Source organism: Oreochromis niloticus, linkage group LG6 (genome assembly GCF_001858045.2).
Source record: "Oreochromis niloticus isolate F11D_XX linkage group LG6, O_niloticus_UMD_NMBU, whole genome shotgun sequence".
Taxonomy (NCBI): Eukaryota; Metazoa; Chordata; class Actinopteri; order Cichliformes; family Cichlidae; genus Oreochromis; species Oreochromis niloticus.
Genome location: NC_031971.2, coordinates 27681943 through 27752687, shown reverse-complemented (window position 1 = coordinate 27752687; position 70745 = coordinate 27681943). Strand labels below are relative to the sequence as shown.

Below are 70745 nucleotides of genomic sequence, written 5' to 3'. Positions count from 1 at the left end.
GTCTTCTGAAGTTTCTACCAGCCTTCTCAACTTTATGTTGCTACCTGATACGTCCTCCATGCCCATATAGGCTTGACCCATGATTTTATTGGTATTGCTGGTTCAGTTGGGTCCTTATATATCTGAGGCGATCAGCATTTTGTGAGCGTGTGAACTGTGTAAAAATCCACTGGCACAAGCAATTCTTTATTTAACAGGAAACTGAGAGCTAGAGGAATGAAATTGTCATGCTGCTTTCATTTCCCTGAATCCTGACACACCTCAGGACTGTTGTTGGGTTATGACTGCATTTGTCTTTGCTTTTGAATACACAGACAACAGTCACTACAGCCCTAATCCAACTGAAACCAATTACTGTATGTCATACTAGGAGTACAAGTAGAACAGTAGAAATGACCAATGCATGGTAGTTCATTTGCACACATGCTGGCATGGTAAGAACACTTTTCGTCTATATATACACTTCCTCTCCCGCTCGCCCCTGCTGACGGTCTATCCTTCAAGCTCGGGTCCTCGGCCTGGGAGCTAGATAGAGATACATATACATATATATAAAATTAAATCTATATATATATATATATATGCACACAATTAAATAATTTAATTTACTAACTTCTTCTCACAGCACAGACCACTTTTGATGCAAAATTTATATTTTACATTACAGACAGGTCAGAGAGATGGACATATATATTTCATTCTTTAGGTGAACCCACCACCAGTAAGCAGCCATTGTCATTTTTGCAATTGATTCAGTGAACTAAGTTGGATGTATCGCTCTCATTTTTTTAGTTTATTTAACAGAAAAATGAAACTGATGCACTCTCATAAACTTAGAATTAACCCTTTAAAACTACATATGGCTACCAGTGGAAACCACCATGTTTCCCCACCATCTTGAATACACTAGCTGAAGTGTGCACCACCTTTCTATTTAATTGCACTTTTGGCTAGAGACCAGCCACATAAATTGTATTCCATTTGTTTACTGTCTGGGCAAATTTTAATTTGTGTCTGCACCTTCAGACTCCAGATGTGAAGGATCATTTCTGTCTCTTACCATCTGAGAACACCTCCCCTTCAAAAAAAACATGGCAAAAACATGGACGAGACAACCTAACTGGCATCTAGATAAAATATTAACCTTGTCACCTTAACCGAAGTCAGGGAACTAACATACAAATAACTGTGTATGCATGCTTATTTACTCCCGATATTGTGACAATGACTTATTATCAGAAGATTAGACACCTTTTCGCCTCAAGACAGCTGAAAACAAGCCTGCTAAATAAGAACAACCTCTGCCGGTGATAAGCTAACATTATAGCAGAAAATTTTTGGGTGGAAAAAAATCATGCTTTCCTTCTGATAAATAATTTGATTATATTCTCACATTGTATGAAAGTCACTAAGTGACCAAGTACAACATGGCTTGATCCACTTAAAAGAAAGTTTCAGTAATGCCGGCTAATTCTAAATTACAGCAGCTAACAGCAGCTGTGAAGGCTGCAATTACAGCCAGATACAGTGGTAATATCAACTAAACATCAGTGTTACATTAAAGACGTACAATAACACTACACTTACATATTTTTCTTTCTTTAAATGTGTAAATTAATTTATTGGGTAATAAAGAATTGGTTTTGGTTTAGAACTAATTTACTTATAAAATCACATAATACTGTATTCTAAAATAAGTGCACAAATTTTAGTTTACACTGTTATGTCTATGATTTAATCTTTCTTTGTTTTCTGAGTTACCCCAATGGAATCTGCTCCCAATCCCTTGTTGGATGAGCTAAGAGGTGGAAAAGGGATGGAGCAAGCACATATGGAGAACTGCACTTTGGGTCTTGACCACTATTTAAGTTTCCCCCTTGTCTTGTTTAGGTAGTTCAGTTTGTTTGAGTTAGTAGTATTGTTTGTTGCCTGCTTTTGAGTAGAACTCTGTTACTTTGATGTGTTGTTGTGTCTTCCTACCCCTGTGTTAAGTTTCCCTTGCCCTTCATGTGTTTCATGTCTGTCTTACATTGTCAAGTTCATGTTGTCATGTCTGCGTCTCATTATGTTTCCTGTTTTATTTTGAAGAGGTCTTGTGTTCCTGTGTTCATTGTGTTTAGTGTTACTCTTCCACTGTGACGTCATTATGTTCATCTGTGTCAGCTGTTTCCCCATGTGTTTCCACTTCCCCTGATTACCTCCTGTGTGCTATTAGTCTGTGTGTGTTCATTCATTCTTTGTCCAAGTGTCTGTTATGATACCTTGTCTCCATGATTATGTATTTATGCCAGGTGTCCATGTCCCAGGGTTCTATTATGTTTAGTTCACCCATTTTAGGTTATGATTTAGTTTTGCCTTTGTTTTGTATCTCTTAGTCCAGCCTCTAATAAACGGGTTGTTTTCAGTTAATATTAAGTTGTGTTATTTTGCATGTCTGCACTTGGGTCCACCTTCTACACTTCTTATCGTCTGCCTCAGCCAGACTGTGATACAATGCTCTGACCATGACGGACCCAGCGACACGCAGCCCCCCCCAGACGAGCTCAAGGAGAGGCTAATTCACACTGTGGGGGATTGATGCGGCACGTGGTGGGAGCTCTCGGGAAAAGAGGCGCGGGAAGAAAAGGTTTATCAGCTGCAGGGATGTTTTGAGGCATTTCCCTGGTTATGGGAGGTAGAACACCCTCTGATAGCCGACTTTTTCCACACCACCCTCCAAATCCATTCACAGCACCAGCTGGCCAGTGTGCGGGCTGAATCTTCCCAGCCCTGCGGTGATGCAGCTCTCCCTTCACCGGCCACAGGAGTAAAGGTCGGTGCTCTCAGACTGTCGTCTGTCTTCATGCCCATGTCGGCGCAGCAGCGGACAAGTGTTGTGTTTTCCTTGCCGCAACTGGAGGCTGCGTCTACCTCAGCTGTAATGGCTCCTGCCTCCACAACTATGGCGTCCAGGAAGAGGCGGCATCCACATCACCACCGCGGCTTACAGCAGCGTGAGGTGAGTGACTATTTTTTGCTCTTCATGTTTTCTCTATGGAGGCCATGCAAATGAATCCTGATTTGCTGGTTTATGGGCCCAGCTATGTAAAGAATGTTCGTGAATATCTAAGACTGAAAATACTCCTGTCAAAACACACAGTAACAAAATGACTGTCGGTGGGGCAGCCATCAGTAATCCCACTAGCAGAGGTGCCGTCATTAAGCCACCAAAGACGCCTTCCTCAGACTGTCTTATTCCTCTTCACAATTATTTGGTGTCTCTGTGTTGCTCATGCTAAAGACTGTCCTACCATGGAGAATACTAGTTTTACTCTTCCTGTGACTACCTTTTTTTTTTTTTTTTTTTTTGAACCCAGGCCAACTGAGGCTCCGCTTTGTCCTTCACCTGTATCTGTTCTTCAGGTGAGACAGCTGATGCCCAGCAACCGCCTGCAAGCCCAGTCACTGAGTCTGGTACTACTGATTTTTCCTTGTGGGATGTGGAACCAAATAATGTGCTAATTGAGACTGAATCTATGAACATTAATCCTGTGACCAGCTCCAGTGTTAATGGCCTTGATTATGAACTGCTGGGCAATGTTTCCATGGACAATGATATTATGAGCATTTTTCATGTACCTGAACTAACTCATTCAAAGTGAGTGGAACTGGGGGGTCCGAGAGGCCCGTCCAGCATCCTGTCTTGTCAGCTGGTGGGTCCAAGTTACCTGTTGTGCCATCAGCAGCTTTTACTCAGTCGCCTGCTGCGTCACCACCTGCTCCTACGGCTGCCACGCCGCCGTCTGGTCCTGCTGCTGTCCAGTCCACGTCCAGCACCTCAACATCGCCGGCCACTTTCCAGGCCACTGGCTGGACATCAACGCCGTCGTGGGCAGCCTCTTGAATTGTGTCGCCGCCGTCTTTCACGCAGACAGCCTCCGGACCTCCTCTGTCGCCACTGCTGGCTCCGAAGTTGTCCTCCTGAGCTGTTGAGTTGCCGTCACTTTCCACGTGGCCTGCTACCTGAACTGTTGGGCCATGAACTCCTGTGCCGTCGCCCTCCTGAAAGGTTTACGAACTGTTTCCTGAGCTTGAGTGCCTTTCCTAGACTTTTATTTTGGACTGTTTCATAAGCTCCAGGTTTTCTTGTGAAACTTTTGCTCTGGCTTTTCAGTTTCATGTGTCTTATGATAATGTGTTCAGACTGCCTGTAGGGGAGAGCTGCTTTTTGTTTTATGATTTCCCCCCCCCCTTTTTTTTTTTTTTTTCCTCCCCCCCTTTTCCTCCCCCTTTCTGCTTATGTGTTGGGTTGGGTAAGTTATTATTGTAGGTGTCATGGTCTGGGTGAGTCTGCAGTTGGCTCCACCTTTGGGTGGGGAATCCAATTAGCCTTCACATCTGACTGCAATCAAGTCACTAGCATTTAAGAATAGCACTCACAACAGACCGCTGCCGGTTTTCTGAGTTTCTCGCATTCTCATCATGAGTCACTGTAAATCAAACACTGTATTCACATCAGTTTTGCCTCCATCTGTTTCTGCACTTGAGTCCACACACACAGCCTGGCCCTTTCGGCTGTAACAGTAGGTTGAATATTTTGTTTTCTTTGGAGTTAGGTAAGTTATTTTGTTATGCTGGCCTTAGCACTCTCTGAAATGTCAGTCTGAACCAGAACTTTAAAACTAGCAGGAAATAAACCTTTGAAAACTGCCATCTGGACTCCTCTTTCACTATTTTAACTTCATGTTAATCCCTCCTATCCCGTTGGTAACACACAACTTCTTCCAACTGACCAGCCAATCAGTCTTTCCAAAGCTGTATTTATATCATTCCCACAAACCTTCATTACACTCAGCACATGATTATTAAGACATTATTTTGTTCTCTATTTCGCCACTAGATGTCACTGAAACAAAGCTTTGACGAAGCTATTTTCAATACAATTGATGAAGTGGTTCAGTACTAGCTCATGGCTTCATTTTCACATCACTACAGTGATTTTAAAAAAAAAAAAAAAAAAGATTCTTTCTGTCCTTGATGATTGCTGCACCCAGAAGCAGAGCAGAATATAAGCATCGCGAAGGGGGAAAAGTCATGATAGTTTCTATGTAAAGTACGTATTGGTGTACTACAGCTTATCACATCCTTAAGCAACATGCGTATGATGTCACATTCAAAACCTCAGATTAACTATCACATTTAACATTTGCGTAATTCTTTTAATTAGCTGGAGAATAATTGCAAATTGCCCATACTGTGCGACGTAAGGAGCACTCTGATTAGTGTGAGACAGTCTGACTGCTTGAATTTTTCAACACTGACTTTCCTTGACAGTGTGCTGCTTGTACAAAGGGTATTCAGCCTCGGTATTTACACTCTACTCAACATGGATATATGAAGATCATTACGAGTGGTCATTGCTCTCTGCTGCCAGTTAATCAAATTGTCTTCCCTTCATTATGACATTCATTGTGATTTGGTGCTACATAAATAAAATTGAATTGAACTGAGGATGTATCATTTATGTAAAAGTGCTGAGGATTGTCTCCTTGTCAGAAATAGGCAATCTCTCAGCTTCCAGGTTAGGAAATGTGGCACAGAAGTCTTTTTTTTTTTTGACAAACAAGTTATTTATTAGTTGGTTTATTTATTTAATTATTGTTGCCTAAACAAATAACATAACCTTTTGGATAGCAAAGCGGTTTATACAATAAAAACACAGCACAGCAGATCAGTAGTCTGATCACAGGCCCCCTCAGACTGCAAGGTCAAATATCCTTTAGCATGAACAACAAAACAACAAATTGCTTTAACTTATTTAACAATACATACATCGTAAGTGAAAAGAATATCAAATAAAACTTCATGTTAAATGACAGCACATATTTAGTCAGTTTTTTTTGCTACTAGAGAAAAAACTGTCACTTGTTCTGAGAGGTAAAAGAGGAACTGGGGTAATCAGAATTTGAATCACCATACATAAGTAAGTCATGGGTGGCAGACATGTATGTGAGGGTAGTGAAAAAACAGTTATGAGAATAGTGAGCAATGTTGTGCTTGTTTAAGCACAACATTGCTTAATTAATCATTCTCTTTTTTTAAATGTGTAGGCCAGGGGTGTCCAAAGTCCGGCCCGCGGGCCGCCATTTTTAATTGGCCCTCAAGTAATTTTATAAATAGAATAGAAAATGGCCCGCACTTCAACTTTTGCGAGTGTATTGCACTTCTTAGTTTTAACACCAGGGGGAGCTATATGGCCCTGATTTAACTCCATAGGAGCTACTGTTGATCAAGGCAGTTGCTCTACCAAAAAGGACAATCACAGAAGAAATTTAGCCCAAGTTACCAAACATGGCAGAACCAAAGAAGCGAAAGGTAGAAAGTGAGTGCAGAAAATTTCAGACACGGTGGGAGAGTGAATATTTCTTTAAAGAATTCAAGGGGACGTGTATCTGTTTGATCTGCACTGAAACTGTGGCAGTTATGAAAGAGTATAATGTACGACGTCATTATGAAACCAAACATCAGGCCTATGCATCCTACACTGGTGCTGAGCAAGAGCAGAAAGTAAAGCAAAGGGTAGCTATCCTGCGGGGTCAGCAACAGTATTTTTTTCGTGCTCAAATTGTCCAGGAAAAGGCTCCAATAGCCAGCTATGAGGTCGCCCAACTCATCACAAGACATGGCAAGCCTTTTTCAGATGGAGACCTCATAAAACACGGCCTCGTTAAAGTCACCGAAATAATGTGCCCGAAAAAGTGCAGGACTTCAACAACGTCAGCATGTCCAGAAATACAGTTGTGCCACGCACTGAAGACTGTCAGCCAACATTAAACTGCAACTGTCTGATAAAGCTGTGCTTTTGATTTTTACTCCATCGCATGCGATGAGAGCACTGATGCCACAGACGCCGCACAGCTGCTATTTTTTTTTTTTTTTTGCGGGGAGTGGACGAGAGCACGAGCGCTTTAGGTGAGTAAAAAAATATATTCCACAGTACCCGTGTGTTAATGTGCAGGTACACATGCTTCAAATATCAATAATGCGCATCAATTCTGTCACTACCCTGCTTTTGCGCACCACTTTCTTATATGCGTTTTTCTTGTTAACACACAGAGTACACACCGCTGTGCACAGCGCACGCACACGCAAAGTCAGCTGATCTCATCTGATGCAGATCTGCTCCTTGATCAAGTGACATTTGTCCGGATTTTTGGCACGAGTGGCGTACGATGAGCACCACAGCTGGATGGCCCGATTTACATACCCAGCGCAGCTGATACTCACCAGAATAATTTACTAAAATTATATGCACTCCTGTTATTAAGTCCAGTTCAGTCTGATAATGTTGATAACCGTTTCAAACGAACGTTAATAGGTGTGTTGCTAAGCCTAAGAACTTAAATAACAAGCTTGAAATGTACCCGTCCCATTTTCCCCTTTGTTTTTTCTCTGTGCTGTAAATCTTCTGTCCAAGAGGAAATCTGCTGCTGTTCTGAGAATGAGCTACCAAAGCCTTTTCTGAATAAATCAATAAAGATCCATTTATGGAAAGCTGTGATGAAGGCAGTTTTGTCTTTAATTATATTCAACAATATAACACATTTGACCACTTTTAAATGATTTTTCTAACATTAATACACTAAAGTTAAGGTTATATACCTAATTTCTAGTAAGTGGCCCAGCCCCTCCTATATTTTTATGTATGTGGCCCTCAGTGAAAAAAGTTTGGACACCCCTGGTGTAGGCAATTTTTTAATCAAACATAGCTTACAATCTAGTGTAATAACAAGTCACATTAAAGCAGACCCCCTGCTTGTTAAAGATCCTGGATATAAGGATAAGTATTACACACATATCTAGGAAAATGTATTTGTAGGTGTGCAACCGCCATGAAATTTCCATTAGATGTCGGTAGCAACCCATTCAATCCACAAATGTAAAGAAATCAAACAATAGATATGCATAGATTAGGTTATGTTTAAAAGTGAGAAATAACACAGGGGAAAAGTATTAAACACGTTTACTCAAATGTATTTAATACTTCATACAAAAGCCTTTGTCTGCGATGATTGCTTTAATTACGATGCCTACTTGCATTGCTTGGGTGTGACTTTGGCTCAGTCTTTCACACAAACCATCTTCAACTCCTGAAGGTTCTGTAGCTCCTTCTGTGAACTCTGAGCTTTGCTTCTTTCCATAGATTTTCAGCTCGATTCAGGTCAGGCGATTGGCTGGGCTGTTCTAGCAGCTCCATTTTCTTTCAGCTGAGAGTTTCTTTAACTTTGTGTTTGGGATCATTGTCTTTCTGAAACATCCACCCTCGTTTCATTTTCATCATCCTGGTAGATGGCAGGAGATGTTTATCAAGAAAATCTTGGTACATTTTTCCATTCATCCTCCTTTCAATTATATGAAAGATGCCAGTGCTGAATGTTGAAAAATAAAATAACCCCACACTATGATGAACCCACCTCCAAACTTCATTATTTGTGTGGTGTTTATGGGGTGATATGACTTTTGACCTTCAAACATGCTGTGTATTAGTCTCATCTGGCCAGGCTATATTCTAACAGTATTTCACAGGGTTGTCAAAGTGTGGTTCAGCACACTCAATGCGCTTTAATATGCCATTTCTTCACCAACGGAGTATTCCAATTTGAACGTTTACACAGGCCATGGCAGTTGCGTGCATTACTTATTTCCTTTAAAATGATTGTATCAGCTAATTTCTGTAGCTTTCTGCAAGGGGTCCTTGGCCTTGAACATCTCTTTTAATAATCGTTTTCACTTCTGTCTAAAATCTTTTTGGATCATCAGGTCTTGATCGATTTATGGTGAAATGATGTTCTTTCAACTTCTTTTTTTTACCCAACAGTGCTCACTGGAACCTTCAGTAGTTTAGAAATTCTTCTAACCAATGTTATCAATATGGGTTGCAACAGTCTCAAGAGACCTCATTGGTTTTACCCATCATGAGATGTTTGTTGAGCAAAACCTCAGTAATGACACAGCTTTTTATAGCCCATCAGTTGGGACTGAACCAGCTGATATTAATTTGCCTAAGTGGCAGAATTGTTTTCTTATTACTAATACAGTTCAGCTGGTGTCACAACTCTCCATGCCTTTTTGCACCTTTTTCACGTGTTCAATACTTTTTCCGTGTCATTTTTCATTATTATACATGCTTGTAATAATGACTTGGATTGTTACTGACATGGCAAGAATTTTATGTTAATAATACCTTTAGAAATAAGTTTACTCAGAAAATTTGTGACTTATTTTACTCGCTGTAAGTGTCCACTGCTTTCTGTTCAGCTTCATTTCAGAAGTTGATCTCATGGCTCTGTGTTCTGCAGTATTTGTTGGGCGTAGATGTTAAATTATTGAGAAACTCTCTTCTCACATATCCAGAAGTGTAGAACGGAACACGTTTCATCATTCCAACTGTTTTGTGAGTCATAAGCCTTTATCTGTCCACAGTTTTCATTTGTGCCACCATTTGGTTCCCCACTATTCCAGTAGCTGAAATACAGATACAATTATAAGAATTAAACTCAACAAGTCAGTCTTTGGTTTTTAGTAAAAAGATATTAACCAAATAATTTTGTTAATGTACTTGATGACATAAAAAGACTTTATGGACAAGAGATTAATTTTTTATTTGAACCTTGTAGTCATTTGAGTCCCATTCAACCATTTCCATGTTCCCTCTGTCTCTGAGTCAGTCAGTCCAATCCACAAATGCTTCTTGAACTGGTTCACAAAGTTCTTTATTAAGAAAGAGAAAAATTAAATGTACACATTCAGAACATAAAGTAATGTATCGTCATTCTTTCTTCTGCACACATCTATGTTTGTGCACACACACACACACCTGTTCTTCTCGGCTGTTGATAATCATCAGGTCTGAACCTTTTTTAAGACAGTCTCGTCTACTTTCTTCCCAGGATTTTTGCTTTGAAGAAACGTGGTACAAACTATCACTGAAGGCCACCCAGTTTTCTTGGCAATCTGTTTAAGAAAAACAGAATAATAATTTGTGCTTGCTTTGTGATAGGTAGCATACACAGAATCGCAGTTATGAGACTTTGAAAAACCATTGCTTTGGAGAAGCAATAAGTGGTACAAATTAAAAGCACTTCAATTAATATATATATACACATTACTAAGCACAATTTATCAAGGCTTACGTAAAATCTCGATCTAAATTCCCTGAAACTGTATGTGCTGTATATGTTAAACATTTTACAATTTTGCGTTGTGTGGCCTCAGAGAGAGTGCTTTCACATCTAATAATTTGTCTCTAATAATGTTGTTCGAGTCAGCAACTGTCACTGAAAAACACCACTTAGAGTTAGTTAGAGAGAAATGAGCTTTTCTCTTTTGTCCACTTCTTGTTTTGAAGTCTTGGTGGTGTTACAAGCATTAACACATCTATATTCAGCTGTGTGAGAAATGTAGAACTGAAGAAGGCTGCAGATATAATTGGAGGCAAGAAGTCAGTTAAACATCTTTTTGTCTATGCAGGATTTAACAATCAACAAGCTATTAGAAACTGTATAAATGTAAACATATAGAATGTTTATATTGTTACTCACATTAAACTTAGTTTAAATTTACATTACATTTACAACTTTACTTTTCAAAGGCCTTTCTCAAGATCTGTCCATCCATTCTATAGCACTTGTCCTTACCTCGGCCGCGGGAGGGTTGGCATGGGTTCAGAGGCAGATTGGCAGTCTGACACGGGGGTAACACAGAGACAGACAACCATTTTCGACTACATTTACACCTATGGGGAATTTTGAATGATCATAACCCACTAGAGAATGAGCGAAACCATGCAAACATAGGGAGAACATGCAAACTCCACACACACCACACAAACCCAGGATTCTTGCCTCACCATGCTTTTTAAAAAGCTACATTTGTTAAAGTGTTAAAGAGCCAAAAATGTTGTTAGAGATAAATCGGCCATCAAGCATTAATCTATAATTACATTGAAGCTTTCTCTGAAGGTCGTCTCTGTTGGTGGTCAGGTCTTCCAGTCTTTTCTGGAGCTGGTCTCTCTCTTTAACCAGATTGTTGTAACTTGTCTGTAATTGGTCTTGTTTGGTTGTCAGGTTGTTGTAACTGGTCTGTAACTGGTTTCTCTCACTGGTCACGTTGTCGTACAGCTCGTGTATTATCTCTGTCTCCATTTCCCACTGAGATTTGCCTTGGGTGACTGTTGGACACATCATCATAAAATAAATACATCACCTGTGAGGATTTTAGCATGCTTTACATTCATGTTTTACTCACAAAGAAAAACCACAGTTATGAGTCCAATCAGGAGGAAAAGACACAGCAGACCCAGAAGAATCACAGCAGCTCTCCAGTAACTCTTCTTTACATCTTCAGAACCTGCAGGTAGAAGTAAATATTTGTTATATGTCTAATCATAAAATATGTTTATATCCTCATACATTTTATTATAACACCAATTGCTATTTTTATCGGAAATCAGCATCTGAGAATGAGTCTTGGTGGCAACGACACAAATACTGTTAGTTTCAAAGTATTTGTATTGTATTGTTTTCTCTTCAGAGCTCGTTCCAAATGGTGTAAGTTTAAACTAACACTGAAAATAATCAAAACTAAAGTAAATACAAACATTAAATAAAAACTAAAATGAAAAACCCACACATTCTGGAAAACAGCTGAGTGTAAACCCAGATAAAAAAAAAAAAAACCTGTATATCTCAATCAAAATTAACAGCCAATGAAAAATCCAAAACTACAGTAACACTACAGCAAGCCAGACTCTAGATTACTTTTTCCTGAATTAAGTCTTTTTTCTTCAGACAGTTTGTATAGAATTTTCAGTTGTATTTTTAGATTTGTGCACAAAACTTTAGCAACACGTAATTGTAATATCTATAGATAGGTTTGTGGTTTTTACCTGGGGGTGCAGGTCCAGTTGTTTTACGTTGTACGGTTTGGATCACTTCATGATTCATATAAATGTCTTCCGCAGTTTGATGCTCCCTTTTAGACTTTCTGCGACAACCTAATACTTCCTCTGTATTCACATAGACTTCATCCATGATTTTATCTGTACTGGAGGTTTAGTTGGGTCTTTAAGTCTCTGAGGTGATCAATGTTTTGTGAGAGTCTCTGAAGTTGTGTGTAGCAGCTCTGACCTGTGTGAAAATATATTGACACAAGCAGTTCTCTTTTTAACAGGAAACTGAGGTCTGATGGCACTCCTCAGGACTGTGTTTGGGGTTTTGACTGCATTTGTCTTTGTATTTGAATATGCACACAATACTCGCTGCAGCACTTTTTCCACTTGAAAGAATTTAAAATATATCACACATTATAAGTATGAATAAAAACAGGAGAGGCCACTGCATGTTAATCTTAAAACATATTATATATTAGAATTAGTGCTGTCAGCGTTAATCTTGTTAAAATGATATTAACACCATAACCGCAATAATTAGGCAACTCTCCGTCAGCGAGTTAGCGCGGATCGCCCCGTGCGTGGGGCTGGATGGTGCTAACGCGTTAACGAGCTAAACGAGCTCGCGTTAACGAGCTGGACCAATTTTTAGCACAGTTCATTGGTCTTTGATCAGTGGTTGTTGATCAATGGTCATGACAATTTGCATATTAATAATCAAGAAACTGACTCCACATCGCGTTGTTCACCATCGGTGCTAGTTTCAGTCATTATGCAAATGTACTGTTTATAAGCTTGGAGTCAGCTGAGACTAAAGAAGTCACTTGGATGACTGCCTGAAAACAAGACTGAACATCTTCAACCGGTCTTTTACTCGCTAACGAGGGAAAGCTTGGTCAGAACCAGGCTGTGGAGCTAAACGCTCCTCACCTGTCTCCAAACCAACTCCTTCAAAGTGTAGCCCTCCTCGCAGCTATTTATTTCCATGACAGATACAGTTTACACAACACAACACAACACAAGCACCTCCCACCGTAAAATCCCCCCAATGGTTCTAAAAGACCAGGCACTGTGTGTGTGTGTGTGTGTGTGTGTGTGTGTGTGTGTGTCCTCCTGCTCACCAAAAGGATCATAAAAGCAGGAAGCTTACAACACAAGAAACAGATCTTTCAGATAGGATGTATTTACAATAAAACCCACGTCAGCCTCCCCCAGCACCAAATTGGCTGGAGAGGTGGTCAGAGACAAAGGAATGTCTTTGATCACACAGTTTGAAACAATGTAGAGATGGTAAGCATAAAAATGACAACATTTAACAATTCACTTTAACAGTTTCTCCCACTTACAAGGCTATATCCAAATGAACAGAATCAACTCTTGGGGATTTCCTTACCCGGATGATTGAGCATGCATTAAGAAATTACTGTAATACAATCTTTATGAGATATCACAGTCTTGTTCTGTTGCTTTTTCTTTGTACTCAAATGCCTGCTCATTGTCTCAAAAAATTGTGAATTTTGTCACATGGTGTTATTCATGCACAAAACAAAAAGCATTTCTCATAGTTTTGTCATGGTGTCATGTTGTGATCTCCATCTTGCTGTCTCCCCCTTGTGTATAGTCTCCTAGCTGATTATTAATTCTGTGAATGCTGTAAACAATTCACACAATTGTGTTCCGTTTCTGTTTATTCTTTATTCTTTCTCTTTTTCCTTCAAGTTGCTTACATACGTGTTTTGGTCTACTACTACTTCTGCGAATTTGTGCTATTTTAACCATTCTACTTTCCTGCTCTATATTCTGCTGTTTCTAACTTTTACTCTTTAGAAAACACATGCATCGTTATTGTAACCCATTCGTGTGCATTACTCCAGCCAATGCTGTGTGTTCCGGCTCATAAGCAGTGTTGGGACTAACGCGTTACAGTTACTACGTTATTATTGTGGTAACGAGCACGGCAACTAGTTATTATGCCAAAACCAGGAACGCGTTACTCGTTACTGGGATTTAGATAGGCTCGTTACTTCGTGTGGTGGCTATCGCGGAGCTTCCACAGATTCAATAACATTAGCAAGTGGTGGAGGCCAGCAGGTGGATGAAGGAAAAGGGAGGCAAGAGAAGAGACCCGAAGCGGCCGCCGGTCCGCGTGTCAGGTGAACTGAACTTCAGGTAAGAAGTTATGACCTGCAGTCTATGTGAGTCAGATATAAACCAAGTTTAGGTGGAGTTTATTTTCGGTATGCTGACATTTTCGTACTGCGTGCTAGCTAGCATGACGGAGTTTCTATACAGCTGGGTGGGTGCTATGTTACTGATGTTGAACTTTATTTTGTTCATACGGTTAATTATTAGAGTTGCCAACCGTCCCCTAAAAAACAGAATCGTCTCGTATTCAGAGAAAATATTTCGCGTTTCGTACTGAGGTGAAAAGCAACACAGTTTGTCCCGGACTTCAGCTACAATGAAAAAGACACAAAGCTGAAGCTGCACAGCTGCCTCTTCTTCTCTCATTCTTTCCTCTCCCGTTTCTACTTCAATCACGAAACTGATCAATGATCAGCTGATCGGCTTTTCTCTTATTTATCGCCCACTTTGCGCCAGAAAGAGGAAACCAGCGGATGTCGCGTTAAACAACAGCAGCACGTTTAAGCTTGATCAGCTGTTGTTAGAATTTATTTAATATTAATTTCTAGTATCAGCTGATGTTTGCTGAAGCCACAGCTGTAAAGCTACTGGTCATGATATCGATTTGGTTATCTGGTGAGAGGGAAACATGCAGCTGAAACCAGGAGATGTCCTTACTGAATCATCAGAGCTGAACAGGTGATGGAGAAACAGGTTTACCTTTTAGGTGACATGAATGAGTTGAAGGGAAGTTATGAGCCGTTTCTGAGAGACAAATAACACCAGCATCCTTTTCTACGTAGCTGACAGCTGGTAACTGTGCAGGGGCGGGTCTAGCAAAGTTTTGCCAGGGGGCCAGGTAGGGCATTAACAGGGAAAGGGGGGCACAAGGAAATACTTTTTTCTTATTCTCATTTAAAATGTCTCTTTGAAAAAAATAATTATCTGAGTCTTACAAGAAACAATTGATAGATTGATACATATATACCATCAGAACAGTGTACATCACTGTCACAACAGTGTTTGTTTTCATTCAAAGGCTTTATGATTTTTCCTATAATGGCGGGCCGGTCTCTAGTCAAAATGCCTGGGACGATTTTTTTGTCCCAGTCCAGCTCTGTATGCAGCTCATCTGCAGTCTGGTGTTACCTACATCTTCCTATTCAGAAGGCAGAATTTCCAAGTTCTGAGTACAATCAAAAGCACCACGACTGCAGTTTTTGTGTTGGATGTAAAAAGCAGGCTAGAATCATGGCGGCGGTCAACGACGGTCCAGGCGTGGGATTTCTCTCGTGGAAATGTGCACATTATTTTTTCCTTTCTATTGGTAGGTGGCACAGCGCACTTGTGGCAAGTAAGCAAGCTAGAAGACTGACAATCTTGCTGGGTATCCAGTTACGGAAGCAACACATTAACAAGAGAATTCTGAGTAAAACCAAAGTTACTTTCCCTAGTAACTAGTTACTTTGAAAGTAACGAGTAACTTGAAGTAACTGAGTTACTTTTTTAGAGAAGTAACTAGTAATGTAACTAAGTTACTAATTTAAAGTAACTTACCCAACACTGCTCATAAGTAAGAGGCAGAAGACTGTTCTGGATCTCCGGGCTCTTTACTTTCAAACACTGTAATATATAGAAGTACAGAAAACCATGAACTGTACGTGTTGTGCATCTTCTAAGGCTGGCTCCCCTCCAGCCATACTGGAAGGAGAATGTGTATTTTATAGATTTGTAGACCTTACAATAATGTAAATGGCCTGTATTTGTATAGCGCTTTACTAGTCCCTAAGGACCCCAAAGCGCTTTACACATCCAGTCATCCACCCATTCACGCACACATTCACACACTGGTGATGGCAAGCTACATGTAGCCACAGCCACCCTGGGGCGCACTGACAGAGGCGAGGCTGCTGAACACTGGCGCCACCGGGCCCTCTGGCCACCACCAGTAGGCAACGGGTGAAGTGTCTTGCCCAAGGACACAACGACCGAGACTGTCCAAGCCGGGGCTCGAACCGGCAACCTTCCGATTACAACGCGAACTCCCAACTTTTGAGCCACGATCGCCCCAGTAATGTAATAAATCAAATGAAATAAATTGTTTTAGAATATCAACTTAGTCAACAAAAAGCATAAAATAAATAATATAAAACAATATATCACTGAAAAAAATCACCAAAAACACAACTTAGAAGAATAATACACAAAATAATAATTTAAAAAAAAAAATCAGACAAATGTTGTGTTCATTTTTGAATGAGAGGAGACAAATATGTTCTAAGAGCATTTTCTTAAATTTATTAAGCAGTTAAAGGTTCAAGCTGAAAAATGGCTGGTGTGTCTCTTTGCCCACTCAGGAGACCCAAACGAACAAAGAGCACCACACACAGGCAGTAAACATCTTTACTGTGGGTCACTGAAACCGAATGAAAAAATTATTGGAAGAATCAGTTGAGGGTGGCCTTATGAGGGCTCACGTTTCTTCCTCTGCACCTCTCTGGATATCTTATATAGAGATTACCCTTTTGCAGGAAACACTCATTACTATGGCAACCAACTCTTGCACTCCGGTCGGGCCTGCATACAGAGATAGGGAGGGGAAAAGGGGAAAGAGAGCTTCTCTAAACCCAGAAATTTACAGCCCTGTTTCCTCCAGCAGAGTCAGTCTTAAAGTTTTGTATCTTCTAGTGCTGTCACTGTCTGCACTGGCAGGCCTATGTGGAGACAGGAGGAGGACCCAAATACAGACACTTAGAAGCAAATCTATATCTTAACAAAAGGCAAGCTGTTTATTGAAGGCTGATCAAAAGGTGCAAAACAAAGGGCAAGGTGAACCAATACGAAACTAAACACTAACCTAAACTGGTTAAACTACAATTAAACATGAAAAAACCTGGACTTTAAACACGGGAACCTGGAAACATGGTGTAAAATATAACAGACAACATTACAAAGAATGAAAAGTCACAGACTATATAAGACAGGAGGTGATCAGAGGAAGTGGAAACACATGGGCAGTGTTGGGAGTAACGGAATACATGTACCGTTACGTATTTAAAATACAAAATATGAGTAACTGTATTCCGTTACAGTTACAGTTTAAAAAGGTGATATTCAGAATACAGTTACTTTGTTGAAATAAAGGGATTACACGGTGGTCTTTTCCTGTTTTATATGTTAGGCTATGCCCTCTCTATTTTTGGAAACCCAAATTAAACACGCATTAACAGGCTCTAATGCCCGTGTCTCAATTTCGCGTCTCATGACGTGAAGAGATATTTTAAAAAATGATTTAATATGAAGGCAATAGGCAGAGTGTTATAGGCATCGCCCTGAAGAATGTAGCCTCTAGTCCTAAAGAATGTAGCCTCACGGGCAGTGTAGTCTGTGCTGCAGGGAGAATGAACTGCCATACCCGTAATATGTCTGTGAGCGCGAGGGACAGAGAAAAAGGAGAGTGGAAAAGTACGAGCTGTCACCGACCAGAAACGGGAGATGGAAGCATGTAAATATAATAATAACCACTGCAGCCAAAAAGAGTGCCTGACGAGCCCAGTTGTAAGTAAGCTATTAAGACTCGACTGTACACTGTGTTCGTGTTTTCCTCCGAATCAATAAGTTCCGTTGGAGCAGCCTTTCAACGCCTCTCTCAGTCTCTCGCTAGCAAAGTTGACCCAGACAACAAAGTAAAGCTAGTTTTCGGCTACGAACCCGACACGGAACCTGACGTATTAGCCAGAGGTCCCTTTACTACGGTTCAGAGCCGCAGACCTGTTTTATATACGCGGGGAATATTTTTCTATACGAGACTGCTGCAAAAAGTGGAGCCTTACCTAGTGTCCACCCTACTGTTACTCATTTTATATTAAGATTTAAAAATCTAGTTGGTATTGGTATGGCGGGTAACCTTCAGTAATCCAAAGTATTCAGAATACGTTACTTTCATTGAGTAATGTAGCGGAATGTGTTACAAAATACATTTTGGGGCATGTATTCTGTAATCTGTAGTGGATTACATTTTAAAAGTAACCTTCCCAACACTGCACATGGGGAAACAGCTGATACAAATGAACATGCATCGCTCAGGTCAGTAAAAGAACAAACAATATCATCAAGGACCACACCCACCCACAGCACACATTGTAAACACTCCTGCCATCTGGCAGACGTTTCAGAATTCCACCAAAACTTTGTTTTTGAAACTTAACTACTTCCACATACGTTCACTTAGAAGTACCATTAAAACTTTAAAGTGCTCTAAAACCACTGGGCTATTACTGTAGAATTCAGCTTTTCATGCCTTTTACCATTTTAATAAAACCCTTTCAAAAATTGGAATGCTACTATACTTGTGGGGACCAACAGTCATTTATGGTGACAAAATGCCTATCCCTATGAGTTTGAAGGCTTTTTGAGTTTCAAACTGTGGTTATAATGTCAGATTTACAATTAAGCATTCTTTTTTTATGGTTAGGGTTGTAGTAAGTGGCTAAGGAAAGCTTTATGTCAATTAGATGTCCTCACTAAGATATGAAAACAAGCATGTGTAAACATTGTTAGGTCGAGGTGTGTGTGTGTGTGTGTGTGTGTGTGTGTGTGTGTGTGTGTGTGTGTGTGAGAGAGAGAGAGAGAGAGAGAGAGAGATAGGAGAGTTTACAAGCTTCAACTTATCAGAAACTCTTTTCCTCTCATTCAGCATTTATTTCAGGTCTTCTTTATCTTGACGAGCTTCAGCTCCAGGTTTCCTTCTTTCTGTGTCTTTTGTTTTGAAAAAGGAAATTTCACCTAATGAAGCTCACTTTAGGTACTACTCTATGCCACCAGGACGCTATGCACCCTCTAGTGTCCAAATGTGGAATGGCATTTTAATACCTGATGCTGCCATAATCCCACAAGAATGTTTAAATTACAAAAAACAAAAACAACTCTGAACAAGTCTGAACATTTTAAACTGCAGGAAGTATTAATGTACTGTAAGCTTTTATTCATGATGTTTTGTTATTTTAAATTGTCTTCTTTCTTTTTTGTCTGTTCCTTTGTCAAAGGAAAAACTGGTGCTTCAGTGAATGCACCGCTTGATCATCTTACAAAGTGCAGTTTTTTTTTTTTTTTAAAGTAACTCAGTTGTATTGAGACAAATTAAATGCAAGAATACCAAACTAAACAATTTCCTACCATTTCATAGTTGTTTGCTTGTACACGTTTGCATCTTCAGTTAATTGGCTCTCTTTCCCCACCTTGTGGCTGTAGGTGTAATCACAAACTAAGAACAGCTTCTAAACTGTGAAGCAGCAGGTGCTGCAAATGTCTGTCAAGTGTATCACTGAAATAAATAAAATACAATAACAGCCCAACTTTTTTGATAAAAGTCATAGCTAAGTACAGTCAAAGCCTACGATTCAGACCGGCCCTAGGATTTTGGTGGCTGTAATTGAGATTTTATATGTAGCCCAAAAACACAACCACCAAATCACACGCACTTCTCATAACTGGTCATAATATTAATGTGTCCAAATACGATATAAAAGATCCAATTAAAAATAGCTTCAAAGTTGTCTTTTTATATGTAGTTAGAATTGCAATGGAAGATTATGAGATATTCTTCTTTTCCCAGAGTTTTACAGGACAACTGTATGTCGAAATCAGAGTGCGCACCTGGTGAAGTGTAGAGGAAAAGGTGAGCTGGCTTAATAATTTTGTTCTCTTGGACCTGCTACTTATCTTATTTTACAAAACAAAACAACTGAATTAAAATGTTTTGTTTCTAACTAAATATAAAAGTTCATTTCTTAAAAGCACTTCAGAAAGCCTGAGGAACTAAAAATTACAAAAACAGCTTGCTGGAAAACAAAATATTGGTGCCTTGAGACAGTGTACAGCTGTGGTTACACCAATAAGGACAGTAACACCAGTGACGGTTTTCATGCAAATAGTTTTTTTTTTTTTTAATTGTTGCTAGAGGGCATCAAATCACATGTTGTCAGCCATAAGCACAAGATTAACTAAATGATATAAGACCCAAACACTGGATTCTCTGAATGAAGACAGTGCGTTTATTTACAGTGAAAATGACAACAAGGTGGAGGATATTTACGATGTGTGCTGCAGGTGAGAGAGTGTGTGTCTTTCTCCCGTGACATGGGTCCGTGTTGCACTCCTTTGTTCAATGTTCACAGTGCTCCCGGTCTATTCCTCCAATTCTGTAATCCAACAGGAAACGAGAGACGCGTTACTACGATTAACATACGTGATGACCAGCACTTTCAATAATTAGCTTCTGAGAAAACTTACAATTCTCTCACAACAACCCAGCGTTGACGGGAGCTCAGCAACTCTGCTAAGAAGCTCCCAAGATGAGGCTGATCAGCTGCAGGTGCGTAATTGCGCTCCAGGTGCGGCAAGTCCCCATGGTGGGGACACCACTCTCCGGACTTGGGGGAACCGTAAAAGCAGTTGTAATGGCTGAGTGTATGGAAAAGAATCACAACTCACAATCATTTCTATTGAGAGCTCCAGTAGATTTTCCTAATGTACAGGTTTTGATCAGCTAACCTGCTGCTCTTTGTGGATGTACACAACTGAATTAAACCAGATGTAAGCAGATGTTTCATGAGTTGTCCTGGCTGATTTCCATCCTCTACACTGACAGTAAACTGTTTATGCTGTCTTTGTATTGTACCCAGTTGGTATGAAGGTGGAATTCAATTAATGACTAAGCATTATCAGCTAACATTCATATTACCCTCTGCTACGCTTCATGTAGCACGACAGCCACTGTGGACCAATCCATCAACAGAAGCTAAGGGTTAAACTAAGGCAAGCTAGCGTCACAAAACTCAGCCACTCATTGCCTCTTGGAGTATTATGGGATCCTCTGGCAGCCAATCGTCTATGTGGACTGTCACACTTCAATGTGTATAGTAGAGGGCCGGCACAGGTCTCCAAGTAACTAATCGTCCACGTAGCATGCTTGGATTTGCATGTATTTTTTTAAAAAAAGGCAGTCTCACTCCCTCCGAGGCTCAGGGCCGTAACCGCAACCTTTAAACAACACAGTCTGCCTTGCAACGACTTACACGTTAGTTTTAAATTTCCACTTTATCAAATAGGATTGAGCAGTTCTTACCTTTAAAACTACCCTCCCTTCTTCCTCTCCTGTCCAATCTCTCACATCTTTCGCCATTTCTGAGTGACATTAGTTCTGTTTCTTTGTTTTCCCTTTGAAATGGAGCAACTGGACCTTTAGCTAACAACACACTTTACCAAAAACTGCACACAAACGGTTTGTGTGTTTGCAGAGCTGATAGAAACGTTGCATTTGAGATGACCTGCCACTTACCTTTATGCTCGCTCATCTTTAGTAGGGCTGGCTAGATACTGAAGTACTGCAACTGCAACTTTCAGACAGTGTTGCCGCAAAAAAACTAAAAGACAAAAACAAAAAAGAGCCCACCCTGACTATGCCACACATTTTTTTTTCTTGCCTCTTTCATCTCTTTTTATGCAACATCTTCATTGTTGGGAAGGTTACTTTTAAAATGTATTCCACTACAAATTACAGAAGACATGCCCCCAAATGTATTTTGTAACGTATTCCGTTACGTTACTCAATGAGAGTAGTGTATTCTGAATACTTTGGATTACTTAATATACTGCCATGCTTTTTACAACTACATAAATGTGTCATGGTCCTGGGTCGCTGACCCAGCGCTTTGTGTTTCTATTATTAGTTTCTAGTTTATTCTGTTTTGCATTTGTTCTTTGTGTCTCCATCATCCCTACCTGTGTCTTCCCTCTGCGTTCTGTTCGGGTCCCCGAGTTTTGTGTTGTAAAACAGTCTGTGTGTTTCCTGTTTTACTTTGTAGATTTGTGTCTCGTTATGTTCATTAGTTCCAGCTGTGTCCCCTCCTGTTTACCATTTCCTAATTACCTGGTGTGTGTATTTATACTGTGTGTTTGCCTGTGCTCCTCGTCGTGTCGTCTGTGTTTCTCTGTGAACCTTCGGTGTAGTCAACATCATTCCGTGTTTCTCTGTGTCTCTCTGCTCCATGCTCCATGCTCCATGCTCCATGTCCTCCTTTTTGTATTAGTTTTCCCAGTTTAGGTTTTTGTTCGGTCCTGCCCACACCTTGGTTTCTGTGCACTGTAAATAAACCCACTTGCATCTCCGCCACTGTCTGCTTTTGGATCCTCCTTTCTCACCTCCACACGACTACCAGCCGAGTCGTGACAAAATGTACTATTGCTGTGTGATTCATTATTATTAGGCTACTTGCCTAATACCAACTAGATTTTTAAATCTTAATATAAAATGAGTAACAGTAGGGTGGACATTAGGTAAGGCTCCACTTTTTTTGCAGCGATCTCGTATAGAAAACTACTCCGTGCGTATATAAAACAGGTCTGCGGCTGTGAACCGTAGTAAAGGGACCTCTGGCTAACACGTCAGGTTCCGTGTCGGGCTCGTAGCCGAAAAGTAGCTTTACTTTGTTGTCTGGGTAAACTTTGCTAGTGAGAGACGGAGAGAGGTGTTGAAAGGCTGCTCCAACGGAACTTATTGATTCAGAGGAAAACACGAACACAGTGTACAGTCGAGTTTTAATAGTGTACTTACAACTGGGCTCATCAGGCACTCTTTTTGGCTGCAGTGGTTATTATTATATTTACATGCTTCCATCTCCCGTTTCTGGTCGGTGACAGCTCGTACTTTTCCACTCTCCTTTTTCTCCCTCCCTTGCGCTCACAGACACATAACATGGCAGGGTATAGCAGTCCATTCTCCCGGCAGCACGGACTACACTGCCCGTGAGGCTACATTCTTTAGGGCTATGCTTGTAACACTCTGCCTATTGCCTTCATATTAAATAATTTTTTGAACAATAATTTTTAAATATATTTGTTCTGAAGGCCGGACTGTGATGCAGTTTTTTGCCCCACCACTAGAGGGCGCGGCCGTTTTGTGAGTAATGTTTTGACTGGGATGAAAAATGGTGTTCATGGAGGCAGTGTGAATCACGAGTTATGCTCGGGAACAGTTTATGTGGGTTCTTTAAGAGTGTGCGTCCATAAGACTGGTCAGTTACAGGATATTTCTTGTGTAAGAATTATAGCCTGTATGTTTTATCGCTCTGGACATCCTCTGTTTGTACATTTTCTCTAAGCTAAGTTATCGCTAAGCTAAGATAAGCTGGGCTAAGCTAAGTTCGCCTAGGTCAAACTGAGTTCGGTTTGAGTTGGTGATTTGTTATGTGTATTTGCCTTCTTTATTTGGCATCATAAGTGAGTGGGGCACAAGAGTTAAGTGATGGAAAGATGTTATTTTCTTTGTTGCCAAATATGGTTCAGACTATAAGTAAAGGCCGCCAGCTTAGTAGTAAGGCCTATAAGACAAGTATGTGTCTCTAATATGTTATGTAGTGATTATTGCTGTCTATATTTGGTTGTAATTTATGTTCTGTTTTCATTCTGTTTGTAGAACCACACACACACACACACACACATACCCACACCCACACTAAGGCTACGTTCACACTGCAGGTCTTAATGCTCAATTCCGATTTTTTGATCAAATCTGATTTTTTTTGTCTGCTTGTTCACACTACAAATAAAATGCGACAGCAAACGCGCTCTAGTGTGAACAATCAAAGCGGCCCACATGCGCAAAAGAAGACGTCACACACAACTCGCTCTGTTTAGACCCAGAGCAAACAATATTGTTTGACTGATGGCCCTTAATATAAAGCCTTCGGACTTTACGTTTCCCAATTTTTGCTTTAAGTTATTTTGTTATTTACATAATAATATAAATAACCTAATAATTATCCTTATTGCTGTTTTAGAGAGGAGCGGTGCTTCAAAGGATAGAATTTGCAGATTATACAGTACAAATAAAATGTTCACGTTGTCTTCCCAACAGTTTCACTGACATCTACACTGGATGGCCAGGAAGTGTTCGCGATGTCTTCTCGGGCGCTTCTCCGGCGCTGATAATTGGCGTCGGTCTTGTGTCAGTGACGTAAAAGACGGATTTAATGCGACATGACCGTTCAAACAGCAGTCGCTTTCTAAAACATCGGATATGTATCGGATTCAGTACCACATACGAAAGTGACCCAGATCGGATTTGAAAATATCGGATTTGTGCCGTTCACACTGTCATATCATGATCGGATATGGGCCGCATAGGGTCAAAAAAATTGGATTTGATGCGCTTTCGCCTGCAGTGTGAACGTAGCCTAAATCTGCCATTAAAGAGCTGAACAATCATCCCTTGGCCTCGTCATTTCCTGGAGGGTCATAGTGGCACTTGACCTGTGCACACCCTGCGATCACCACCGTAGAACTGAACCTCATCTCAGAAATCATCATAACAATATTTCTTCACGTCATTATGCGACCGCAAGTAGAGGTGACATGGGCCACGAGATGGAGACCCAGGCATTAGAGCATCTTAATGTATGCATTGTTTGGGTTTCCACCGGCGTAGATTTACCAAAAATAGAGATAGCCTAACATATGAAACGGGAAAAGACCGCAGTGTAATCCATTTATTTCAACAAAGTAACTGTATTTTGAACACCACTTTTTTAAACGGTAACTGTAACGGAATACAGTTACTTATATTTTGTATTTTAAATACTTAACGCCGGTACATGTATTCCGTTTCTCCCCAACACTGGCAACTACATTCACACCTATGGGGAATTTAGAATCACGAGTGAACCTAGGCAAACACAGGGAGAATATGCAAACTCCACACACTCCATACTAGCCCAGGATTGTTGTGCTAACCACTGCACCAAGATCCTTAACCTTTGAGAGTATTAAGGAAATGAGAAAAACTAACATATAACTAAGTCATATTTATTTTCTTTAAAAAGCTAAATTTGTTAAAGTCATGGTCTCATCATGGTCACCTAAATGCAGTGCACAGTAATGGCAGGTTTTGTAATAAGGCAGATCGCGCTAACATAATATGCACTGTTAGTTGATTATTTACCTGCCGCATTAACGGGAGAGGACGTGCAAACGTTACCGCTGCTGCTGGGTTGAGATTCACGAGTCCGGAGCAGAATTAAAAACACAACATTCATTTAAGGTTATCGCGTGTTTTGTGAGCAAATGCTTTTCCATATTCGTAGTGTTTCCTCCCTTAAATGAAATATCTACTTTGCAAGTATTGCAAGTTGCCCTGTTGTCATCCGTTCTCGTAAAGTATAACCAAACTTTTAAGAGTTTGAGCCGCCATGTTTCCTGTCAGGTAAATGACGCTCCGCAACGTGGTTACGTCATTCGGGGCGACTGGAATCGATAAGGGAATCGTTTGCAAAAATGGCAAACAATTCCAAGGAATTGAAACAGTGGGAACCGGTTCTCAACAAGAACCGGGTTTCGATACCCATCCCTAATGGGCACGTAAACATTAAATGAACAAGCTCTATTAATAAACACCTGAGCAGTACCCATGACATCATCAGCATGCTAACCAGCTGCTGTACTCATAAAGAAAAACCACAGTTACGAGTCCAAGCAGGAGGAAAAGACACAGCAGACCCAGAAGAATCACAGCAGCTATTCAGCTCCTAAAGGTAGAAGTCAATATTTGTTATATATCTAAACATGAAAAATGTAGCATGTTGAGACTCTCAGCTCCCAAAATCAGCATCTGAGAATGGGTCTTAGTGTCAGTTACACAAATACTGTCAGTCACAAGGTATTTCTATTGTATTATTATCTCTTCTGACCTCCTTCCAAACATGTAAACACCTGCAATGGTGTAAACTTAAATTAACACTGAAACTAATCAAAAATAAAGTAAATACAAAAAAACCCCAGATACATTCTGGAAAACAGCTGAGAGCAAACCAAGATCAAATTTATTTATTTTTATCCATCCATCTTTTCCACTTTATCTGGGAACGGGACGCGGGGGCAGCAGCCTAAGCAAAGAAGCCCAGACCTCCCTCTCCCCAGCCACCTCCTCCAGCTTATCCGGGGGAACACCAAGGCGTTTTCAGGCCAGCAGAGAGATATAATCTCTCCAACGTGTCCTGGGTCTGCCCCGGGGCCTCCTCCCGGTGGGACATGCCCGGAACACCTCGCCCAGGAGGCATCCTTGTCAGATGCCCGAACCACCTCAACTGGCTCCTTTCGATGTGGAGGAGCAGCGGCTCTACTCTGAGACCCTCCCGGATGGCTGAACTTCTCACCCTATCTCTAAGGGAGAGGCCAGCCACCCTTCGGAGGAAGCTCATTTCCGCCGCTTGTATCCGCAATCTCATTCTTTCGGTCACTACCCACAGCTCGTGGCCATAGGTGAGGGTAGGGACGTAGATCGACCGGTAAATTGAGAGCTTTGCTTTTATACTCAGCTCCCTCTTCACGACGATGGACCGGTGCAGCGTCCGCATCACTGTGTCCGCAGCACCAATCCGTCTGTCGATCTCCTGCTCCCTTCTCCTATCACTCGCAAACAAGACCCCGAGATACTTGAACTCCTTCACTTGGGGCAGGAACTCATCCCCAACCCGGAGTGGGCACTCCGCCCTTTTCCGGCTGAGAACCATGGCCTCAGATTTGGATTTTTTTTTTTTTTTTTTATCTCAAACAAAATTGAAAGCTCTACAGCAAGCCAGACTCCAGATTACTTTTCCTGAAATTATATCAATTTTTTTTAGTTTTGTTTGTACACAAACCTTCAGCAACATGTAATTGTAATATCTATATCTAATGTAGATATCTTTGTTTTTTACCTGGGGGTGCAGGTCCAGTTGTTTTAAATGGTAAATGGCCTGTATTTATATAGCACTTTAATAGTCCCTAAGGACCCCAAAGCGCTTTACATATCCAGACATCCACCCATTCACACACTGGTGATGGCAAGCTACATAGTAGCCGCAGCCACCCTGGGGCGCACTGACAGAGGCGAGGCTGCCGAACACTGGCGCCACCGGGCCCTCTGGCCACCACCAGTAGGCAACGGGTGAAGTGTCTTGCCCAAGGACACAACGACCGAGACGGTCCAAGCCGGGGCTCGAACCGGCAACCTTCCGATTACAACGCGAACTCCCAACTCTTGAGCCACGATTGCCTGATCGTGGCTCGATTTTATGTTGCAGTTTGGATCACTTCCTGATTCATATAAATGTCTTCCACAGTTTGATGCTCCCTTTTGTACTTTCTGTGACAACCTAATACTTCACATAGAATTCATCCATGATTTTTTCCTGTATTGCAGGTTCAGTTGGGTCTTCAAGTCTCTGAGGTGATCAGTGTTTTGCAAGAGGCTCTGAAGTTGTGTGAAAATACATTGACACAAGTGGTTCTCTATTTAACAGGAAACTAGGGAAATGCCTCAGTTTCTGTTATGACTACATTTGTCTTTGCATTTGAATATGCACACAACACCCACTGCAGCACTTTATTGACTTGAAAGAAATTAATATATATCATACATGGTGTCACGATAGGAGATGAGAGGTGAAGAGTGTGGACCCAAGAGAAGATGCTGACAACTGACTTTATAGTGGGAGGCGAAATACAAACAAAAGGAGAGAATGGCAGTGACTTGAGCTAAGAAAAAGCTAAACTGGGAAAGCTAACAAGAAACACGCAACCTGAGACAAAGAGCTAGAACAGGGGTCTCAATCTCCAGTCCTCGAGAGCTGGCGTCCGGAAACTTTTCCACGTGTCCCTGTTGTAACACACCTGAATAAAATTATTTCGTCATTAGCAAGAAGTAAATTTTTCCAAACCCTTACATTTACTTAAATTCACTTGAGTAAGCTTAGGGGTTGCCACTTCAGCATGCAGTCAAGTTCTTTACTCTCGCTAAAGGCCTACTAACTGTATTCAGGTGTGTTGCAACAGGGACACATGGAAAAGTTTCAGGACACCGGCCATCATGGACTAGAGTTTGAGACACCTGAACTAGAAAAAAACTCCCAAAAGCAGATGAAACACAGGGGATGACAAGCGGACAAACCAGCAACAAAAAGAGGGAGACACAGGGCTTAAATACACAGGCAGGACAACGAGAGGATGGGGAACAGGTAGGAAAGCAGCTGGGACAAATCAGACATAACGAGACAAAGGAAGCAAAGCAGAATACACTGACATAGGACAAGGACTATCAACTAAAACAGGAAGCATGAGACATTCACAAAGACGCAGACTCGACACAGAAACGTGGAAACATGACAGACTCTGGAACAGAGGAAAAATGAAGCACAGAGGGAAAAGTAACTAGACGTGGAACACAGGGAAAAGATAAAGACAAAAAAACTAAGACTAAGCATGCAACACACAGAGAACAGAAACAACAGAAACCTAGAAACCAGGAAGTATAAATATAATACAAACAGAAAAAAAGAGTTTAGTATTGAAGGAAAGAAGACTTCCCGGGAAGCTTTGCAGGGTAAGGCTAAGTGACTGAGAAGATAGTACCCACCAGGAAGCAGAGTTGGAAGCCTACAGAGAAGCCTTTCAGGATGCCAGTGTCTGGTGCCCAAGGAGGAGCCAGCAAGGACGAAGGCTACAGCTTAGTTGCCGACTGGCGTCGGCAAAGGAAGTGTAATTCTTCCAGGGGCTGTCTATCAAATGCAATGAAGCAACTGGCCGTCAGTGGCAACGAAGGAGACTCTGGAGGCTGGTGGTGACCCTAACCCATCAGAGACTTGGCAGGAAACCAGCACTGGAGGAAGAGAACATCAGGATCAAGCGACACAAGACAAATATAGCAACAGTGCACCTGCTCTGAGTCTGCCTTTTGGGTCCAGTCTGCGGACCCATAGGTGGTAGAAGTACAGATACTAGTGTAAAAATACTTCAATAAAAGTTCAGCAGCAGTTGGACTTTTGGCTAACAACATACATTGTGAAAATCTGCACACAAACAGTTTGTGTGTTTGCTGATGTTTGTTAAGCAAATAGAAACGTTGCATTTGAAATTACAGTACCTGCCACTTAAAAATCATTACTCCCTTTATGTTCGCTCATCCTCTATAGGGCTAGCTAGATGCTGAAGTACTGCAACTTACAGAGACCTGCACTCATTCCGGTGTTGTGTCAAAGAAAAATCAAAAGGCAAAACAAAAAAGAGCCCACTTTAAACCCTGACTATTGAACACATTTTTTTTCTTGCCTCTTTCATCTCTTTTTATTACTGTTGATGCTCAAATCGGTTTGATGTTTAAAGGCACACTGATGTAAAATAATAACCCCCCTCAAATCAAAACCAAAAGGATAGATATCTGAAAATTCTACTTATGTACAGTAACAAAGTATTTGTAGAAGGAAGATGAGACAGAGACGAGAAGGCAAGAGTACTGGAAGAATTATGGCTTGCTCAGCCATCTCCAATGACATAGCAAAAGCTCCCAGATCAAGGAGCTTTTGCTAAGAAGATGAGAAAGAAAAAAATAGAAAAAATAGTGAAAATATAGTTATAGTATAAATATTGTTTGAAACAGATACTGGTGATTTTAAAAATAAGCAAGTTACAATCGTAAGTAAGTTATAATTGTTGTACTGTTCTATTTATCTGACTGAATCACATGACTGGTCGAAATTTGTCGGAAAGAAATAAACACAAACAGTGGAAAAAATATTGTTTATCATTAAAAATCTTTCAATCCCAAACACGTACATAAATACACCCCGGCCCAGTTACACAAGCACACCCTACCATCCCAGCACATCCTCCGTTTCCCCAAGCACACTTTCTTCCAACTGACCAGTCAATCAATCTTTCCAAAGGGTATTTATATCATTCACACAAACCTTCATTACACTTAGGACATGATCATTAAGACATTGTTTTGCTCTCTCCTATTTCGCCACTAGATGTCACTGAAACAAAGCTTTGAATGAATGAACCTATTTTTAATACAGTTGATGAAGTGGTTCAATACTGGCTCATGGCTTCATTTTCACATCACTACAGTAAAAAAAAAAAAAAAAGATTCTCTTTCTGTCCTTGATGATTGCTGCACCCAGCAGCACAACAGAATATAAGCATCGTGAGGGGGAAAAGTTGTGATAGTTTCTATAAAATTCTATACATATTAGAGATTGGACGTGATCGCTACTGCTTATCAAGTCCTTGAGCAATGTGTGCTTGATGTCACGTTCAAAACCTCACAGATTAACTATCCCATTTAACATTTGCAATTATTTTATTCATTGGAGAAAAAGACGGTATCAATGTTTTTTAGTAAACCTAAAACAACCGTGGTTGCAGTAAAAGGTCGCTTGGGTGCACAAGAACTAATTAATGTTGAGGAATTTAAGTATTTGGGAGTGCTACTAGACTCGAAATTATCCCTTTAAAAAACATGTTAAAAATTTAGTGAAAACTGTAAATGTTAATATACAGAACTTTAGACATATCCACATATCATGAACAGACACAGCAGCGATTACATTCCTGTACTCTGTGATACTGGCTCATATTGAATACTGTATTACAAGTTGGTCCCATACTAGTCTCGCTGCTATTGGGCCAATCGAAGTATGCAAGTGATGGCAAGCCACACATGGTAAGCTCCACACCTCACCACCAGTTGATTCACTTTAGTTTACTTTGCAGTCACTACCTTAAATGTAATTCTACTTATTATCCAATATCGTTTATTAATTTATTTTTTCATTACACCTTCCAATGTTCCAATGGTGTGCACACATATTAACACTGCAAGGTCAAAGTTCTGTTTTATGTTATATTTATACATCTTTCTTAGTTTGAGTTACCTGGGGTTTGGCTTCTCCTTCCTGGCTGGCAAAAAGTGTGGCAAAGGGAGAGCTGAAGTACCACTGGCAGCCTAATTGGATGAAACCACATGCTCCATTGCCTGGGGCGGGTGTTCAAGTTTGTTTAATTGTTTTCTATTAGTTGGTTATGTGGCAGCCATTTTTTACCATTTGTGTGTCATTTGGTTTGGCTAAGCCAGTATTTAATAATAATAATACTTTATTGATCCCCGTGGGGAAATTACTTGTTTTACTCTGTATTTGACCCATTCACTCAGTGGGGAGCCACTAAGCAGGTACCTGGGGAGCAGTGTGTAGGGACAGTACCTTGCTCAGGGGTACCGCAGGGTAGCCGTTCAGTGGATTCAAACCCCCGACCTTCCGATCATGGGGCGACCACTCTACCTACTGAGCCATCCCTGCCCAAGTTCCCCTGTGTGTCATTTCAGACACATGTTTTGTGTTACACAAAATTTAGTATAAACATACAGAGACACTATTTACAGATCATGTGACAAGGAGAAAAACACGACTTAATTTACATACATCTATAGTTTGATTTACTTGCATGTATGGATTGGATGGGTTGTTACTGACAGAATTTTATTTCAATAATACCTTTAGAAATATGTTTACTCAGAAAATTGGTGATGTGTTCAATACTTATTTTTCCCGCTGTAAGTGTCCACTGCTTTCTGTTCAGCTTCATTTCATGGCTCTGTGTTCTGCAGTATTTGTTGGGTGTGGATGTTAAGTTATGGAGAAACTCTCTTCTCACATATCCAGAATTGTCCATTGGAACATGGTGCATCATTCCAGCTGTCTTCTGCATTGTAATTATCTATCTCTCCACAATTTTGCTGTGTGCCACCATTTGGCTCACCATTCCTCCGATTCCAGTAGCTGTAATACAGATAAAATTATAAGAATTAAACTCAACAATTCAGTCAGTCATTTGTTTTCAGTAAGCTATTAACCAAATTAATTTTGTTAATGTACACAATAACACAAAAATACTTTATGGACAAGAGACAGATTTTATTTTTATTTCAACCTTGTGCTCGTTCGAGTCCCATCCACCCATTTCCATGTCCCCTCTGTCTGTGAGTCAGTCAGTCCAATCCACAAATTCTTCTTGAACTGGTTCACAAAGTTCTTTTTTAGAAAGAGAGAAATGAAATGTAAACATGCAGAACTTAAAGTGATGCATCAGTGTATCAGCTGTTTTCATTCTTTGGTCTACACACATCTGTATTATGTTTGAACACACACACAAACCTGTTCCTCTCGGCTGTTGATAATCATCAGGTGTGCACCTTTTTGAAGACAGTCTTGTCTGCTTTCTTCCCAGGATTTCCTCACCGAAGACACTTGGTACAAACTATCACTGAAGGCCACCCAGTTTTCTCGACAATCTGTTTAAGAAAAACAGAAGGAGTGTGTAAGAAATATATATTTTATCAACTGATTTTGCCTGACTCAGCAACTGTTACTGAACATTGAAAATAAGGAGAGACTCGAGGTTTTGTCCAAAGTCCACTTCTCAGAAGGCTTCATGGTGCTTTAGTAATTTCTAGCATAACACACACTGTGAACTGAAACTGCAGTATTAAAATTTCTGTCATTGGTTCGGTGTCTTTCACAACTAAATATGGAAATAAAAAACAGCTGAGACATACTGGTTGAAGTTAAAGATAAAAATGAAGAGAATTTTTTTTTCTTGTCTACATGGATTAAAGCACCAGTATGAACTATATCTAAATAGACTTTTAACGTATGAAATATTCATATATTCATATTAAGCTCAATTTACATTTAATTCTAAGTTTCACTGAGGCTTTCTTTTTCAATAGTATGGACCTGTCCAGATGTTGTTATGGTGGAAGGTGATACTGAATTTCACTTTTCAAGTCTTAGCCAGTATCGTTAACTCTGTGTTTCAATAATGCATTAAATGAGAAAAAAACAACAACAACACTGTCATGTACTTGAGTGTTAACTTCAAATGTAGAGGCAAAAATTTCTGTACAAGATAAAATGGAAACAAATAGTTACCTTGAAGCTTTCTCTGAAGATTGTCTCTATTTTTGGTCATGTCTTCAAATCTTGTCTGGAGCTGGTCTCTCTCTTTAACTTTGTTGTTGTAACTGGTCAGCAATTGGTTCTTTTCAGTTTTCAAGTTGTTGTAACTGGTCAGTAACTGTTCTCGTTGGACTGTCAGGTTGTTGTAACTGGTCAACAATTGGTCCTTTTCAGTTTTCAAGTTGTTGTAACTGGTCAGTAACTGTTCTCGTTCGATTGTCAGGTTGTTGTAACTGGTCAGCAATTGGTCCTTTTCAGTTTTCAAGTTGTTGTAACTGGTCAGTAACTGTTCTCGTTTGATTGTCAGGTTGTTGTAACTGGTCAGTAACTGGTTTCTCTCGCTGGTCAAGTTGTTGTAAAGCCTGTGTTGCAACACTGTGTCCATTTCCCACTGAGATTTGCCTTGGGTGACTGTAGGACATGCCAATATCAATTAAAAAACATTGCCTGTGAGGTTTTTAGCATGCTAATTACATATTTCTTGTACTCACAGAGAAAAACCACAGTTATGAGTCCAATCAGGAGGAAAAGACACAGCAGACCCAGAAGAATCACAGAAGCTCTGCAGTAACTCTTCTTTACAAATTCAGAACCTGGAGGTAGAAGTTAATATTTGTTACATGTCTGAAGGTGAAGAATATTTATATCCTTATATAGTTTATCATAACATAAAATACTATTTTCTCTACAAAGTAATATATGAACTTCTGCTCTTGAAATCAACATCTGACCAGAAAGAAGCAAACTTGTTTCTGGGTGATTATGGCTGTGACACAAATTGTCATGGTCCTGAGTCTGTCTACTCAGTGTTTTGTGTTTCTTTATATTATTTCCTGTGCTTGTTTATCCTGTTATCTTTGGTTGAGGTTTGCCATTTGTTAAGGTTTTGTTCTGTGCCTGTCTGCTCCCACTTCTGTGTTCCCTCCGTCTGTCTATGGTGTCACTGTGTCCGCTCGTGAGTCTGCCTGTCTAGTTCAGTGTCCTGTCTGGTTCTGTGTCTGTGTTTCCTGTTTTATTCTGAAAGTTCATGTCTCATGTCAGTGTGTTCAGTTTTACCTCTCCCCTGTCTCGTTAGCCTCATTTCTCCCAGCTGTGTCTCCCTCCTGTTGCCCATTCCCTGATTACTGGTGTGTGTATTTAAGCCCTGTGTGTTCTCCTGCCTGTTGCCGGTTCGTCTGTGTTACTCTGCGTCAGTCTGCGTTGCTCTGTGTTCCATGGTTCCTGTTCGTCGTCTGCGTCTCTCTGCCTCTCATCCCTTTTTCGTATGTTCCCAGGTCTGTTATGTTAGTTCTCCCAGTTTAGGTGTCATCAGTTATTTGTCATACTCCACTGCTTGTTGGCCACTACTCCACCCTGTAAATAAACTTCACCAGCATTTTCATCCACTGCTTGCATCTTGGGTCCTCCTTCCTCCAACACCACACGGCTCGCCTCAGCAGCCGTGACAGTACGAACCGGCCACAATGGACCCAGCAGCATTCAACCCGCCCAAGGAACTCCGGGAGGATATAGTTTACTCTGTGGACAGATTAATTAACGTTTGGCTGGAGCACGAGGGGAGGGAAGTTCGCCAAGCCATAGCTAATCGGCTACAGCGCTTGGTTTCCGGTCTCCCCTGGCTGCTCCGCTCACTTCACCCGCTCGCACAGGGTTTCATTCTGAACGAGCTCCGTCTTCACCCCCCGACTGCTACCACCCACCCTGCAACTCACGCTTCCCTGTCTGGTCCGACGGAGGATGTTCTGCCCGGCCCGTCAACCCAGCCTTCAAGAGGGAAACGGCGCTCACGCCGCCGACGTTCCTCGCCACAGTCGGACCTAGGGATTTCTGAGCGGCCGGCTGTGGTGAGTGGACAGGACAATATTATTGGTCTGAACTGCGGGCCTGTTTACTCCGGGGTAATGTGCTGTACGGCAAAGGACAATGACTGTTTATCGCCTCAAGCTCAGTTAGCCGCCCGGCCAGAGGCTCAGTTAGCCGCCCGGCCAGAGGCTCAGTTAGTCGCCCGGCCAAAAGTTCAGTCGCCACCTCCACCACATTCAGCCTCACAATCCATGGCTCAATTACAGCCACAGCCAGACGTATTACAAACCATGTTACAATCCCTAGCCCAGTCAGTAGCCCGGTTGGCAGAAGAATCATTAGCCTTATCATCCGTTCAGTCCCCAACTTCTCCACCATTATTGTCTCAACCTTTGCTTCAGTCGCCCTCAGCTCAGCCACCTGTTCAGCCATCATCTTCACTGACTCCTCCTGTACAGCAAGCTAGGTTGATTCAACCCGAGAGAAACCGTTGTTCACCCATTCGTTCCAGGCAGAGAGAAAAACCAAACAATCCTGTAGACATTCCTCAAGAGCTGGCCAGTTCTGAGACTGAGATACACTCCAGGGCCTCCCCAGAGGCTGGGTTTCAGCCCCCAGCAGACTCTGGACCCCTGGAGGTTAAGAAGCCAGCAGAGGACTGCACCCGGCCGTCGCTGCCTGAGCAGAGTCAATGCTCTGTGCAGCTGCAGTCTGCTGTGTGTTTGCCAGAGGCCCGTGTGCCTGCTGGTCCTGTTCCGTCCCTGCCAGAGGCCCGTGTGCCTGCTGGTCCTGTTCCGTCCCTGCCAGAGGCCCGTGTGCCTGCTGGTCCTGTCCCGTCCCTGCCAGGGGCCCCGGTGCCCACTGGTTCTGAGACTGTTTTAGCTGGGGGGCCGAGGAGCCCGTCCAGCTTCCGTCCTCGTCAGCTGGGGGCTCCTTGGGCCCCGGTGCCCACTGGTTCTGAGACTGTTTTAGCTGGGGGGCCCGAGGAGCCCGTCCAGCCTTCTGCTTCATCAGCTGGAGGGCCCGAGGAGCCCAGCCAGCCTCCTGCCTCGTCAGCTGGAGGATCAGGAGAACCTAGCCAGCCTTCTGCCTCGTCAGCTGGGGGGCCCGAGGTGCCCTTCCAGCCTTCTGCCTCGTCAGCTGGGGGCCCGAGGTGCCCTTCCAGCCTTCTGCCTCGTCAGCTGGAAGGTCCGAGGAGCCCGTCCAGCCGCCAGCTGCAGCCTCATCACCCTCGCCAGCTGCAGCCTCATCACCCTCGCCAGCTGCAGCCTCATCACCCTCGCCAGCTGCAGCCTCATCACCCTCGCCAGCTGCAGCCTCATCACCCTCGCCAGCTGCAGCCTCATCACCCTCGCCAGCTGCAGCCTCATCACCTCGCCAGCTGCAGCCTCATCACCCTCGCCAGCTGCAGCGCCAGCTTCATCAGCGTCGCCTGCAGCGCCAGCTGCAGCCTCCTCCTCATCTGCTTCAGCGTCGCCTGCGGCAGCAGCCTCATCCACGCCACCTGCAGAAGCCTCCTCATCTGCTTCAGCGCCGCCAGCAGCAGCAGCCACATCGGCGTCACCTGCTGCAGCGCCTCCGTCTCCGGCTTCCACGCCGCCACCAGCTGCAACCTCAGTCTTCATCCTCGCCAGCTGCAGCCTCCTCATCAGCTGCTTCACCCACGCCGTCGCCTGGTCCAGCTCCAGCTTCACCCACGCCGTCGCCTGGTCCAGCTTCAGCTTCATCCGCGTCGCCTGGTCCAGCTTCAGCTTCGCCCGCGTCGCCTGCAGCAGCCGCAGCTTCATCCACGCCTGCAGCAGCCGCAGCCTCTGCATCCGCTTCGCCTTCGTCTGGTTCAGCCTCTGCTTCAGCTGCCTCTGCCTCGTCTGGTCCAGCCTCTGCTTCAGCTTCAGCTTCCGCCTCGCCTGGTCCAGCCTCCGAGTCTTCCGCCTCGCCTGGTCCAGCCTCATCGTTTGCTTCGCCATCGCCTGATCCAGCTGCAGCCTCGTCCTCATCTGCAGCGCCACAATCTCCGGCTTCCACGCCGTCGCCTGCAGCGCCATTCTCGTCTGGTCCAGCCTCTGAGCCTCCAGCGTCGCCTGCAGCAGCAGCCTCCTCGTCGCCAGCTCCAGCGTCGCCAGCACCAGCACCAGCTTCAGCTACGGCTTCGTCCTCGCCTGGTCCAGCCTCCGCTTCAGCTTCAACGTCTCCTGCTCGTCCTGCTCGTCCTGTCCGTCCTGCTCGTCCGGTCCGGCCGCTTTCCAGTCCAATGACTGGACGTCCTTGCCGTCGTGGACGGCCCCCTTCCGGGCCGATGATTGGGCATCGCCACTGTCTGGAGCCAGCCCTTGAGGGGGGGTACTGTCATGGTCCTGAGTCTGTCTACTCAGTGTTTTGTGTTTCTTTATATTATTTCCTGTGCTTGTTTATCCTGTTATCTTTGGTTGAGGTTTGCCATTTGTTAAGGTTTTGTTCTGTGCCTGTCTGCTCCCACTTCTGTGTTCCCTCCGTCTGTCTATGGTGTCACTGTGTCCGCTCGTGAGTCTGCCTGTCTAGTTCAGTGTCCTGTCTGGTTCTGTGTCTGTGTTTCCTGTTTTATTCTGAAAGTTCATGTCTCATGTCAGTGTGTTCAGTTTTACCTCTCCCCTGTCTCGTTAGCCTCATTTCTCCCAGCTGTGTCTCCCTCCTGTTGCCCATTCCCTGATTACTGGTGTGTGTATTTAAGCCCTGTGTGTTCTCCTGCCTGTTGCCGGTTCGTCTGTGTTACTCTGCGTCAGTCTGCGTTGCTCTGTGTTCCATGGTTCCTGTTCGTCGTCTGCGTCTCTCTGCCTCTCATCCCTTTTTCGTATGTTCCCAGGTCTGTTATGTATGTTCTCCCAGTTTAGGTGTCATCAGTTATTTGTCATACTCCACTGCTTGTTGGCCACTACTCCACCCTGTAAATAAACTTCACCAGCATTTTCATCCACTGCTTGCATCTTGGGTCCTCCTTCCTCCAACACCACACGGCTCGCCTCAGCAGCCGTGACACAAATACTGTGATTGTCACACAGTGTTTTATTGTATTATTTTCTCTTTTGAACTTAGAATCCAACAACCACAGACCACAGTATAAATTAAAACTAACACTGAAACTAATAAAAACCAAAGTTTTTTGCTCTATTAAACTATTAAAACTGAGTTGAAATAATCACACACATGTGTTTGAGACTGTCCTGAATTAAAAACAAAAATTTAAATTTAATCAAAATTATGGGCCAAGGGCCACCTGTCAATTATTCATTTCAGCACAATCAAATAAAGATAAAAATACCTTAAAATATAAATCTTTCAAATTAAAAACAAAACATCCAAAACTACAGTAACATTGCAGCAAACCGGACCCTACATCTACCTGGTATTAGTTTTACTTTTTGTTTTATTTGTGCACAATAATTCATCAACATATCAATGTAGTATCTAAATCTAATATGTTTACTTGTTTTTGTTTATTACCTGGGAGTCCAAGTCCAGTCGTTTCACATTGCACAGTTTGACTCACTTCATCATCGATAGAATTGTCTTCTGAAGTTTCTACCAGCCTTCTCAACTTTACGTTGCTACCTGATACGTCCTCCATGCCCATATAGGCTTGATCCATGATTTTATTTGTATTGCTGGTTCAGTTGGGTCCTTATATATCTGAGGCGATCAGCATTTTGTGAGCGTGTGAACTGTGTAAAAATCCACTGGCACAAGCAATTCTTTATTTAACAGGAAACTGAGAGCTAGAGGAATGAAATTGTCATGCTGCTTTCATTTCCCTGAATCCTGACACACCTCAGGACTGTTGTTGGGTTATGACTGCATTTGTCTTTGCTTTTGAATACACAGACAACAGTCACTACAGCCCTAATCCAACTGAAACCAATTACTGTATGTCGTACTTGGAGTACAAGAAGAACGGTAGAAATGACCACTGCATGGTAGTTCATTTGTACCCATGCTGGCATCAAAACACTTTTGGTCCCTTCATTAATTGACACCAACAGATCAAGCTAAAAATCAAATTTGAAGAAGTGCTTCTGCTATGAAACACATCCATCATAACCAGGGTACCGCTGAAAATACTGGGTGTATTGGTAATGCAATTAATGCCTGAGAATCACAGTTTTGAATTTGAATACTCGATCTTGCGTTGTGGTTAGTTCTTCAGAAGATACAAGCCTTGTCCATGTTCATTAAATAATCCCAAGACATAAACTAGAGATAATGTTTATTCATTCATTTATTTACTTTTTTAATGTGTAGCCTATGACCATTTTAAATTGGAGAAAAGCACATGAAAGCAGAGCTAATCATGAAAAAGAAAACTTCTCTGCTTGGTGATGTACATTTTTCACCCACATACAGTGAAAGTAGAAGCAAGTCATAATAACAAGGTTTATATATGTATATCTATATCTATATATATCTCTCTATATATCTATATATACACCCAGCACGCCCCTGCGGGCGGTTTATCCTTCAAGCTCGGATCCTCTACCAGAGGCCTGGGAGGTTGAGGGTCCTGCGCAGTATCTTAGCTGTTCCCAGGACTGCGCTCTTCTGGACAGAGATGTCCGATGTTGTTCCCGGGATCTGCTGGAGCCACTCGCCTAGCTTGGGAGTCACCGCACCTAGTGCTCCGAATACCACGGGGACCACCGTTACCTTCATCCTCCACATCCTCTCAAGCTCTTCTCTGAGCCCTTGGTATTTCTCCAGCTTCTCGTGTTCCTTCTATATATATATATGTGTATATATATATATATATACATATACACATATATATATATATATATATATACATACATATATATATGTATATATATATATGCTGTTAGAATGTCTTTCTATTTTACACTTGTTCATTGCCTCAAAAGCTAAATTGTGACAAAGTTTTTAGGCAAGTTACTTGAACAGCTTTGTGCCACTCCCTGTAAAATCAGTCAAATCTGAGGTTGCCACTGGACCTTTTCAAAATCAGAGGATTTGTTTGTTGTTTGTACGACAGTTTTAACTTTCATACTGTAAGAAACAAAAACTATCCAGCATTTTTCATTTTTTAATTCCCCCACACTTTTTAAGGCAGAAAAAGAACACATTCAATGATTATTTTTCAAGTAAATTAATAAACCAAAACTACAAGTCTCAGGTTTTGAATCTAAAATCATGCATTTATTCTTCCTGGCAAACATCATGAGCAGATATCGTAGTTTCAATAGCAGATTTCACTGCTTTAATGACTGTGATGCATAACAGGAGCAAGTATTAGTTCCCTGGATGGTCATCTTCTTTCTCAGTACTCAAAGGAGAAAAGTTGAACAAATGCTTTTTGGGTGAACTTTAAAGGGTTGTATCACAATGGGCAGGGTGAAAATTTGCCAAGGGTGGGTGGCAAATTTGGCTAAAGCCACTTTGCTATCCCACTCCCACCAAAAAAGTAAAGCCACAATTGTAAAAGTGGAAAAATATCTGACATATTGTGGAGTCAAATAAATAAACAAACAGGAGAGACATTTTCTCTGGGTGCAAAAGTAGGTCAATGAACTCACCACTCACTGGGACAGCTGAGTGCAACACATTTTTATTTGCTTTGCAGTTTTTTAATCATGCTTTAGATTAGCTACATAAGCTGATTAATGACCTCTTTCTAGTTTTAAAGAAATATGAGGGGTACTTCACAAAATCTGAGCTGCATTCCTCAGTCAAACTGGTTACCACGATTGCTCCACAAATCTGCAGTTTACCGAATAATTAAACTGAACTTGCACTACAATAACTTTTGTGAACTTTTGTCCACTTCTCACTTTGAAGAATCAGTCATTTCTAGCATAACCCACCGTGAACTGAAACTGCTGTATTAACATTTCTGCATTTATCCTAAATATAGAAATAAAGAAAAGTTGAGACATCATGAATTATCTCAGTTGTAGTTGAGAAGTCAGTTAAACGTCAAAAGGTTGTTTCTTGCCTATTCAGGTTAAAGTACTAGTATGAACTGTGCCATGCCACAATCTAAAGAAACTCAAGAACAGATGAGAAACAAAGTCATTGATCCCTGTCAGTCTGGAAAAGGACTACAAAGCAATTTCAAAGGCTTCGGGACACCCTCAAACTGCATGAGAGACATTTCCCACAAATAGAGAACTCTTGAAACAGTGGTGAACATTCCCAAGAGCACCCAGCCTACCAAAATCCCTACAAGGGTGCATCAATAACCTATCCAGGAGGTCACAGAAGAATCCAGTACAATAGCCGCTGTGGCTGAAAACCACAGGTTTTGAAAATTCAGAAAAAACTGGAGGTCAAGTTAGAGAGAAGTGAGCTTTTCTCAAAAGTCCACTTCTCTCTTTATTAACATTCCTGAACTCAGTTGTGTTGTGAGTCAGTGATGAGTGTTGAAAAGAGGAAACTCTCATGGAGTGAAATTGGGGGAATGGAGTCTAATAGACTCCATTCCAAAGTTTCTTCATCCGAGCGACATACGATGTGCTGCCTTCCCCAATAAATCTGCAGCTGTGGTTCGGAAAGGACCTATCCTGCACCCTGTGTACAGTCCCAGCCACACTCAAGCACATCTGGGTTGGTTGTAGGACTAGCCTTACTCAGGGCAGATACACATGGAGACACAACCAGGTCCTCAGGTGTCTAGCTGAGAAAGTTGAGCGCAAAAGAAAATCCATCAACGCTCAACCTTTCACGAACCAAGAGGAGCATCAGCTTTCATCAACATTTGTCCGGGAGGGAGACAAGCCGAGGATTAGTCCCTGAACCCCGGACCTGGGCCTGCTGAAGGTTGCCAGGGATTGGCAGATGCAAGCGGACTTGGATCAGAGGCTAATTTCTCACACAGAGATCGTAACAGCTACTCTGCAACCAGACCTCGTCCTTTGGTCTAACTCCCAAAAACTTGCGTACGTCATTGAGCTGACGGTACCATGGGAGGAAGCAATTGAGGAAGCGTTTGAGCGTAAGAAGCTGCGGTATGCCAACTTGGCAGCTGATGCAGAGGACAGAGGCCGGAAGATCAAGGTGTGCCCGGTGGAAGTGGGATGCAGGGGCTTTGTTGCCATTATAACAGCAAAACTGCTTAGAGAGATTAGGATCAGAGGACAGGCACAACGGCAGGCTATAAGAGAACTGGCTAACACTGCTGAGAGGACCAGTCACTGGCTATGGCTAAAAAGGGCCGACATCACTTGGGCAGCTAAGGCAGTCAGCTAACCACGATACACATCACAAATATTGATCAACCCGTTGTGGGCCTGCCTCAACAGGGGGCGTTAAAAGGGTGAAACACAACATTAGAAGTTTTGCTGGTTGATGGATACAGCTGTCTCAGGGCCTCCTGGTGACTGTGCAGTTAACCTCATGGTGGAATGAAAGAACAGGAAAGAAAAATGTTCCACTCTTCTCCCCTCTGCTCTTCTTCCCTGTTCTGGGAGGCAGTGGGGAGGTAGAGCGTACAGCCCAATCCGGCGGGGAGGTGTGGGAAGCCAGATCAGGCACCCCCTTCTGGCTCTCCTCTCTGCTCTCTCCTATCTTATCTTACTTACTTGTCTTACTTCTCTCTATCACCTTTTCTGTCCCTTTTAAGAAATAAGGCTCCATAAATGTTAAAGAGGTAAGTATTTCTCAGTTGCATTGAATAGATAGAATAAACTGTAGAAAACTAAACAGCAAAAAGTAGAAGAGAAAGAACAATTTTAACATAAACCAGTGACACGCTCCGGGGCCTGATCAACCCTGGCAGGGCCTCCTTGGATGAGGGTGTCTAGTGATAATGGCCGAAACACCCGATGAATCCAAGGTCCACTACTGACGATGTGTCCCAAATCTTAATATGATCATTTAGATCAGATCTCTAATCCCTAAACCTAACCAAGGAAAAATGGCAGATTAGCCTGGGTAAAAGAACGAAAGTTGAGGCACAGAACGATGTGTGCCGCTGGTAAAGTTTCTGGGCTGCTTTTCCTCATAACAGCCATCCCCCAAGATTTTCTCAGTTAAAGCAATGCATTGTCAGGGATTGTAACATCTAGTCCTTTTACTGAATGACAAGAATGGACCATGGTGACTGTGGCTGTGACACAAAAACTGTGAGTCACAAAGTGTTTGTATTGTATTGTGGCAGAGGTGTGGTCCCTGGATCAGCTGCAGGGGAGGGGTAGTGCAGTAAGCTCAAGGGGGCGTTGCCAGGGAGGTTGGAGGGACAGGTGATGGTGATTGTCCTGATGAGACTTTTCCTTTATATTGTGAGTGTGTGTGTGCTGGAAGCTGACTGGAAAGTTGGTGGACGGGGTGCAGAACTGTAGAACTATATGTGTCAGAAGGTCTCCTTGTATTTCAGGTTCATTGTTATAATTTTAGTGGTAATTTCCTTATGCATCCATAGGTTTCCACTATGTTCTCACTGTTTGCTGATGGTATCACATGCTTTTACGACAGTCCAGATAAGAGTCTGAATTTTTCCATGAGTGCGGGGGAGTTGTGATTTCCAGCCGTATGCGTTCCTGCTCAAAAGTGAGTCAGAACCTCTCTAGCTGTAAGGGTCAATTTTAAAATTTATAGGATGGATATGCAGACATTCCTGCTCTCTGCCTGTTTAAAATGGCACTGTGAGATTTTCTTAAGCCAGAGAATTTAGTTGATCATTTATGTTGTAATTTCCAATCTGAAAAGTAATGATTGGTATCCTCCCTGTTTTCTTGTTATTTAGAACCACACACGTATGCACCCCCATACTCTCACTGAGTATGCCAATTGCTGTACTACTGGCCTGCTGTTCAATCAGTTAATGCTCATTAAAGTATATCTGGAAAGCACTCTCTGTGCCCCACTCTCTAACCTGACTCCTTGTCCTGAGGAAGCTATCGCACTGGCATCCTAGAGATAACTCTCTAACAATATGTGTGCAACTGCAATAAACACTCCTGAATAGTGGTCACAATAACAATGTGTGGGTCCCAGTCATTACATGTATTATTTTACTCTTCTGAACTCCTTAGTGTGTACCACCCTTTTTCTGACCACCTGATATTTCCTCTGTGCTTGTACAGCCTTGATCCATGATTTGAATCTGCATTGTTAACTCAGTTGGGTGTTCAGATATCTGAGGTGAACAGCATTTTGTGAGTTTCTGAATTTGCTAGTTCTAGTTCCGAATATCCACTAACACAAGTGGTTGTCTATTAAACAGGAAACTGCTATTTAAACTATTAAAACTCAATACAAACAAGTTCCAGCTGTAGCCTGTACTATGAAGTATGTTCAGTAAAACCAGAGTACTACAGAAAACCCAGCATTAATCCTGAAGTTAATGCTTTAGCTTAAGATTCCTGTGTGCACAATTTTTGTTTTTACAAAATTGTTATCCTGGAAAAAATTCTCTTTCCGTATTTTTAATTTTAATTTATTTTTTTTTAAACTTCTGCTGAAGTACAGTCAAAAGCTTTCATTTCACTATCATTAAATTTCTTCCCGCCTACATGTCACAATAAGTGGTATTACTGCAGCTTGGAAGAAACCACTGCAGCTCAGCTTTTATTATCATTATGGTAACGTAGCATGCTGCTATCAAACTGATTAAATAGTTTTTCACTCATGCCGTCTACTGTCTGCTCCACAACTGTGCGTGAAGAGTAAAATAAAACAAAACACTGACTGCAAATAACAGTTTGTATTCCAATGACTCTCACTTTGATCCAAAATAAAACCAGTGCAGATAAATCAGATGACTAACACTACTGCTTTAATTGTCTCAACTATGTTTATCACTGAATTATATAAGTTTACTGAATAATAATATTCAGTAAACTTATATACTTGGATGCATTTATTGATTGTTGGGTATTTGCAAGAAAAAGGAAAAAAATAGGGATAAGGTTGATGAACCATACCATCTTTAAGCTAGGTTAAGCAGCAACGTGATGCTTGGCGAGCAGGAGTATGGCTTTATGGCAAGAAAAAGCACTACAGGCTGATGTTTGCTGTGAGAGTGCTTCTCTCAGTATAGAGAAAGTCAGAAGAGGTGCACTGTGTTTTTTATGAATTTAGAAACAACATTAGAGGAGCTGTGGTATTGCACGAAGTCAGAAGTGGCAGAGAAGAACAAAGGGTAATGTGGGACATGCCTGAGGTCAGTGAGATAGTCGTGAGGAGTAGAATGGGAGTGACAGATGGGTTAAAGGTGGGCGTGGAGGGCATCAAAGATCTACTCTGAGTCCCTTCTTGTTTGCGGTTGTGATGGACAAGTTGACAAATGAGGTCAGGCAGAAGTCTCTGTGAACTATGATGTTTGCAGACGACACTTATCTGTAGTGAGAGCAGGACCAGGTGGAAGAGACTATTGAGAGGTGGAGCCATGCTCTAGAGAGAAGAGGAATGAAAGTAAGACAGAATGAGTGAGGATAGAAAGAGTAGAGGTCATAAAGGTAGATGAGTTTAAATACCTGGGTTTAACAATTCAGAGTGAGTGGAGATTAATGTCAGGTGGGATTTGGGACAGAAGAATAGCAGGAAGCGTGAAAGGGAAGGTTTACAAGATGGCAGCAGGCCTACTGTGATGTATGGTTTAGGTTATGGTTTTTGGACTAACAAAAACATGGGAGGCAGAGCTGTATATGTTAAGATTTTAACTAGGACTAGGATGAACAATATTAGAAATAAATACATGAGAGCAAAAACTTGGGTTGAGTTTTGCATTTTTGCAAAGCCCACAGAAAGGATTTCTTCCAAAATGTTCAGTCTTTCCTCAATAAATGAGTCAGGTGGAGTAAAACAAGTCCAAATTGTCAACATTTTAATGATTAAATTGTAAATACAGATGGAAATTTTATGATAACAGAATATTTTTCTATAAGATGAGAATTTTTGAGCATGGGATTGTTGAGCAAGTTTTTTAATCTAACACGTCTTAAAATTGTCATGACCAGTCACACCAAAGCAGATCGTCGGCTGATTAAAGATCCTGGATATAGTAACAAAAGACATTCTTGACTTAGAAAGCAAAGCAAAAACCCTTTAAACTTCTTTCCATCTAAGACTATGTTCACACGTACACGGGTATTTTTGTAAGTGGAGATTTTCCGTTTTGTTTTTTTTAAAAATCTCGTCCACACGTGCATTTTTGTAAAATATCTCCGTGATAAAATCCTGTGTAGAAATGTTGGCCAATCAAAAGTCTAGAAGCCTGGGAGGGAAAGCGTAAACAAAGATGGCGCATAGAAGCAGAAATGAGTCCTATGTGTGGACAGTGAGGTGGAATTATTCCTTAATATTACACTTAGGTTGTGAGAGCATCTGTGTTGAATGTAAAAGCTACATCCGAAGTTCACTCTGATGCCTCTGTCTTTCTAAATGGAGGGACAGTAACGGCGTGTGTTTATGTAAGTGTGTAAAAACTGCAGATCTGACGTTAAAAAAGGCGCACACCTTTGACGTTGCGTGGCTAAATCTTCATTTTGCTCGTCCACATGTAAACGCAAAACCTGAGTTTTCGAAAATCTCCACCCTGGCAGGAGTTTTTTAAAATCTCAGTTTTCAGTGGACAAAAGGCCCAAACGCATAGAAAAAGCTGTGTTTTCAAAAATACCCGTGTATGTGTGGACATAGCCTAAGTGTCCACTGTTTTCTGTTCAGCTTCATTTCAGTAATTCATCTCAAGGCTCTGTGTTCTGCAGTATTTGTTGGCCGTGGATGTCAAGTTATTGAGAAACTCTCTTCTCACATATCCAGAAGTGTTGATTGGAACATATTTCATCATTCCAGCTGTTTTGCGAGTCATAAGCCTTTATCTGCCCACAATTTTCCGTTCTGCCACCATTTGGTTCCCCACTATTCCAGTAGCTGAAATACAGATAAAATTATACGGGTTAAACTCAACAGATCAGTCTTTTGTTTTTAGTAACAAGATATGAATTAAATTAAGTTAGTTAATGTACTTGATGACATAAGAAGACTTTATGGACGAGAGGAATTTAATTTTTATTTCAACCTTGTGGTCATGCGAGTCCCATCCACCCATTTCCATGTCCCGTCTGTCTCAGAGTCAGTCAGTCCAATCCACAAATACTTCTTGAACTGGTTCACAAAATTCTAGTTGAAAGACAAGTAAGTGTAAATATACAGAACATAAAGTGATGTGTCAGTGCATTCTCTGATTTCATTCAGTGTTTTATTCTGAACATAATACGTTTTATTATGTTTGCACACACACACCTGTTCTTCTCGGCTTTTGATAATCATCAAGTCTGCACCTTTTTGAAGACAGTCTTGTCTGCTTTCTTCCCAGGATTTCTGCTCTGAAGAAACTTTGTACAAACTATCACTGAAGGCCACCCAGTTTTCTCTGCAATCTGTTTAAGAAAATCAGAATGATAATTCAGGGTTCGTTGGGATTTATTCTTATCTTTATGGCTAATATCTCATAATTAGCATCACATATTTGTCCTTTGTTACACAAAGTGTCAGTAGTACAAATTCAAAAAGCTTTAGCATATGAAAGAAAAAAAAAACACTGTCCCATTGTTGCACAATATATCCAGTTTTACATCAAATAAAAAAGTTTTATTTTGGTTTTGTGTTTTAAAAGAACATGAGAAAAAAATGTATCATTTTTTGTGCATTCAGAAGGAGTGTGTGGGAAATATATATTTTATCTAATGATTTTGCTTGAATCAGCAACTGTTACTGAACACACTGAAAATAAGGAGAAACTTGAGGTTTTGTCCAAAGTCCACTTCTCAGAAGGCTTCATGGTGCTTTAGTAATTTCTAGCATAACACACACTGTGAACTGAAACTGCAGTATTAAAATTTCTGTCATTGGTTCGGTGTCTTTCACAACTAAATATGGAAATAAAAAACAGCTGAGACATACTGGTTGAAGTTAAAGATCAAAATGAAGAGAATTTTTTTTCTTGTCTACATGGATTAAAGCACCAGTATGAACTATATCTAAATAGACTTTTAACGTATGAAATATTCATATATTCATATTAAGCTCAATTTACATTTAATTCTAAGTTTCACTGAGACTTTCTTTTCAATAGTATGGACCTGTCCAGATGTTATTATGGTGGAAGGTGATACTGAATTTCACTTTTCAAGTCTTAGCCAGTATCGTTAACGCTGTGTTTCAATAATGCATTAAATGAGAAAAAAACAACAACAACACTGTCATGTACTTGAGTGTTAACTTCAAATGTAGAGGCAAAAATTTCTGTACAAGATAAAATGGAAACAAATAGTTACCTTGAAGCTTTCTCTGAAGATTGTCTCTATTTTTGGTCATGTCTTCAAATCTTGTCTGGAGCTGGTCTCTCTCTTTAACTTTGTTGTTGTAACTGGTCAGCAATTGGTTCTTTTCAGTTTTCAAGTTGTTGTAACTGGTCAGTAACTGTTCTCGTTTGGTTGTCAGGTTGTTGTAACTGGTCAGCAACTGGTCCTTTTCAGTTTTCAAAGTTTTGTAACTGGTCAGTAACTGTTCTCGTTCCGTTGTCAGGTTGTTGTAACTGGTCAGCAATTGGTCCTTTTCAGTTTCCAGGTTGTTGTAACTTGTCAGTAACTGTTCTCGTTCGGTTGTCAGGTTGTTGTAACTGGTCAGTAACTGGTTTCTCTCGCTGGTCAAGTTGTTGTAAAGCCTGTGTTGCAACACTGTGTCCATTTCCCACTGAGATTTGCCTTGGGTGACTGTAGGACATGCCAATATCAAATAAAAAACATTGCCTGTGAGGTTTTTAGCATGCTAATTACATATTTCTTGTACTCACAGAGAAAAACCACAGTTATGAATCCAATCAGGAGGAAAAGACACAGCAGACCCAGAAGAATCACAGCAGCTCTGCAGTAACTCTTCTTTACAAATTCAGCCTCTGCAGGTAGAAGTTTATATTTGTTACAATGCTAAAGGTGAAGAATATTTATATCCTTAGTATTTTATGTTACGATAAAATATATATTTTCTCTACAAAGTAATATGTGAACTTCTGCTCTTGAAATCAACATCTGACCAGAAAGAAGCAAACTTGTTTCTGTGACACAAATACTGTGATTGTCACACAGTGTTTTATTGTATTATTTTCTCTTTTGAACTTAGAATCCGACAACCACAGACCACGGTATAAATTAAAACTAACACTGCAACTAATAAAAACCAAAGTTTTTTGGTTTATTAAACTATTAAAACTGAATTGAAATAAACACACGCTGAATGTGTTTGAGCCTGTCCTGAATTAAAAACAAAAATTAAAATTCAATCAAAATTATGGGCTAAGGGCCACCTGTCAATTATTCATTTCAGCACAATCAAATAAAGATAAAAATATCTTAAAATATAAATCTTTAAAATTAAAGACAAAACATCCAAAACTACAGTAACTTTGCAGCAAACTGGACCCTACATCTACCTGGTATTAGTTTTACTTTTTGTTTTATTTGTGCACAATAATTCATCAACATATCAATGTAGTATCTAAATCTAATATGTTTACTTGTTTTTGTTTATTACCTGGGAGTCCAAGTCCAGTCGTTTCACATTGCACAGTTTGACTCACTTCATCATCGATAGAATTGTCTTCTGAAGTTTCTACCAGCCTTCTCAACTTTACGTTGCTACCTGATACGTCCTCCATGCCCATATAGGCTTGATCCATGATTTTATTGGTATTGCTGGTTCAGTTGGGTCCTTATATATCTGAGGCGATCAGCATTTTGTGAGCGTGTGAACTGTGTAAAAATCCACTGGCACAAGCAATTCTTTATTTAACAGGAAACTGAGAGCTAGAGGAATGAAATGCTGCTTTCATTTCCCTGAATCCTGGCACACCTCAGGACTGTTGTTGGGTTATGACTGCATTTGTCTTTGCTTTTGAATACACAGACAACAGTCACTACAGCCCTAATCCAACTGAAACCAATTACTGTATGTCATACTTGGAGTACAAGTAGAACAGTAGAAATGACCAATGCATGGTAGTTCATTTGCACACATGCTGGCACAGTAAGACCAGCTTTCGTCTATATATACACTGTTGTGGAAGTTTTCCACTTAAATAAAGCCTGCAGATGAGCGGTGAGCGGTAGCTAACATTCTTTAATCCAAACACACAAAGAACAGACAACCAAGCTTGATGGAGAGCCTGCATGACCACGGGGCAGGGTCAGCAGAGTCTCACTGAGAGTAGTGTGGCTCTCAGTTAAATACCTTCTCCAGGAACAAAAGGCAGTACACAGCTGTTTCACACCTTAAGGTTCACACTCCCTTGCTACCTCCCAGAGTCCTCGAAGAGACAAAAGACTCTCCCTCCTGTGGAGTTGTCTGCTTCCCCCAACTTCCTAAATAGACCCCCACCATTTGTCTTACAGTATGAGTGTCAGACATGTTAAAATCACCAAGGCATTACAATAACGTGATTAATACATAAGTGAAAGAAATTCCTTTACAATCCCACCCTTTGATTCTTAAATCAAGAATCACAATAATACCAGAATTTCTTTCCTGACATTCTGTACATCACATCAACATTATTGTACACTTAAAGGAGTTTCACACTGTGTATCCTCACTTCACTGTTCTCCCACCACCCTTTGTTCATCTTTAATCTTCCCCCAATCTAAGCTCTCACATGTAAATGGCAACAACAATGATACAGAGGAAAGGTCTTCTCCAGAGTGTCAAAGTACTTTGCATGGCAAAGTGAAACAGCATTAGATGGTCATTCCCAGTCCCCGGTCAGGGCTCCTGGTGTCTGTGCCATTTTCAGAGTCATAATTCCAACGCTGATCTTCCTCTGTGCTGTCACCTTTGGAGCTTGGCATGCTCTCTCCATCCCTCGATTTCTGTTCCAACGCAGCTGTAGATTTAAGGCAGAGCACGTCGTACACCTTAGTTGTCTTCCTCAACGTCAACGGCGAAACTCTTTCATTTTAAGATTTTGCTATTCAAAATCTTCTCGTGACAATCCTTTGGAAGCCCAGTGGTGCAGCCCACTGTTGTTTGTCTGCTGTCCTGCAGATGGTCCCTGCTTCTCACTGGTCCTCTTGAAGCCTTCTCTCCCGGTCGTGGTCTGGATCTGCACTTCAGTCTCTTCTTCCATATCTCTCATGTCACGGTCTCTGCAATTTAAAAATGAAAGCTTCCACGGAAAACCCTCTTTTGCCCTATGTCAGCTTAGCACAATTAGACATGCACAATGAAGTTGTGCATTGTCTCTTAAAAATTCCCAGGGATTCTCCTCTGGAGTAGCATCACTCCAGGCCCTGTCGTAAGAAAACATTAGCCAGTGGTGTGTCCTGCTGTAAATCATGTGATTAGATCATATGATTAGCCCTCTGCTGTGGAAGAATAGATGTTAGCGTAGCGCATCTGTATGCACACTTTCTCACAGTGACCTCTGCACTGTAAACAATACAAGGTCATGAATAACACACCGCTGGTAAATTCAAAGACACAGAAAGTGACAATTAAAAGGTTAAGTCAGCACGGCCCAAAAGCCCATGCAACCTGTTGCTGTCACCTTTCTGCTCCTGTAAAAGAAACATACATACATCCACCCTTTTGTCAGGTCAAGGTGGAGGTGCAATCTTGCATACTGGTGTCAAGTCAGCCAAAGCTTTTGTCAGTCCAGTCAGTCCCCATTTTTATTTGCTGACAGTAGAACCTCGTGACGCAATAAGTTTCTACTGCCAGCAATGACGTCATTTCAAAAAAGAAAAAAGAATTTAGACTGGATTACCTCGCTGAATCCTTTTTGACAGGGACTTGTTTTCTGATTGTCCCAAATAAGTGGCTTTCTCCCGAGCCCATTCTAATTTTTGGAGAAACTCACTTGCGATTGTTCAACATGTTGTGTAGCGCTTTCGATCCCGATATTGCAGGCCTGCTTCAAAAGAGAAAATTGCCAAACAAAAAAAATATCTCAGTGCACTGTTAAAAATCAAAACAATATGAAGGCCTCTTTTTAGAAGTTGTCTAAGCATGCTCTCTTAGAATGATAGATCAAAACAAAACTAATTGGCAGTTTCAAAGTGGTACCAAAGGAAAATGCTAAATCCCCAAAACTTTCATCCACCAGTCACACACCTCACACAACAATATTCTATTAGATAATGAGTTTTGTTTTCCCCCATGTACCCAGATGTGTGTTATGATAAAACCTCCCCCACACATCAGAAACAAGAAACTCAATAATCTATTAGTTCCCACTCATCTGACCCCCCTGCATCATTCTGTTCACCCCTGCAATAATTCAATCATCCTTCCCCAAAATAATACTAGTTCACTAGTCTATGTATCACTTTTTAACCCACTAAGTGAACCGGACAAGATGATGGTAACAGCAATGCATGCTTAAAATGCTATTTGGTCTCCATGAGCTTCATTGCATGTGTGTTTGTGTTAGTAGGATTAATGCATTTTTCTGTTTGTGTAATTTTTGTGTACCTCTCTTCTTTGCGGTGCTCCAGACACTTTTCAATTCTCCACGCAAGGCAGTCGTTTTTTCTTCCCAGTTTCCTAAACCCAAATTTCAGTTCCCACACTAAAACAGCCATGTTCTCCCCTGCTCCTTCCACTGTGGTCTCATCTCATCTCTCCCCCTTGCAACAGTCCAGTGAGAGTCAGTTTTCTTTCAGCTTTGTCCTGTGTTTTCCACTGTCTCATCTTGCCCCAAAAGTGGCAAATGTCCAACTCAGACAGTCTTTTCAAAAGTCCATTCACACACAGTGAAGTTGCAGCTTGTTGGAAATGCACATCCATCCATCCAGTCATGATGATGCCATTTTTCTCCTTGCTGCTGCTGTCTTGCACAGCTGTTGCTGCTGGACCTTTTCTTCACTGCTCAGGACACTGCTGTGAGCTCTTGATATCCACCTCGTTGTTCTGGAACTGCATTTCTTGTCTTCAGGGAGAGATTCTTGGAGCTTGTGTTCTCAGGGTGACAAACACATGGAAGTTAAGCTGTAAAACAATTCAGCCAAAACTTGGCTTGAGTGTTTCTAAATGATGTTAACCTATAATTTTCTTCCGACTGCTGCACGTGGAAAATTGATCCGGGTCTGTTCCTCACCTGCAAGTGACACACTGAGACATTTTGATCATTGTTCTCATTGCCTAAAACAACACATCTCCCTTCTCTGGCTCTGAACTCCCCTTTCTTAAAACCCAGAAAGATTGTAGTTGTTCTACATTGAAAAACACCAGACCCTCTTCCTATTTTTATTGCTTATTTTTATCAACAATTCTGGTAAAAAAGAAATTTTGTGTGTGTCCACCCTAGCGGAGCTGGTGGCCTGCAGTACCACCCTCTTCCGCTGGTTGGAAACAACTTTTACACACATTTCTACACTCCTCTCTTTTTTTTTTTCTTCTTGTTTTTGTTCCCCATTTTCAACATTTTGAACCCCATTTTTCACTGTTTTTTACACACACATCAACTTTTCCCACACAACCATTCTCTGCAATCTTACACACCACACATTTACTCAGTTCTTACCATACAGTCACGCATTGAGTTTTGTCCCTGGCCGCCCGGCGCAACGTCCGCTGCTACTGGATCTAGATCCTATATTTACATTCAGAGCGTCCCCTGCAATGGCCTTCTTCCCTTACCGGCAGAAAAGTGCTAAAATACCGTCACTCCACACACTGTATTGTGCAGACGTGATTATCAACGGTGGACTCGAACCACCGTTCCCTGTGATGGACCAGTGTTTTTGCAATTACTCTGGCAGACGACTGCTTTTCTTTTGCACAACACCAGAACCGAACACAAGCCTGGGGACTCGAACCCCAGGATTTTCCCTCCGGAGACTCGAACTCCGGAGCAGCAGGCACTTCACCGCTCAGCCAGACAAAAAACTCTCCATGACTGTATACAAAGTTAGCTACAACTCACCCATCTGCAGGAGTCCCCTCAAAATCGATGGTCTCGGTGGTGACTGAAACACACGGCTCCGTGACTCCTCCATTTCCTTTGCTTCAACAGCCGGTAGGACAAAGGTACGTTTTCCTCAGGGGTGATCAGCCCGTCCACGGAACCGTTGTTCAGCGACCACACGGACCACCCTGCTCACAGCGCCATTCTGTTGTGGAAGTTTTCCACTTAAATAAAGCCTGTAGATGAGCGGTGAGCGGTAGCTAACATTCTTTAATCCAAACACACAAAGAACAGACAACCAAGCTTGATGGAGAGCCTGCATGACCACGGGGCAGGGTCAGCAGAGTCTCACTGAGAGTAGTGTGTCTCTCAGTTAAATACCTTCTCCAGGAACAAAAGGCAGTACACAGCTGTTTCACACCTTAAGGTTCACACTCCCTTGCTACCTCCCAGAGTCCTCGAAGAGACAAAAGACTCTCCCTCCTGTGGAGTTGTCTGCTTCCCCCAACTTCCTAAATAGACCCCCACCATTTGTCTTACAGTATGAGTGTCAGACATGTTAAAATCACCAAGGCATTACAATAACGTGATTAATACATAAGTGAAAGAAATTCCTTTACAACACGTCCTCTCCCGCTCGCCCCTGCTGTCTATTCTTCAAGCTCGACTCCCCGGCCTGGGAGCTTGAGGGTCCTGCGCAGTATCTTAGCTGTTCCTTTGGCTGTGCGTTTGGGAGTCACCGCACCTGGTGCTCCCTTGGTATTTCTCGAGCTTCTCGTGTTACTTCTTCCCGATGTTGCTGTCATTGGGAACCACTACATCTATCACTACTGTCTTGACTATGTCCGGTTGGTTAGCCACCACTGGAAGTCCCATATCACCAGTGTGTGAATGTGTGCGTGAATGGGTGGATGACTGAATGTGTAAAGCGCTTTGGGGTCCTTAGGGACTATTAAAGCGCTATATAAATACAGGCCATTTACCATTTACCATATATGTATATATACATACGCATTATCAGTAAATGCATTATCAGTATATAATTGCATTTGAGATGATGTGGAGTTTGGTGTGTTATTGTTTTCTGAAAACTAGAATTATATCTTGTAGTCTGAGAAGAAGTCAGAAAATTAATTTATTTTATTATATATATATATATATATATATTTTATATATATGTACATACATATATAAAAGCTAAAAACCAAATTTGAAGAAGTGCTTCTGCTATGACAATTTTAACATAAACCAGTGACACACTCCAGGGCCTGATCAACCCTGGCAGGGCCTCCTTGGATGAGGGTGTCTAGTGATAATGGCCGAAACACCCGATGAATCCAAGGTCCACTACTGACGATGTGTCCTAAATCTTAATATGATAATTTAGATCAGATCTCTAATCCCTAAACCTAACCAAGGAAAAATGGCAGATTAGCCTGGGTAAAAGAACGAAAGTTGAGGCACAGAACGATGTGTGCCGCTGGTAAAGTTTCTGGGCTGCTTTTCCTCATAACAGCCATCCCCCAAGATTTTCTCCGTTAAAGCAATGCATTGTCAGGGATTGTAACATCTAGTCCTTTTACTGAATGACAAGAATGGACCATGGTGACTGTGGCTGTGACACAAAAACTGTGAGTCACAAAGTGTTTGTATTGTATTGTGGCAGAGGTGTGGTCCCTGGATCAGCTGCAGGGGAGGGGTAGTGCAGTAAGCTCAAGGGGGCGTTGCCAGGGAGGTTGGAGGGACAGGTGATGGTGATTGTCCTGATGAGACTTTTCCTTTATATTGTGAGTGTGTGTGTGCTGGAAGCTGACTGGAAAGTTGGTGGACGGGGTGCAGAACTGTAGAACTATATGTGTCAGAAAGTCTCCTTGTATTTCAGGTTCATTGTTATAATTTTAGTGGTAATTTCCTTATGCATCCATAGGTTTCCACTATGTTCTCACTGTTTGTGATGATGTCACATGCTTTTACGACAGTCCAGCTAAGAGTCCGAGGAGCACTAAGCACATTTTTTCCCATGAGTGCGGGGGAGTAGTGATTTCCAGCCGTGTGCGTTCCTTCGCAAAATTGAGTCAGAACCTCTCTAGCTCTAAGAGTCAATTCCAAAATTTATAGGATGGATATGCAGACATTCCTGCTCTCTGCCTGTTTAAAATGGCACTGTGAGATTTTCTTAAGCCAGAGAATTTAGTTGATCATTTATGTTGTAATTTGCAATGTTGTGTTGAAAAGTAATGATTGGTATCCTCCCTGTTTTCTTGTTTTTTAGAACCACACACATACGCACCCCCATACTCTCACTGAGTATGCCAACTGCTGTACTATTGGCCTGCTGCTCAATCAGTTAATGCTCATTAAAGTATATCTGGAAAGCACTCTCTGTGCCCCACTCTGACCGGAGTCCTTGTCCTGAGGAAGTTATTGCACTGGTATCCTAGAGGGGTTTGTACATGTTTTGGAGTTTGTACGTGCTTTGTCTCTAGGGGCCACCGTAAATATACTTTTATTTATTCACTCCACATAAAATGTAATAAATAAATCATATAATACAAAAACCAACTATTTACATTTCAACTTTTAACTATTTAAATTTTCAGCTTTTTCCTTTTAAACAAATTTAAAGTGAAACAACACAAAACACTGCAAACCACAACACAATTAAATATAAATTAAAATACGCAAAACAAAAAGAAGATGCACATTCTCTGTCATATGGGCATGCATGAATAAACTTTCTGAATCCTTTATCATCCGCAACTGAAAATAGTTGTGGATGATTACTATACCTTTCTAATGTGACGTTGTTGTCCCTGGCTCTCTTTCTCTCTCTTTCCCTCCGGCTCTGTTCCTGTGCTACTGCGAGTGTAACTACATCCCCTCCCCCCTCTTCCCAGTGCAAAGCACAAGGCTCGCATGCGGAGTGAAGCAGACAAAAAGTGCAAGAGAGAGGGTGAGAGTAAGAAAAAAAAAAGACCACGGCTCGCGTCGTTCACTTCAAAGATCCGGCTCTAAGCGCCGTTTCGTTTGTGACCAACACATCACTAATGTGTGTGCAACTGCAATAAACATACCGGAAAAGTGGTCACAATAACAGTGTGTGGGTCCCAGTCATTACATGTATTATTTTACTCTTCTGAACGCCTTAGTGTGTACCATCCTTTTTCTGACCACCTGATATTTCCTCTGTGCTTGTACAGCCTTGATCCATGATTTGAATCTGCATTGTTAACTCAGTTGGGTGTTCAGATATCTGAGGTGAACAGCGTTTTGTGACTCTGAATTTGCAAGTTGTAGTTCCAAATATCCACTAACACAAGTGGTTGTCTATTAAACAGGAAACTGCTATTTAAACCATTAAAACTCAATACAAACAAGTTCCAGCTGTAGCCTGTACTATGAAGTATGTTCAGTAAAACCAGAGTACTACTGAAAACCCAGCATTAATCCCGAAGTTAATGCTTTAGTTTAAGCTTCCTGTATGCACAATTTTTGTTTCTACAAAATTGTTATCCTGGAAAAAATTCTCTTTCTGTATTTTTAATTTTAATTTTTTTTTAAAACTTCTGCTGAAGTACAGTCAAAAGCTTTCATTTCACTATAATTAACTTTCTTCCCTCCTACATGTCACAATAAGTGGTATTACTGCAGCTTGGAAGCGATCAGAAGCCACTGCAGCTCAAATTTTATTATCATTATGGTAACGTAGCATGCTGCTATCAAAATGATTAAATAGTTTTCCACTCATGCCGTCTACTGTCTGCTCCACAACTATGCGTGAAGAGTAAAAAAAAAAACAGTATGGCTTTATGGCAAGAAAAAGCACTACAGGCTGATGTTTGCTGTGAGAGTGCTTCTCTCAGTATAGAGAAAGTCAGAAGAGGTGCACTGTGTTTTTTGTGAATTTAGAAACAACATTAGAGGAGCTGTGGTATTGCACGAAGTCAGAAGTGGCAGAGAAGAACAAAGGGTAATGTGGGACATGCCTGAGGTCAGTGAGATAGTCGTGAGGAGTAGAATGGGAGTGACAGATGGGTTAAAGGTGGGCGTGGAGGGCATCAGAGATCTACTCTGAGCCCCTTCTTGTTTGCGGTTGTGATGGACAAGTTGACAAATGAGGTCAGGCAGAAGTCTCTGTGAACTATGATGTTTGCAGACGACACTTATCTGTAGTGAGAGCAGGACCAGGTGGAAGAGACTATTGAGAGGTGGAGCCATGCTCTAGAGAGAAGAGGAATGAAAGTAAGACAGAATGAGTGAGGATAGAAAGAGTAGAGGTCATAAAGGTAGATGAGTTTAAATACCTGGGTTTAACAATTCAGAGTGCACTGGAGAGTGAGTGGAGATTAGTGTCAGGTGGGATTTGGGACAGATGGATAGCAGGAAGCATGAAAGGGAAGGTTTACAAGATGGCAGCAGGCAGGGCTGGACTGGGACAAAAAATCGGCCCGGGCATTTTGAGTAGAGACCGGCCCACCAGGTATTATAGGAAAAACCATAAAGCCTTTGAATAAAAACAAACGCTGAAGTCACAGTGATGTATGCTGTCTTGTTGGTATATATGTATCAATCAAATAAACTTAAACCTACACCATCCTCCCTATTCTGGTATTCTAAACAGTACCCGAAAGTAGACTGCTTGGTCGAGTTAACCTCCTGAACTATCTACAGCACATGGTGAAAACCTGAAATTAAGACAGAGAAGGCTAGAGGTGAGATATGATCATTACTAATTACTGATGACAGATTTAGATATATTTTCATAAACCATTCATTTGCCACATCAATAAACAGCATGACAGGGCAAAATATTTTTTCTAACACGGTAACCTTTAAAAAGTGAAAGGAGACAGAAAGACAGATGAGAAAGAAAACTTAATTGACTTTTTGATGGCATTTTACACACAGTACTGGTACAGTATCTAGAAAATGTGGGAAAATGCTGGCATCATAAACAGTACTTAGCTACTTCTGAAGAAATTATGATGGGACCCTAATAGGGCTGTGCGATATGACCAAAATCTCATATCCCGATATAAGAATTCTATCGTCCCGATAACAATATAAATCACAAAAATGTAACATTTTCTGTAAATTATGTGAATCTCGGGCAGCTCGACTTGCGGGAAGTGTTTCCAGCTGGGCGTCGCGTACCTGGAGTCGAGTATTTTAACAGATGCATAAAACTATACATTTTTAGACATAAGTGGTAACGGCCGCCGTTTTCTTTGTGAGTATTTATTACACGGCGTGCTGCGGGGAAAGGCCTGTTCTAACGTTTGAGTCTAAGGTTTGTTTTTTAGCACCTGGCGGCTCTTGTTTTGCTTCTCATCCGTAAATAATCTCCTCTTTCACGTGATTGAGTTTATTTTGAAAAGTCTCAACAGGATCTTGAGCTTTATTATGAAGGGTTTATGTGGAACATAAACAAGCGGACACGCGATGGTGTTACCGTCGTTGTTGCTAACCGCAACGCATAAAAACAAGCGCTTGTCCGTCCGTAGTGTGGTTATATTAAATATAAGAGAGAGAGAGAAATTACGAAATTAATATAGCCACTACAGTGACCATCAAAACGATGAAAAAATATTGCCGTAAACAGTTTTATTTTGCGACACCACGAAACAAACGATAGCGTAAAATGAAACGCTAGACGTTTTTATATTGTCATCCGATATATATCGTTATATCGAACAGCCCTAGACCCTAAAAAAAATTACTATGTACAATAATGGATTTCTATACGTTTTACATCAGATGAAAATGTTTGTTGTAAGATTCAGATAATTTTTTGTTAAAAGCGAGACATTTTAAATGCGAATAAGAAAGAAAAGTATTTTATTTGTCTCCCCCTTTCCCTGTTAATGTCCTGCCTGGGCCCCTGGCAAAACTTTGCTAGACCCGCCCCTGCACAGTTACCAGCTGTCAGCTACTTAGAAAAGGATCCTGGTGTTATTTGTCTCTCAGAAACAGTTCATAACTTCCCTTCAACTCATTCATGTCACCTAAAAGGTAAACCTGTTTCTCCATCACCTGTTCAGCTCTGATGATTCAGTAAGGACATCTCCTGGTTTCATCTGCATGTTTCCCTCTCACCAGATAACCAAACCGACATCATGACCAGTAGCTTTTACAGCTGTGGCTCCAGCAAACATCAGCTGATACTAGAAATTAATATTAAATAAATTTTAACAACAGCTGATCAAGCTTAAACGTGCTGCTGTTGTTTAACGCGACATCCGCTGGTTTCCTCTTTCTGGCGCAAAGTGGGCGATAAACAAACAAGAGAGAAAAGCCGATCAGCTGATCATTGATCAGTTTCATGATTGAAGTAGAAACAGGAGAGGGAGGGGGAGAGAATGAGAGGAGACGAGGCAGCTGTGCAGCAAAGACACAGTAACTCCAGCTTTGTGTTTTTTTCATTGTAGCTGAAGTCCAGGACAAACTGTTCCTTTTCACCTCAATACAAAACGCGCAATATTTTCTCTGAATACAAGACGATTCCGTTTTTTATGGGACAGTTGGAAACTAATAACTAACCCTATAAATAAGATAAAACAAGTTCAACATCAATAATATCACAGCACCCGCCCAGCAGTATATAAACTACGTCATGCTAGCTAGTACGCAGTACGAGTTATTGTAACTGACTGTAAAAAGTCAGCATAACGAAAATAAACTCCACCTAAACTTGGCTTATATCTGACCCAGATAGACTGCAGGTCATAACTTCTTACCTGAAGTTCAGTTCACCGCCTCGGGTCTCTGCTCCTCCTGCCTTTCTGTCATCCACCTGCCAGCGTGTTGCATCTGCTGGCCTCCACCACTTGCTAATGTTACGGAATCTGTGGAAGCTCCGCCATAGCCACCACCAAACAATTGAGTTATTTTTACACATCTCCCAGCATCTGGCCAATCCACCACCTTTCAGTGTTTATACCGTTATGGAAAAAAACGAAAAAAAAAAACAAAAAACCCATCGGCCCATAAAAACGAAAAATCACCATCGGCCCACTGAGCAAATGCCCGGTATGCCGATGGCCAGTCCAGCTATGGCAGCAGGCCTACTGTGATGTATGGTTTAGGTTATGGTTTTTGCACTAACAAAAACATGGGAGGCAGAGCTGTATATGTTAAGATATTCACTAGGACTAGGATGAACAATATTAGAAATGAAAACATGAGAGCGAAAACTTGGGTTGGGTTTTGCATTTTTGCACAGCACACTGAGAGGATTTTGTCAGGATTCCTGGGTCATTGACCCAGCGTTTTCAGTTCATGTTCTGTTTTCACCACTCCTGCCATTTCCTGTTTCATTATGTTCAGCTGTGTATTCGCCTGTGTCCAATTATCGTCATCATCCAGTCTGTGTATGTATTGATGTTCTTGTGATGGTATGTTGTCGTTTCCACCTGCGTTCAGTCAGCTAGCCTTTCAGTCAGTCAGTCCTTCATTCATTCCTTCATTCAGTCAGTCGTCCAGCCAGCCAACCCTATCCTGCTTCTGTTCTGTTTGTTCACTCCGCTGACAATAAATACCAACCTTCACCTACCTACCAGTGAGTCCAGCGTTTGGGTCCGCCTTATTCATCCACGACATCATCCTGACAGATTTCTTCCAAAATCTTCGGTCTTTCCTCAACAAATGAGTCAGGTGGAGTAAAACCAGTCCAAATTGTCAACATTTTAATGATTAAATTGTAAATACAGATGGAAAGTTTATGATAACAGAATATTTTTCTATAAGATGAGAATTTTTCAGCATGGGATTGTTGAGCAAGTTTTTTAATCTAACACGTCTTAAAATTGTCATGACCAGTCACACCAAAGCAGATCGCCGGCTGATTAAAGATCCTGGATATACTGACAAAAGACATTCTTGATTTTGAAAGCAAAGCAAAAACCTTTTAAACTTGTTTCCATCTATGTCCACACGTACACAGGTATTTTTGTAAGTGGAGATTTTCCGTTTTTCTTTTAAAAAAAAATCATCTTCCACACGTGCATTTTTGTAAAATATCTCCATGATATAATGCTGTGTAGAAATGTTGGCCAATCAAAAGTCTAGAAGCCTGGGAGGGAAAGCGTAAACAAAGATGGCGCATAGAAGCAGAAATGAGTCCTATGTGTGGACAGACAGTGAGGTGGAATTATTCCTTAATATTACACTTAGGTTGTGAGAGCATCTGTGTTGAATGTAAAAGCTACATCCGAAGTTCACTCTGACGCCTGTCTTTCCAAGTGGAGGGACAGTAACTGCATGTGTTTTCGAAAATCTCCACCCTGGCAGGAGTTTTTAAAAATCTCAGTTTTCAGTGGACAAAAGGCCCAAACACATAGAAAAAGCTGCGTTTTCAAAAATACCCGTGTATGTGTGGACGTAGCCTAAGTGTCCACTGTTTTCTGTTCAGCTTCATTTCAGTAATTCATCTCAAGGCTCTGTGTTCTGCAGTATTTGTTGGGCATGGATGTCAAGTTATTGAGAAACTCTCTTCTCACATATCCAGAAGTGTTGATTGGAACATGGTGCATCATTCCAGCTGTTTTGCGATTGGTAAGCCTTTATCTGCCCACAATTTTCCTTTCTGCCACCATTTGGTTCCCCACTATTCCAGTAGCTGAAATACAGATAAAATTATACGGGTTAAACTCAACAGATCAGTGAGTCTTTTGTTTTTAGTAACAAGATATGAATTTAATTAAGTTAGTTAATGTACTTGATGACATAACAAGACTTTATGGACGAGAGGAATTTAATTTTTATTTCAACCTTGTGGTCATGCGAGTCCCATCCACCCATTTCCATGTCCCCTCTGTCAGTGAGTCAGTCAGTCCAATCCACAAATACTTCTTGAACTGGTTAGCAAAATTCTAGTTGAAAGACAAGTAAGTGTAAATATACAGAACATAAGGTGATGTGTCAGTGCATTCTCTGATTTCATTCAGTGTTTTATTCTGAACATAATACGTTTTATTATGTTTGCACACACACACCTGTTCTTCTCGGCTGTTGATAATCATCAGGTTTGAACCTTTTTGAAGACAGTCTTGTCTGCTTTCTTCCCAGGATTTCTGCTCTGAAGAAACTTGGTACAAACTATCACTGAAGGCCACCCAGTTTTCTCTGCAATCTGTTTAAGAAAATCAGAATAATAATTCAGGGTTCATTGGGATTTATTCTTATCTTTATGGCTAATATCTCATAATTAGCATCACATATTTGTCCTTTGTTCCACAAGTGTCAGTAGTACAAATTCAAAAAGCTTTAACATATGAAAGAAAAAAAAAACACTGTCCCATTGTTGCACAATATATCCAGTTTTACATCAAATAAAAAAGTTTTATTTTGGTTTTGTGTTTTAAAAGAACATGAGAAAAAAATGTATCATTTTTTGTGCATTCAGAAGGAGTGTGTGGGAAATATATATTTTATCTAATGATTTTGCTTGAATCAGCAACTGTTAGTGACCACTGAAAATAAGGAGAAACTTGAGGTTTTGTCCAAAGTCCACTTCTCAGAAGGCTTCATGGTGCTTTAGTAATTTCTAGCATAACACACACTGTGAACTGAAACTGTGGTATTAAAATTTCTGTCGTTGGTTCGGTGTCTTTCACAACTAAATATGGAAATAAAAAACAGCTGAGACATACTGGTTGAAGTTAAAGATAAAAATGAAGATAATTTTTTTTTCTTGTCTACATGGATTAAAGCACCAGTATGAACTATATCTAAATAGACTTATAACGTATGAAATATTCATATATTCATATTAAGCTCAATTTACATTTAATTCTAGGTTTCACTGAGGCTTTCTTTTTCAATAGTATGGAACTGTCCAGATGTTAATATGGTGGAAGGGATACTGAATTTCACTTTTCAAGTCTTAACCAGTATCGTTAACGCTGTGTTTCAACAATGCATTAAATGAGAAAAAAACAACAACACTGTCATGTACTTGAGTGTTAACTTCAAATGTAGAGGCAAAAATTTCTGTACAAGATAAAATGGAAACGAATAGTTACCTTGAAGCTTTCCCTGAAGATTGTCTCTATTTTTGGTCATGTCTTCAAATCTTGTCTGGAGCTGGTCTCTCTCTTTAACTTTGTTGTTGTAACTGGTCAGCAATTGGTTCTTTTCAGTTTTCAAGTTGTTGTAACTGGTCAGTAACTGTTCTCGTTCGGTTGTCAGGTTGTTGTAACTGGTCAGTAACTGGTCCTTTTCAGTTTTCAAGGTTTTGTAACTGGTCAGTAACTTTTCTCGTTCGGTTGTCAGGTTGTTGTAACTGGCCAGTAACTGGTCCTTTTCAGTTTTCAAGGTTTTGTAACTGGTCAGTAACTGTTCTCGTTTGGTTGTCAGGTTGTTGTAACTGGTCAGTAATTGGTCCTTTTCAGTTTTCAAGTTGTTGTAACTGGTCAGTAACTGTTCTCGTTCGGTTGTCAGGTTGTTGTAACTGGTCAGTAACTGGTCCTTTTCAGTTTTCAAGTTGTTGTAACTGGTCAGTAACTGTTCTCGTTCGGTTGTCAGGTTGTTGTAACTGGTCAGTAACTGGTCCTTTTCAGTTTTCAAGGTTTTGTAACTGGTCAGTAACTGTTCTCGTTCGGTTGTCAGGTTGTTGTAACTGGCCAGTAACTGGTCCTTTTCAGTTTTCAAGGTTTTGTAACTGGTCAGTAACTGTTCTCGTTTGGTTGTCAGGTTGTTGTAACTGGTCAGTAACTGGTCCTTTTCAGTTTTCAAGTTGTTGTAACTGGTCAGTAACTGTTCTCGTTGGATTGTCAGATTGTTGTAACTGGTCAGTAATTGGTCCTTTTCAGTTTTCAAGTTGTTGTAACTGGTCAGTAACTGTTCTCGTTCGGTTGTCAGGTTGTTGTAACTGGTCAGCAATTGGTCCTTTTCAGTTGTCAGGTTGTTGTAACTGGTCAGTAACTGGTTTCTCTCGCTGGTCAAGTTGTTGTAAAGCCTGTGTAGCAACACTGTGTCCATTTCACCAGGAGATTTGCCTTGGGTGACTGTAGGACATGCCAATATCAAATAAAAAACATTGCCTGTGAGGTTTTTAGCATGCTAATTACATATTTCTTATACTCACAGAGAAAAACCACAGTTATGAATCCAATCAGGAGGAAAAGACACAGCAGACCCAGAAGAATCACAGCAGCTCTGCAGTAACTCTTCTTTACAAATTCAGCCTCTGCAGGTAGAAGTTTATATTTGTTACAATGCTAAAGGTGAAGAATATTTATATCCTTAGTATTTTATGTTACGATAAAATATATATTTTCTCTACAAAGTAATATGTGAACTTCTGCTCTTGAAATCAACATCTGACCAGAAAGAAGCAAACTTGTTTCTGGGTGATTATGGCTGTGACACAAATACTGTGATTGCTGCACAGTGTTTTATTGTATTATTTTCTCTTTTGAACTTAGAACTTAGGAGTTTTTTGGTTTATTAAACTAAAACTGAATTGAAATAAACACACGCTGAATCGTTTGAGCCTGTCCTGAATTTAAAACAAAAATTAAAATTCAATCAAAATTATGGGCTAAGGGCCACCTGTCAATTATTCATTTCAGCACAATCAAATAAAGATAAAAATACCTTAAAATATAAATCTTTAAAATTAAAAACAAAACATCCAAAACTACAGTAACTTTTCAGCAAACCGGACCCTACATCTACCTGGTATTAGTTTTACTTTTTGTTTTATTTGTGCACAATAATTCATCAACATATCAATGTAGTATCTAAATCTAATATGTTTACTTGTTTTTGTTTATTACCTGGGAGTCCACGTCCAGTCGTTTCACATTGCAGAGTTTGACTCACTTCATCATCGATAGAATTGTCTTCTGAAGTTTCTACCAGCCTTCTCAACTTTACGTTGCTACCTGATACGTCCTCCATGCCCATATAGGTTTGATCCATGATTTTATTGGTATTGCTGGCTCAGTTGGGTCCTTATATATCTGAGGCGATCAGCATTTCGTGAGCGTGTGAACTGTGTAAAAATCCACTGGCACAAGCAATTCTTTATTTAACAGGAAACTGAGAGCTAGAGGAATGAAATGCTGCTTTCATTTCCCTGAATCCTGGCACACCTCAGGACTGTGGTTGGGTTATGACTGCATTTGTCTTTGCTTTTGAATACACAGACAACAGTCACTACAGCCCTAATCCAACTGAAACTGTATTTCTCGAGCTTCTCGTGTTCCTTCTTCCCGATGATGTTGTCATTGGGAACCACTACATCTATCACTACTGTTTGACTATGTCTGGTTGGTTAGCCACCACTAGAATTCCCATATATATATCTATATATATGCATTATCAGTATATAATTGCATTTCAGATGATGTGGAGTTTGGTGTGTTATTGTTTTCTGAAAACTAAAATTATATCTTGTAGTCTGAAAAGAAGTTAGAAAATTAAATTATTTCATTATATATTTATATATAAAAGCTAAAAGCCAAATTTGAAGAAGTGCTTCTGCTATGAATATGAGATATATATAAAGACAAGTGATAATAACCTTGTTATCATAGCAGAAGCCCTTCTTCAAATTTGGTTTTTAGCTTTTATGTATAACTTCTTCTCAGACTAGAAGATATAATTCTAGTTTTCACATCATCTGAAATGCAATTATATACTGATAATGCATTGATATTATCTTTTAATGCAAATTATAAGGTAATAAGGCACAGACTACTTTTGATGCAAAATTTATATTTAACATTACAGAGAGGTCTGAGAGATACATATATTTAATTCTTTAGGTGAACCCGCCACCAATAAGCAGCCATTATCATTTTTGCAATTGATTCAGTGAACTAAGTTGGATGTATCTCTGTCATTTCTTTAGTTTATTTAACAGAAAAAATGAAACTGATGCACTCTCATAAACTTAGAATTAACCCTTTAAAACTACATATGGCTACCAGTGGAAACCACCATGTTTCTCCACCATCTTGAATACACTAGCTGAAGTGTGCACCACCTTTCTATTTAATTGCATTTCTGGCTAGAGACCAGCCACATAAATTGTATTCCAAATGAGGAGAAGAATAAAATTCGTAGGCATTTGTATACTGTGGGGTCAAATTTTAATTTGTGTCTGCACCTTCAGACTCCAGATGTGAAGGATCATTTCTATCTCTTATCATCTGAGAGGACGTCCCCTTCAAAAAAATGGCAATGGATAAAATGTCAACTTTGTCACCTTAACCGAAGTCAAGAAACTAACATACAAATAACTGTGTATGCATGCTTATTTATTCCCGATATTGTGACAATGACTTATTATCAGAAAATTAGACACCTTTTCATCTCAAGACAGCTGAAAACAAGCCTGCTAAATAAGAACAACCTCTGCCGGTGATAAGCTAACATTATAGCAGGAAATTTTTGGGTGGAAAAAAATCATGCTTTCCTTCTGATAAACAATTTGATTATATTCTCACATTGTATGAAAGTCACTAAGTGACCAAGTACAACATGGCTTGATCCACTTAAAAGAAAGTTTCAGTAATGCCGGCTAATTCTAAATTACAGCAGCTAACAGCAGCTGTGAAAGCTCCAATTACAGCCAGATACAGTGGTAATATCAACTAAACATCAGTGTTACATTAAAGACGTACAATAACACTACACTTACATATTTTTCTTTCTTTAAATGTGTAAATTAATTTATTGGGTAATAAAGAATTGGTTTTGGTTCAGAAGTAATTTACTTATAAAGTCACATAATACTGTATTCTAAAATAAGTGCACACATTTTAGTTTACACTGTTATGTCTATGATTTAATTGGTCTTTGTTTTCTGAGTTACCACAACGGAATCTGCTCCCAATCCCTTGTTTGATGAGCTAAGAGGTGGAAAAGGGATGGAGCAAGCCCATATGGAGAACTGCAATTTGGGTCTTGGCCACTATTTAAGTTTCCCCTTTGTCTTGTTTAGGTAGTTCAGTTTGTTTGAGTTAGTAGTATTGTTTGTTGCCTGTTTTTGAATAGAGCTCTGTTACTTTGACTTCTTTTAGGGGTCAAGATTCAGATTTTTTTTGTATAATTTAACCAAGTTTGTTTGGGGGGGGGGGGACTTTAACCTGTGCCTGACTTTCCTTTACTTGTCACGATCCTGGGCCATTTTGACCCGGCGTTTTGAGCTTTAGTTTATTTTTATGTTTAAGTCCTTTAGGTTTTCTAAGTTCATTTTTATCATGCCTAGGTTGTTATTATAGTTCTTTGTTATTAGATTCCCCTTGTGTCTTCCTACCCCTGTGTTAAGTTTCCCTTGCCCTTCATGTGTTTCATGTCTGTCTTACATTATCAAGTTCATGTTGTCATGTCTGCGTCTCATTATGTTTCCTGTTTTATTTTGAAGAGGTCTTGTGTTCCTGTGTTCATTGTGTTTAGTTTTACTCTTCCACTGTGACGTCATTATGTTCATCTGTGTCAGCTGTTTCCCCATGTGTTTCCACTTCCCCTGATCACCTCCTGTGTGCTATTAGTCTGTGTGTGTTCATTCATTCTTTGTCCAAGTGTCTGTTATGATACCTTGTCTCCATGATTATGTGTTTATGCCAGGTGTCCATGTCCCAGGGTTCTATTATGTTTAGTTCACCCGGTTTAGGTTTAGTTTTGCCTTTGTTCAGTTAATATTAAGTTGTGTTATTTTGCATGTCTGTACGGAGCCCCGCAGGGCACATGGGAGAAAAAAAAAATTAAGACGGACTTTTGCGAGATCTCGCAAAACAAACTCGGGATCTGGCAAAAGTTTTGCAAAAGTTTTGCGAGATCTCGCAAAAGTTTTAGCCGCATTCTTCGGAGGCCGCCAGTTCGAAGCCGACCGGAGGTCGAGGCACGATGTGCCGGGAGAGCAGTGTTCCTCCCGGCTGTAGTAGGTCTCGACCTCCTGTTAGCTTCGAGATGGTGGGTGTCAGATCTCCGAAAACGTCGGAGCACTTTTGAAAATATGTGATGTCTTGTAAACCGAGCAGATATTTGACGTTTACACAGCTACATTCACGCCTCAAAATATCTTAAAAGTTTATTTTGTGACCCAGAAAGAGTAATATTACAACTAAGTAGCTGCCGCCATTATTGGAATTCAACTTTTGCGAGATCCCGAGTTTGTTTTGCGAGATCTCGCAAAACTTGTGTGAGATCCCGAATTTGTTTTGCGAGATCCCGAGTTAGTTTTGCGAGATCTCGCAAAAGTTCATCGCAATTTTTTTTTTCTCCCATGTCCCCTGCGGGGCTCCGTATGTCTGCACTTGGATCTACTTTCTTCACTTCTTATTGTCTGTCTCAGCCAGACTGTGATAGAACGCTCAGACCATGATCGACCCAGCGACACGCAGCCCCCCCCCAGACGAGCTCAAGGCAGGGCTCTAGAGTGCGACCAAATTTTTCAGTGGTGCGACTAAAAAAATATATTTGGTCGCACCAGTGCATCAGAATCAGCTTTGTCTTTCTCGGCTTTCTCACCCCACGGCCCGAACACGGACACGCTGTCGGAGCTTAGCGATTCTGATGCGTCGGGTCCGCGCTGTGTTTCCGTCTTTTTTGCGCTGATTCTGAGCTGCAGGTTTTGTCTCTCCAACCAAAATTCGCCGAGCCAGCAGCAAAAGAAGCAGCAAACTACGCTTCACATTTGATCAATGTCGTCATGAATTCCCTCTTACTTTAGCTATTTTGCTTCCACCACGATAAAAATCACACTTCATGCACAGCTCTCTCTCTCTCTCTCTCTCTCTCAAGAACAGTTTCCCGTTTCAAATCTCTGTTTTCTGCATTATTCATTTGCTTATTACCCACCAGTCTACCGTTGTTTACAGCGCTGTCGGCCGCTGTCTTTTTCTTTTCTTTTTTTCACTTAAATGACCTCGGACAAGGTCTAATTTCTGCTGTTCAATATTGAAGAATTTTAAACTTCTTAAAATTATGCAAAATTGCAGAATATTGCAGAATATTTTTAAGGTTATCTGCTATAAAACGCCAGACCAGGGGCCTGTTCTTCGTACCTCGCTAAGTAAGTTAGCCGGATTTGAATGTTGACGATTTCGCGTGATCTTGGATCGTTCGGTTCTCCGAAGCTCATCTGGGGCTTGCTGTCATAGCAACAGATCCGTAAGCGTAAACCTGCTCAGGAGCAGGTTTACTTTATGTAAACAGGATTAGATCGCGGCCACTCAGGTATGTCCGCTGCAGTTATATGAAAGCAAGAGCGATATTTCGCCACTGTTTTACCATAAATAAATATTAGCAATGTAACTAAAGATAATGCAGCATTTGATTCTTTTATTGATTTCATACAGATACATACAGATCATTTCCGAAAAAAAGGGAAATGTACTATTAATCATTCTATTACATGTAGTAGATCATGTCAGATGTAATTCATATTTTAGAGTAGTAATAGTAAATTACTACGTGCAATCAAGATGACAGACCACGACTATAAAAGCGAAGGTGGATTTGGGAAGTCTGTCGCAGCCATGTCCTGTCCGTTTGTACGCGAGCAAGGAAGGTGCAAGATTGATAAGGAGAGTTTACAGAATTTAGCGTATATTGCGGGATAGACAGGATCCTTTAGCTCAGCGCGACGGTGTGCTCATAGAGAGATATCGATTCTCCCGTGAGGGTATTATTTACTTTCTTCCTCGCTCTCTCTCTCTCTCTCTCTCTCTCTCTCTATATATATATATATATATATATATATTAAGGCTGCCACGATTAGTCGACTAGTCACGATTACGTCGACTATCAAAATCGTCGACGACTGATTTAATAGTCGACGCGTCGTTTGAAGCTTTGTAAGATCACAAAAGACGCAGGAATAAGTAGTAGGATATAAGAGTGTAATAACGGACTGAAACAGAAGATGGCAGCACTGCATGTACAAGGATGCCAGCTGCCGTTAAACTCCGAAGAAGAAGAAGAAGAAGCAGTGTCCCAGAATTCATAGCGCGGTCCTGCTCAGTTTTCAACAATGGCGGCAGCTAGTTAGTTTTAATATTACTCTTATTATTTTTCTGGGTCACAAAATAAACGTTTAACATATTTTCAGGCGAGAATGTAGCTGTGTAAACCTCAAATATCTGCTCAGTTTATCAAGACACCACATATTTTCAAAAGCGCTCCGACGTTTTCGGAGACGTCTGTTACCCACTAGCTCGAT

The 70745-nt window shown here is 41.0% G+C and overlaps 4 protein-coding genes and 2 long non-coding RNA genes across 11 annotated transcripts in view; 1 reads left to right on the top strand and 5 right to left on the bottom strand.

Moving 5' to 3' along the window:
- Nucleotides 1-153, bottom strand: part of LOC112841632 (CD209 antigen) — a 3873-nt gene extending 3720 nt beyond the window's left edge. Inside the window, exon 1 of the mRNA XM_005465592.4 lies at nt 1-153. This exon is cut by the window's left edge and continues 64 nt beyond it. Within this exon, the coding sequence (XP_005465649.1) occupies nt 1-81 (81 nt within the window). The 5' untranslated portion in view covers nt 82-153.
- Nucleotides 154-2201: 2048 nt separating this feature from the next.
- LOC109202404 (uncharacterized) lies at nt 2202-4690 on the top strand. The gene is made up of 2 exons (XR_002062327.2): nt 2202-2998; nt 3357-4690. It is a non-coding gene; the product is annotated as an uncharacterized LOC109202404 (long non-coding RNA).
- A 3437-nt stretch (nt 4691-8127) lies between these two features.
- On the bottom strand, nt 8128-12346 carry LOC109202402 (CD209 antigen-like protein C). Of its 2 annotated transcripts, XM_019359685.2 has the most exons (6): nt 11927-12346; nt 11287-11388; nt 10982-11209; nt 9857-9993; nt 9650-9750; nt 8128-9504 (listed from the first exon to the last, which is right to left on the bottom strand). In XM_019359685.2, the coding sequence occupies exons 1-6, from the start codon at nt 12069-12071 to the stop codon at nt 9363-9365; spliced, it is 855 nt and encodes a 284-aa protein (XP_019215230.2). In that variant the 5' UTR covers nt 12072-12346; the 3' UTR covers nt 8128-9362. The 2 variants fall into 2 exon arrangements, with proteins under 2 accessions (XP_019215230.2, XP_025763614.1); XM_025907829.1 differs by lacking the exons at nt 8128-9504; nt 9650-9750 and adding an exon at nt 10677-10722 and having other exon boundaries at nt 9921-9993.
- Nucleotides 12347-19992: 7646 nt separating this feature from the next.
- On the bottom strand, nt 19993-22273 carry LOC102080845 (uncharacterized). The gene is made up of 4 exons (XR_268341.4): nt 21836-22273; nt 21393-21477; nt 20345-20515; nt 19993-20253 (listed from the first exon to the last, which is right to left on the bottom strand). It is a non-coding gene; the product is annotated as an uncharacterized LOC102080845 (long non-coding RNA).
- A 6904-nt stretch (nt 22274-29177) lies between these two features.
- On the bottom strand, nt 29178-38404 carry LOC102080597 (CD209 antigen). Its single transcript, XM_025907828.1, has 6 exons — nt 38164-38404; nt 33375-33476; nt 32857-33294; nt 32080-32216; nt 31856-31956; nt 29178-31704 (listed from the first exon to the last, which is right to left on the bottom strand). The coding sequence occupies exons 1-6, from the start codon at nt 38306-38308 to the stop codon at nt 31557-31559; spliced, it is 1071 nt and encodes a 356-aa protein (XP_025763613.1). The 5' UTR covers nt 38309-38404; the 3' UTR covers nt 29178-31556.
- A 7067-nt stretch (nt 38405-45471) lies between these two features.
- On the bottom strand, nt 45472-65583 carry LOC102079523 (C-type lectin domain family 4 member M). Of its 5 annotated transcripts, XM_025907827.1 has the most exons (7): nt 65350-65578; nt 64656-64757; nt 64493-64575; nt 63592-64324; nt 62563-62699; nt 46688-46788; nt 45472-46539 (listed from the first exon to the last, which is right to left on the bottom strand). In XM_025907827.1, exons 1-7 carry the CDS (start codon nt 65492-65494, stop codon nt 46398-46400), a joined length of 1443 nt encoding a protein of 480 aa, XP_025763612.1. In that variant the 5' UTR covers nt 65495-65578; the 3' UTR covers nt 45472-46397. The 5 variants fall into 5 exon arrangements, with proteins under 5 accessions (XP_025763612.1, XP_025763610.1, XP_025763609.1 ...); XM_025907825.1 differs by lacking the exon at nt 46688-46788 and adding an exon at nt 62339-62439 and having other exon boundaries at nt 63592-64575; nt 65350-65580; XM_025907824.1 differs by having other exon boundaries at nt 63592-64575; nt 65350-65579.
- Nucleotides 65584-70745: the final 5162 nt, after the last annotated feature.

What these genes read in the sequence shown, in the direction of transcription:
- LOC109202402 (XM_019359685.2), bottom strand. Translation starts at nt 12,071, where the DNA reads ATGGATGAAGTCTATGTGAATACAGAGGAAGTATTAGGTTGTCGCAGA. An exon ending in AACTGGACCTGCACCCCCAG is followed by an intron (nt 11,389 to 11,926) that starts GTAAAAACCACA and finishes TTCTACCTGCAG; the next exon opens with GTTCTGAAGATGTAAAGAAG. An exon ending in CCTTCAGAGAAAGCTTCAAT is followed by an intron (nt 9,994 to 10,981) that starts GTAATTATAGAT and finishes TTTCTTAAACAG; the next exon opens with ATTGCCAAGAAAACTGGGTG.
- LOC102080597 (XM_025907828.1), bottom strand. Translation starts at nt 38,308, where the DNA reads ATGGATCAAGCCTATATGGGCATGGAGGACGTATCAGGTAGCAACGTA. An exon ending in TCTTCAGAGAAAGCTTCAAG is followed by an intron (nt 32,217 to 32,856) that starts GTAACTATTTGT and finishes TTTCTTAAACAG; the next exon opens with ATTGTCGAGAAAACTGGGTG. An exon ending in GGGACTCGAACGAGCACAAG is followed by an intron (nt 31,705 to 31,855) that starts GTTGAAATAAAA and finishes TCTGTATTACAG; the next exon opens with CTACTGGAATCGGAGGAATG.
- LOC102079523 (XM_025907826.1), bottom strand. Translation starts at nt 65,494, where the DNA reads ATGGATCAAACCTATATGGGCATGGAGGACGTATCAGGTAGCAACGTA. An exon ending in TCTTCAGGGAAAGCTTCAAG is followed by an intron (nt 62,700 to 63,591) that starts GTAACTATTCGT and finishes TTTCTTAAACAG; the next exon opens with ATTGCAGAGAAAACTGGGTG. An exon ending in TCAACAGCCGAGAAGAACAG is followed by an intron (nt 62,440 to 62,562) that starts GTGTGTGTGTGC and finishes TCTTTCAACTAG; the next exon opens with AATTTTGCTAACCAGTTCAA.